This window comes from Malurus melanocephalus, unplaced genomic scaffold (assembly GCF_030028575.1).
Source record: "Malurus melanocephalus ecotype Western Australia unplaced genomic scaffold, MMel_1.1 scaffold_462, whole genome shotgun sequence".
NCBI lineage: Eukaryota > Metazoa > Chordata > Aves > Passeriformes > Maluridae > Malurus > Malurus melanocephalus.
In genome coordinates this window covers 4,695-76,783 of record NW_026623694.1, presented here as the reverse complement: position 1 = coordinate 76,783, position 72,089 = coordinate 4,695, and the positions used below count along the sequence as shown (strand labels likewise).

The following is a 72,089-nucleotide window of genomic DNA, read 5'->3' as shown; positions in this document are numbered from 1 at the left end:
AAGCAGTGTTCCTACATCTGGTTATTCAAATAAGAACTACCAAGAGGACAAATATTTAACAGTCCATCTCTTAGCGTTTGTTTCCCTTCCCCTGCCCCCCACCCTATTTAAAGTATCCTTTTGGAGCTTGAATCTGTTTATCTTTCATTTCATTCTGCTCACGGTCAGAACTCAAATACCTGATGTGACCTTTGTGGGCAAAGATGCAAGTGAAAACCTTGACATAAATTAGCTGCTAGGCTTTGGAGCCTATACAGATACATATATATGTGTGTGTGTGTGTATATATATATATATATACATCTAACAGTTTTAAGGTGCATTAATGTGTTCCTTTTATTCCTGCTTACTTACATTACCTTGCAGTGTCTGGGCTTTACCAGCTTTCCTCTTCTCTAGTGAGAAATAAGTGACAAAGAGGTCCTGGTGTTTCATCACCTTTACATTTTATAACAGAACCTTCATCCCATACTATTTTTCATGCTTCTACTGACTGTACCTCTACTGATTTGTAAAAACCAAGGGACTTGTCTCCTTCCTCAATACAGACATATTTCTGTGGCCTCTGGAATCAAACTGCTTTTTCTTCAGCAGCATAAATCCTACATCCAGCCTGAAGGACAGGCAGCTATGTCAAATACTGCTAGATAATATTTCCAATATTCCAGGTGAACAAGAGKAAAGACAGCCCTCCCAAAGTTAATTCACAAAACAAATTACATCCTTAATGCCTGTGGCTTGAAAGGCTTCCTTATGGCCCAGTAACAAACACAATGATTTTTACATAATTGATATAAAATCATAAAAATATGTGAGCGTTATGAAGGGTAAAAATGTTCTCTGCACCCTGCTTGGCACAGGGGGCAKATCTGGAGTCATACCTTCAGTAAATCTGACAGGCGGGTCAGCAGGTCAGTGGTGATGGAAGGAATGTTATCCACACACTGGCAGTACTCCAGGATTATTCTTATTAGCAGCAATACTGTCCTGAAAGAGAGAAAACAGCCAAATATGTCACTCAGTMCACAAAAGATGGTGAAAAATCAAACACAGCCAGTCACATTGACAGAAAGCTACCCAGTGCTAGAGATTATAGSACTGAATAAACCCAGTAACTGATGTGGGGCAGAAATTAAACCTAGGAGAAGATATACATAGTTACAACTAATACCCATTCTACAGGGCTGTGTGTGGAAAAAGTACTTTATATGAGAGAAAACCTCTGAAAAATACATAATAAATGCTAAGGAGTCACAAACAGAGTAGGCAGCTGTGAAGAAACAGCACCAAAYATTCAAAGATGCTCAACACCTGTAATTTCTCCTGAAGTCAGCAGGCACTGTAGAATTTGGGAGCTACTGGATGGAATTAAGAAGGCTCCACATAGAGCAAGTATCCTTCTTTGAATTCAAATACAGAAGGCAGGAAAACTGAGGCAACATCAAATGTTCTGAGTAGATATTTTAACATTCCAAAAAGTTAAATCTCCTTCTTCCTTTAGGCAGCAGAGTGCAGAAAGATGATAAGTCAACTGAAAATCAACACCTGGAGAATGTTCTGTGAACACCTAGGCATTTGTGAAGAATGTATTTAATTTGATCAGATGCAATGAAACTCTGTGTAGAGGTGTGTAGAAATGAAACAAGTATTTGCAGCATGAAGCTCCCAAKTGCTTCACAGAGCTAAATATAACAAGTTTCAAGTGAGCAGAGGCAGATTATCAAACACATCATATATTAAGCAAATTTTATCCTTTAGAGCAGTGTTCCTACTCGACCTGAAATGCWCTTCAGCAGTGGTATCAGCTGGCTGGCACAGAAGTTCTCAGCCATCAGATTCTGTTTTCAAATGACAAATCATCATGAAGCAACTCACAAAATAACAGCTGGTCCAATACATTCTGCASATCACACCTTTTAAGTTTGGTGTAAATTGATGTTAGGACTCTGGGGAGTGTGATCTTCCAGGATTTACTCCCTCCCCAAAACACTGTCATGTATAATTAATGCTTTACTCTCACAGTCTCTGGAGACATAGMATGTTTTTAAATGAAAGAAATGAGTATCATACATTTTAAAATGTCTCTRATATAACCAGCTTTAAGAAACCACTTTCCAATCCAATGCAGCCAGGATACCAAGAAATAGCATATACAGCTTCTGAGATGGCCCATATCTTATTTTGAGTAAGATAACCAAGCATTCAGTAGTGGACTCATGTATTTTGGTGCTTCCAGCCTGGAGAGAAGAGGGCTCTTATTGCAGCCTTTCAGTACTTTAAGGGGGCTTTTAGGAAAAATGGGGACAAGCCTTTTAGTTTGGTAGTGATAGGACAAGGAGCAACAGTTTTCAAGTAAAGAAGAGTAAATCACAATGGACATAAGGAAAAAAAAATTTAAAATGAGAATGATAGAACAGTGGTACAGGCTGCCCAGAGAGTTGGTGGATGCCCCAGCCCTGGAAACATTCAAGGTTGAGCTGAACAGGGCTYTGAACAACTTGGTCTAGATCAAGGTGTCCCTGCTGACTGCAGGGAAGGTGGACAAAATGACCTTTAAAAGTCTCTTTCATCCCGAACTACACTAAGAGTCTACAATTTTTGCCAGAAATAACCTAGACTGCAAGAAATAACAGTGCTCAGGTTTGTGCTCAGAAGGCAAACTTGTTTTTTCACATCTGCATGTTTTCATGAAATAACTGGAAAAAAATTCAAATAAAATTATAAACTTCAGCCTAGTCATTCAGAAAAGAAAAAAAAGCATTTTAAGGTACAGAAGAGCTTGTACTGTTTCATAATTGTTGAGAACCAAAGAGAAACTAGTTTGTGAAAGGAGAGGGATTTTCAATTTAAATAAGATTRCTAAAGCTGTTAGCATTCATCACAGTTCTACTCAAGTTCTTGCCAACCAACCCACTGCTAAGAGAAAAGAGTGCATCTTACCCAACTGTTGCATATTTTTGTCCTTCAACAATGAGGAATTCAGCTGGCTTTCTTTCTTCAGTAGCTAGGCATTTTAGCAAGACAGGAAAAGGAGTGAGTTAAASCAAAAACAAGGGCAAAAAAATACTGTTTTATAAAAATGCAGTGTTTACTTGCTAAGGTTTAGAAAAAACYYACCACCAAACCTTGTAGCACTGATYTCTTTTATGGTAYTTATTAGACAGTTCATCACCCATCATAATTTTTATGACCCATAAAGTTACTTCATTATCTGCTATGGTTTTAGATCAAAAAAATCCCATAGTTCCAGAGTCATTATGGATTTAAAAACTCCAAATTCAACAGGTTACATATAGAAGAAAGGCAGAAAAGGCCACTAGGTTTTCTACTACACATTCTCAAGTGATTTGCTGTGTACATTAATATTTTAGCTTCAAATCACTTTCTCCTCAGGCTTCATTACAGAAGCTCTTACTGATGCAGTTTTTCATGCTAAATTATCTGCTTGAAGGAAGCTGTAGGAGGTTATTTCACAAGCAATGGCTGACGAACATATTTTGGTGTCATGCTCCATAACTGGAGTGATTGCTGCTTTAATACACTCTATGTACTGTGTTCCTTTTGGGAGGTCAGGGTTTCTCCACCATGACATCACTATGTTTCCTTCCTTCTAATCTCTTCCCATTTTTTGCCCCTCTCTGCACGTTTTCTTCCTCTTCTGGATCCTCACACCCTCCCTTCACTGCAATACTGGATGAGTATCCCCAAAACGTAAGAACACATTAAGCATTCCCACTGTGCACGTGGAGAAATGGGGCAGGAGGACGAAAAAGTGACTTCTCTAAGGTCAAATGAGGTTTCTGTGGCAAGGTAAATAATTGAATGAGCATGAGTTTTCCCTTCCCTGAGCAGCCACATGGCATGCTGGTTTTCATTTGAACTGGCAGATGAGACAGTGGGAAGGAGCAGCCTTTGTTTCACATTGCTCCTCAGTCCCTTGCAATTCCTCASTGGTACCATGTGGGAAAAGAGGGAATTTGTGCAGAGACTGCAAGCCTCTACACTGGGGATATTTGTATTAAAAGGCAGCTCCTTCCCTGTGCTAACGCTTCTGGGCTTTTTCAAAAATAAATAAATAATCTTTCAGCGCAGGGCATTTCAACAGCAGTAACATAAAAAATAATTAAGAAAAAGAAAACAGCCATCAACTTCCTTCTCATTCCTCCAGAGGACAGTAAGCAAACAGAGATCCAGAGTGGCAGAACAATATGTAAATCAACATTCAACAGCAGAATTTGCAGACAATAAATTCATCTCACAGTAGGACTGCAAGACACACACCTGTTGGTTTTTTCTCAGGGAGAGAAATTCTGCCATCAGACACTGAATCAACGAGGTCCTGGAACTCAGCAGGAACTTCAGCTTGCTTCCAGCGCTCATTGTCCAAAAGCAGGCTGGTTARAAACACAAAAGAGAGGAGGCTGAGAAAGAAACATCTTATCTTGACACTTCTGCTTGCAACACTGYACAACAATTTTTAAAAAGCCACCGGCCCAAAATGTTGTCAGTCAACTTCACCAGAAGGAGGAGCCCAACAATTGTCAGCAGCAAAMCAGAACAGCATTGTGCTGGGCTAGAATTCTCACAATTTGTTCATTCAATCTATACACCAGGCATAAAGGTCTTTATGACATCACTGCCAATGAAGTAATATGTAAATACTGGAATTTTAACAGCTTTTGATGGATGAGAGCAAATAGATTTGATATATGTTACTGGTAAGGCTGTTCCCCAAATGGTTTGGTTTTCTTTTTAGAAAATAGTTGAAAGTGAATTATTCTTAAACTCCTGAAACAGAGCAATCCRGCCCTTCAATGTTAGTCTCATGTACTTTCTGTAGCCATAACTCTCCTYATTTAGGTAACTGTAGAACAATCTAGTTTGAAGAAAATCAAGTCTAAACAAATTTGAAATATTTAGGTTTTAATACAATTTTTTCATCCCCTGCTTTTAAGTTTAGCTTATTATTATTAATGTTCTAGGCATTGAAAGATTGTGTTTGGCTGGCACATGATACACAAAATTATTCATGGAAGAATACAAAGATCTTCTACCCAGGTAGAGGTACCTTAGTTTTGTCTTCCTCTCCTCATGAAATCTATTCACAAATCTATTGGCTTGACTCTGAAGTGCTCCTCTCAAGGACATGCTTTTCCTGCCACAGATCTGCTCAGTATCYAAGATAAAGCCTTCCATCAAGCGAGAAAGAGTAACAAACTCGTTGGAATTCAGCTTCTCTAGGAAGCCATCCTGCATGCAAAGAAAACCACTGTAAGGACATGTAACACCACAAAAATTCAGAGACATAAAGAACAACAAGTCAGCATGTCTGAGRGCTGCTAGAGTTTCAAGAGGCACATTATTTAACTCTACATGTGACAGGGTAGATTGCAGTGCAAGCAGCTACCTCGTCACAGCCTTTTCAGCATGAAGCATCAAGGAAAGCATGTAATATTATTAAAAAGAGAAAGAAATAGGTAGAAGAAACCAACACTGCCTTACAATGATCTGTGTTAACACAGGTGTGCTCTGAGCATTWCCATGCAGAGCCTGTGGCAGCAGGAAGAATTCCTGTACTCCCATCACAGATGCTGCTCCAGAACCCTCATAAAAGCATCAGTCTGGAAGCAAATGCTCACCAAGGCACCACCAGCAGTCTGACMCAAGCTCCTCACCTTTGCTCTTGCCATGAGGAACTTGACTGAACGATCGTGGCAGATATCAGATGCGTTATAAAGTAACTCCTGGATGTTGTTTGCCAGCCTGATCAGCTCCAGGTCAGTCAGCTTCATGTCATCGCTGATCCTAAAAATGACAGAACCAGTTGGTTGAGTGTCAGTTTATAGAGAAAACCGTATTTTTGCACACAGGTTGAAGAAGGAAAGAGCCTTGCAGCAGCTGTCAATCACCAAAGTCACTTTATACAGACGAGATCTTCTAAGCTGCTGCCACTGTCCTGTCAGCCCCTGTAGCAAGGAAATGCATAACTGCACATCCTTTTCTTTTGAATCCACATTCTAATTGCTATTAATGCTTATGAGTAAACAACATAGAGCCGTTACTGATACAATAAATATAATTAACATTACTGAGTTAAAATTTACCCAGCTCCTGTAACACTGCAGCATCACAAGCATATGATAGATAAAACACAGCATTTTTCTTCCGATGCAAGTGCAAAGCCTAAAATAGATCCTCTGCACTCCCCCCAACTTTACTCTACAGGCTGTCATTCTATTACCTCTTTAGACTTCATGCTCTTAAGTTGGTGCTTTTTAAAAAAACTTCWAGGACTTGTCTACTGTTTTGAGGCCAGCACTTAGCACATCTCTGCTGTTCATGGTTCATGAAGAACACAATCTCCTGGGACAGCTCAAGGGACCAACAGCATGGGAGAATTTGGGACACTATGGGGCAGCAAAAGCACTAACACTGKGCTGTGTATTTTTATTAGCCTGCTCCAAACACAGAGCAAAGGTGCAGAAAAAACAAAACCAGCAGTGTGATGAAGCAAGTTCATTTTAGAATGAAGTTATGCAACCAGCCTCAGAAACAACTTTACTCCTCAGRATCTCTAGCTGGATGGTGTATTTTTAGCAAACCTGGCAAAGTGCTCTAGACTAGTTTGGATCCAACCCCCTTYYCTTTYCCTGCTCTTCCAYRCAAYCCTGGAGTCCTCTTCACATTTTATTTCTCCTCCAGCACACGACAGATGTTCAGACATACAAAGGCCTGTGTTTTATGCACAGCATATTTATTTTAAATCTATCTCCTTCAGCCAGCACTGTGATTTGGGGGGAAAGGTCTTTATCAAAACTAACAGCTGCTTCAACACATACATATAGACACTCAAGGGCTAAGGGCAGGCCACTTGCTGTCTTTCATCTTTCAGCAGTGTAACAAGTGGTATTTCAATTTTGCTTCACAGAATTCTGTACCCAGACATGCTGGCTTTTGAAGTGGTTCGTGCCCCAAGTCCCACACATCATTATGCCTGGCTCTTTTCAAAAGGTATCTCTGAGTTGCAGCCACAAGTACATAAAAGGATGCCAGAAGGTGAGAACTGTAGAGTCTGGAGCACCTCAGGGCAGCACTGCCTATGGAACCAAAGCACTGAGGTGGATTTATTTATTTATGCAAGTGAAACAATTGATGACAAACAGGGGATTTTTCTCTAGAATCCATCAAGGTGTATTACACCAAGMCAGCTTAAAAAAAACCCAAAGAAACAAACAAAAAACCCAGGAAAAATWACAACAGGGAATATGGACAGGGAACAGATATGATTCTGTCTGCTAAAGGTATGACAAACAATCTGTCCTTCATGGACTCACATCTCTCCTGCTCTCTACTCAAGTGGTCTCCCCTGAAGAATTGAAGGAGAAAGGGCTCTTTTCTGGAAGAAGTGGCATAAATCAGTCCCTGTACCATTACACACAGAGGTGAAAACAAGGCAAACAAATGAAACAAAATCTGGGAACAGTGCACTCTGATGGCAGCTCTAGGGGGAGAGCCACTAAACTTCGCCTACTTAAAAAGCACAATCCTCCAAAGCCATTTTTGTGACCAGAAACACCCTCCTGCACCTCACCACAGGCAGGGTGCTCACTCACATCATTTCCACTCCTCCTGGAGTGACAGAAGAGGACGTGTGCTCCTTGCTGGACGAGGAGTCGGTGGTGCACTCGGGCTCTGAGACAGAGTCACTGCTGCAGGGCTCGCTGTTGGGGGAGCCATTCCTTTGGGAGGMTGTGTCACCTGCTCCAGCCTGGAGCTCGCTGTCACCAAAGGCATCACTGATGAACATCCCCTCGTGGGTCAGGTAGGCCACCTCGGGGTCCACCGTGCTCTCCTTCGCAGAGTTCTTCTGCAAAGTGTCCTCCAGGTCTCTGTTTTTTTGGTTCTTGTCTAGAACCAAGAAAACCACGCTACGGATAGTATTTAACGTTGCCTAGAATGAAATATAACCTTTATTACAAAAAAACACCCCAACACCCTGTGCCACAAGCTTGTGCTAGAAAGAGATTATCTTTACCCACAAAATTAAACTCAAGCCTGGCTTTATTTTCTGTTGTTGTGTAATTAGTATTTGCAGGCCCAATTGTCTGACGGCAACCAGTATGTGACATTTCTGAAAAAGGTGACACAAACCCCATTTGGAGCAATCTGACACATACAAAAGTTCTTTCCTAATCCCTAGCACCTTAGAACAGAAGTAATCAAGCAGCAAGAGGTATTATCTCTTTGCCACTACTCTCTGTGTTAGCACTGATCATATTTGTCCTAGACACCAATATTTGCATTTCCTTCCTTCCTTCAATCAGAAGTTTGAACTCCACATGAAAAACCAACATCTTAAGACTTCAAATGGAAGAGCAACTTCATTCCCTTTCATGTCTGAACCATGTGAAGTTCTTTATAAATGAATGTCTTACCTTTATTCTCTTGAGGAAGATRGTGAATTTAGAAAAAATATTCTTCAGTAAATCAAACCACTGAGGAAAATTCATCATCCTCATCTGGTCTGCAAGCCTAAAAAAAGAGCAGTATTCAGCAAACAACAATTGTTTGCTGGCCATGATGCCTACTGGCCCATAAAGGAAAAAGACATCCTTTAAATGGAATTGTAAATATAAGGGAAACTGTGTAGACYTTCATCTGGCAAAACAACAGATATCACCTAAACAACAGTCATGATCAACACAATGTAAGCAGAGTGGGGGAGGAGGGATATAGAATTAGATTATACTATAAGAAAATGGTAAATGTGAAGCTTTCATTTAGTTCTTTCCTTGGTACACTATTCTTTTCCCTGGGATAAGTACGTGTTACCAAAAAGGAAAGGGGTTAATAACATTTTCACCAGTCACATGGGAGAAAAAAATACAAAAAAATTACATTAAAATACTTCTCAAGTGTTATAAAGCTGTGTTATTAAGCCCATTTAAAGGCTTATTTTGCAAGGCATTGCAATGAGACCACTTCTGCTATTAAAGTACAAGTCAGCTGTTTGTGGCAAAAGGGCAGAAAAGTCATTGAGAGAACAAAAGTTAAACCCTGTAACACACAGWTAGGACTCAAGAGCAGCAGAATAAAAACACTGGAGAATGGTGTCCAAATATCCAATGTTTTTAAATTACCTCCTGCCCAGTTGTTTCCCAGTCTGGGTGTGAATCCCATGCAGGTTCTGCAACTCACTTTGCTTTATCAGCTGGATTATTTTTATTATCTTGGGGTAACTTTGCTGAGTCAAGTGAATCATAAAGCCATAGAAAAAACAGAAACTGGCAGRGGCCCCTGGAGCCTCCAGAGATGCTTTGGCCAAGCCCTGCTCAGGCAGGTCCAGCTACACTGGGCTGCTCAGGGCCCTGCACAGTCAGAGCTTCACCATGAACATGGATTATACAGCTCCTCTGGGCTTGTGATCCAGTGTTTGACCAGCCTTATGGGGAACAGATTCTCCCAAAGATTCAATTGGCATTTCTCATCCTCCACATTGTGCCCACTGCCCTCTGTGCAAACTCTGAGATGAGCCTGGCTCCAGCTCCATCTCTGCTCTGGAATTTGCCTTTGTTGGGCTTGGTGAGACTCCTGATGGAGCATTTGTAGGGCTGAAGYTGTCTGGTCTCCTCTCTGGAAAGGTCCTGTTCTCATCATGGGAGAGGAACTTCAACTAATGGCATGTTTTAATACAAAGTCCAGATTATAGCAACAGGGAATGCCTTCAAGTGGATATATATTCAAGAGAAACATGCTTCATGTAGTGAGATTCACAGAATTTTGGTATTTATTTCAATGGTAAGTTTAAGGTAATACTAGAATCTGCATGAGAAGGAAAACACAGTATCCACCCAGAGGTGGRCAGAAGCAGTGTCTTAAGATGCAAGAGAAGCATAATCCTTAATTACAGGGAAATTTAAGCAAAAATCAGAACAGTACATTTATCTATGCTAAAAAAACACACTATCCCCACTCACCACCAAAAAAAAAAAAATCTGGTTGCATACTTACTTAACAACCACTTCTGTATCTATTTCTTCTATCTGCGATACCGTATTAACCACACACTGTCAAATTTTAAGGGGAAAAAAACAAAACAAAAAAAGATCTTAGCTTCTTTCTAACCACTGCTGAGTTTCATAACACACACATTAATCCTCAAGTTAAATAAGGAAAAGTAAAATAAGAAAAGAAAGACATATTTGTATCACTTAAGAACTTGTTTCTCTAAAAACAAACAAACAAAACAAAAAAACAAACCCAAAAGAAATTCCCCAAAGCAACTGGTGCATACAAAACCAGTCAATCTTCAGGTCTCCAGTAAAACTAACTTTCATTCCAAACACATCTCTTGTTTTACAGACATTTCACTGATCTCYTTTCCCATCACTTGTAAGCAAGTGTACAAATTAACTCCAAGGTACAAATCAACTCACTGTGACTGAAAAAGGGCTTTCCTCCCAAAAGCCAGTCAATAAACTGAACAAATGAGTCAGTAGAGTGTGAACTCATCTTGCCTTTAAGCAAATTTATACAATCCCAGTGATGACTGAGGGCTGCCATCTCAAGCTATGTGTGTTTTACCTGTGTTTTGAATAATGGTGGTCAGTACAGAAGCCTCTGAAGAAGAACAGAACCCTGTTCTTGAGTTATGTAATGTGCTCAGTGCTTACAARCCTCTGCTCTTACACCTGCCTGGCAACAAAAAGCTACTAAAAATCACTGACCAAAACAGCCCAGCAAGGCATTTGAAGAGGAAGCACATTTGAGGTGTGGCAAGGAAAGAATTTCCTTTATTATGGAAAAGTGCCCCTAAGAGTTGAGAACACAGGCCACCCTACAAAAGCATTGCACAAACTAAGCAGAAATAGTTAAATTCTGCCTATTTTCCTTATTCAACAGAAATTTACACTGGAATTTGATTAAACTTTGTGTACTATTAAGTAGAGGGGAAACCTGAAAAATCCAAGTTAAATTTTTCCACAAGAATGGGAAAAGCATTTTAAAACTGAGAGTGAGTAGAAAAATAGGGAATGCTACCTGTCTGTGATATGACCAAACAAAGAATTTGATGGGAAAAAAAAGTCTCCTTGTAACTGTTGACACAGGCAAGTGAAGGAGCCACTGGAGACTGCCAGGCAGATGGACAGCTTTATCCTGGTTTTATTCATTAATTCCTTTTTTTTTAATTTAGTAGCAATATGGGCCTATCCCCACCCTGCACAACCAGACCAACAGAACCATGGGGCTGCAATGTGAAAGAGACTGGAACAGCCAAGCCTGGCTTAAAACAAAACCTTCAAATAATGATATTAAAAAAGAAAATCCAAACTTTTTAMAGCTATGTTCCCAACCCAGTTCACAATGCAGGTGTGAAATGCAGACTATCCTATGAGGACAGCAGATGCCCAACCCAGCACTCATCTCCCCGACTTTGAGATACAAATCAGAGGGAATTCATAGCATATCAGAGCATAACTCTTGAAGTAATCMCCTATCTTTAGGGGGAAAAAAAACATTGTTACACAATGTTCTCACATATGTGGGCAAACAAAGAAGATGAGTAAAATAAGAAGCACCAAATGCACACTCAAAGTTCAGTCTAAGCTCTGTTTGCAAACAAAAGCCATCATGCCACTATTCAAATTAGCCAATGTACTTCCCCCACAGAGGTAATCTGAACTTTGTTCAATTATTGGTTTTAGTTGCTTTTATTGATTAGGCTTTTTGGCATGGAAGATATGCTGCCCTAAATGGCAAACCACCACACCAATGCAGAAAGGTATTCGGGCTTTAATGCAATTTTTTTTTAAAGGTAAGCACTTCTTCTACTTTCTCCATTACTTCACCTTGCTCTCTCAGAAAAAGGCAAGGATATTTTCCAACCTTTTACCACGTGCCCACACTAGGTCTATGCTAACATTAAGGCAAGCAGTATTTTCTGTACCATTTGCTGGGGATTCAGTTGTTTAATCTGGCAAGCTCTTCAAATCTCTTTTATGTGTTTACACCAAGAACTCGAGGGTTTTGCCTTTTAGAGGGTTGTGGGAGAGAGGCTTTTAGTGTGGTTTTGGAGTGTTTTGGAGTGTTTGTTTTGTTGTGGGTTTTTAATGAAACGTAGTGTTATGACACAACTCTACCATTTGGGAGAGCCATGTGTTAAGAGAAAGGCAAGTTCAGAACAATGGTAATTTTACAGACAAAACAGGGAGCTTATGTTACCTACACTTTACAAAAAGTCTTTTCTGTAAAGACCTCTGTGCTTCAGGGAGCCCTTAAGTGTCTGCAAGCTCAGCTGCTCTAAATGAGAGACCAACAACCACTAAAAATCTTAATCAGAGCTATTTTTAACAACTAAAAAAATAATTTTCAAGGGGTTGGGGCAAGCTTGTCAGATACATTGAAAAAGTCTGGCTTACCTGTTTAATTATATTCTTTGCAGTATTAATCATTTCATCTCCATATATTTCATAAAAATTTAGCTTCCTTTGTTTTAGAAGTCCGAATACCAGAGATACAAGTCTCTCCTATCAAGAAAAAAGAAAATTAAAAAAAAAAAAAAAAAACACATGAAAAATATCAAGGTGAAGAGAAAATTTTAAGAAGATGGACAGCAGTAAGAAAGTTCATGTATCAAGCACACAGTAAACAGCATTTAGGTCAGTCCAGTGCCTCRGGACTAATGCCAAGCTTTGCTTATACAAAAAAGGGTTCCCTGAGGCAGTACCAGCTGAGTCCCTTTCTCCCACCCCCTTTCCTGCCCATTCCTCAAYTGGGCTCATTCACAAGTGCTTAAACCCATGGATATTTCTAAAGATGAGAATTTCCTGACCCTGAGCAAGACTGACACTAAGCACAGCCCAAAAATGGAAGCATTGCAGTGCCAACCACTACATCTCATGAAATGGATTAAACAAGGCTGAACAGTTCACAGGCTCCAGCAGTTACTGAAGAGCAGTACAGACAAAATCCAGAAAACTCYTTCCTTGGCTAGAAAGCAACCACAATAGCTTCATCTTTATATGTGTGTGATTTTCAGAGGAATGAGGAATATATATCTATATATAGACACTGTGAATGAAGTATGCATTCAGGGCAACCATATGCTTGATATAAGCAGTCATAAAAGCATGAGGAGACAGAATGAGAACAACATGCAAATATCAGCATTCATTGCAAAACTGAAATTTTACAACCAAGTTGATGAGAGCCCATGTTCTTTTCCACTCACATGCTTAGGTTCATGAAGTGAACTCAGTGTATGCTTAATCAGAGAAAACTGATTATTTTGAAAAAATAAAGTGGGCCTGGATTGCAGTTCTGAGTTTAATTACAATTACTTAATCTTATCAAGCACAAAAATAAAGGGGCGGGGAGAGATTTGGATGAGAAGATAAATAGCCTAAAATTATAGTGTTGCTACTAGGGACCTGAGAGAATTAGTTGGTGCTAATTAAGTATGTTAAAGATTGAAACATATTCATGAGACAGTTTATTTCAATAACAGACATACCTCTTCTAGAATTTGGCAATCATCTTCTAGGGGTCTATTTAAATCATTGCGAGCATAAGTTGAAAACTCTGCAATCATCATTTTATCTATCAGCTTTTCCAGTTCACAAAGCTGTGAGCCAAGATGCCTATGAAAAACAGCCATTGAGATATGAGCTAAATAATCAACCTGAAAACGAATCATTATTTCACAGTTGAAGAAAATAACCACCCAGCAGGAAATTTCCATGCAATCAACGCTGGCTTAATGGGAGGCTCCAATCTTTCACTCCTCAGAGCAGCTGAAATCATGCATTTTTCAGAGGCACTGTCACCTTGCACCAAAACATATGGACTTGAATATTGATGGAGGATAAAATTTGGAAGTAGGGCTTTTTTTTTTAGGAAGGTGACAAGTACCTCTCTGCCCAATGAGGTGAACCAGAACTAAGAATACTCAGTGCTTATCAGTATAAAGGTTCAAAAAGAAACTTTTGCTTGCTCCTTGGATCATCAATCCACAAAATCTTYTAAGTCAAACATTTGAGCTTTTGAYRCAGTCACAKATTAAACTGTGATTAAATTAGTGCATRTGAGATGCACTAACAGCATTGACACGACAGGAAGGTTTTCAGAGAAAACACAATCATTTTTTTATTTGCCATTTTTTATGCCACTCTAAATGAAAAATGTTTTTCCACTTATTGGAGATTTCAAACTATATTTTGCAGACTACTGTCATACAGAACCACAGGGGAATTTCTCACATCAGAAATGTCAACCACTCTTTAAAAGTGGGAACTTCAGAGATGTCAAACACTCCAGGATTTTCAACTTCCACTAACAGCTGGGAACAAATATCTGCAAAAATCAGACTGCTTTTTCTTTAACAAAAACAAAAAAAACACAGACACTTTACAAATGAGAATTAAGAGGATCTGTAATATTTTAGATAAGCCTGGAAACAAAACTGGGAGGATGAACACGGCTTTCATTCAGTGCTGGTGTAGCTGGACCCTCTGCTTGTGTAGATTATGACTCCTGGCAACTCTTCCCTGCAGAAACACACATGGCCAGCACTGAACTGAAGTCAATAAATCTTGCTTGATCTGAGCTGAACAGATTAATTTATTCATTTTAATTTCAAGATGACCAGGGATGTACCTGCCTTGGAAACTGTTGTTCAATAATTCATCCGAATGGACAAAATAGGCAAAAACAGCCTCTAGAAAATCCKAGCCAGTTGCATCATGGGCATTTCAGAACAAACACAACAGGAGAACACCCCAAAGACTGTTATTTGCAATGTAATAACTGGAGTTGAAAAATTGACTGAAGGACTAAGGCTCTTACTGAGTTAAGCATGGAAATGCTTTGTGGTACATTATTTCTGCAACTGTGCTGAACTACCCAAAAACAGCTCCCAGCACCTGCCCTCACCTCTTTGCCCACCATGTTTCAATCCCTAGAAGCCACAAAAATCCTTCAACCTGAAACATGCAGGAACAAGTCAAATCTTAATTTACACTCCAGCAAAGCACCTWCATAATTATCTCTCAACAGGTATCACTCACACACCAGATCTCTTCAGYTAATACTGAATATGACAACTCTATCATGTAAAGAGATGAGTGCAGTGTAAAACTTATTTTAAAATAAAGAAATGAGAACTATTTTTCCATGTTTTACTGTATAAAAAACTATAAAAGCTTGGTTTGCCAGAATACATGTGCAAAMAAAMCCCCAAAACCCTAAACCAAAAAAACCAAGCCAAACAAAARAACACMMYRMWWWYRWWYRWWWKYRKKGTATCTCCATCACTCCAACACAGACTGTGAAAATGAGGCAGAAAGTTTTCACAGATTTTTAAGTTATTTAACACATTAGCTTTTTCTTATTGCAAAATTAAAATGGTCAACTTGAAAAGGTTAGAGTTCTAAAACTCTGATTCTGTCCCAGAGTAGCAGCAAGCAGTTCCAACTGGCACATACCATTAACCTAGATTAAAGACACTGAGTCATTATTTCACACAACCTTTATGTTTTTTCATTTTTTTGCTACAACTAGAAACAAATAATTTTTCTCTCTATTCAGTGAGACAAGGGAAAAATTAATGGATGATCTGAGTTATTTTCTTACTGCTTTGTATTGAATAATTCTGATATGACTCAATTTAAAACACCAAATTCTACAAGTTGTCATGACAACACAAACAAGTTGTTATTTTTTTAATCAGATATTTGGTTTAAAAAAGACAGTAATTATTTAGAAAATTAGTTACTGCTACTAAATAAACCAGGTCTTTAACTCACTTGACACTGCATCATTCTTGCTCAAGACAAAACAAGAYCCCTTTGGTATTTCTTGAGAAAAGCTGAAGTTTATGGGCTTGCCATCAATTTAGATTTTTTTTTTAATTTGATTTCTTTTTAATGATTTTTATTTATTTTCTTTATTCTACTATGAAGTGTTATCACTACCTCCATTTTCCATCGCACATTATTTCTTCACCCAAGCTGTATAYATAGGCCACTGTGAAATTTGGGAACTGTGCTGGGCTTTTCAACTGCATTTACATTTCTGGTGGGGTACATGATTTAGGCAGCCCTTAAATTACCTTTGTGAGCCTTTACTGTCCAAAGCAGAGGGAACATTTCCCATTGCCATCACTGTCTGTAACTCTACCAAATAAAACCAACTAAGCTTTACTCACAGAAATTAATTCTTTACACACAAAATGATTATGCAAATATTCCACACCTGAGGGTAATTTTGAAATAATGGCACAGCTCTTGGGACAGCATGCATTTCAACCACARTGACAAGAGAATTGCACTCTCTGCTGACAGAGCACACAGGTTACCCAGCTGCAAAACACAACTGATTCTGAGTGATGCTGTCACAGGGCTGTAGAATGACACTGTCACCAAGGTCARTACAAAGGTGACTCAGCCAAGGGCTGTGCACCAGAATCAAGTGGTTGATAGCAGGAAAAGTAAAGAGGACAAACTGCACTGAGGTGTCTGAAGAGAGACAAGATACACTTTTTAGATGGTCTGTTTYTAGGTTTTGTAGAAAATCACTTATAGCTACTTTCATCACAATAATTTATTAGCTCTTTTAATTTTTCTTATTTCATTTTTTATTCTTCCAGCACTTCTTCCCCAAGATCTTTTCTACATAAAATCTGAGTGTTTTTCCAAACTAGCTAGAAGGGGTGTTAGAAGCTCCACAGAACAGATGGACAAGAACAGTAACTATATAAAGTTCTGAACACTCACGTTACAGTTACTGAGCAACAACCATGCTGTCATTATGCAAGCTGTGGACCACTGGGCTGCAGGAACCACARAACCTCTAAACAAACCACCCCTCACCCAGCATCAACTCAGAAAACTTAGCACACAGCTCCTCAGCTGGCTGATGCAAGYCTTGGAGCTGATTTAACCACACACTTCTCCTGCCAGCATCATGCCACACTGGCAGCTTTGCAATTCAACGCTTTTAAATATGACTTTTGATAGCTTATTTTACATCAGCTAAAAAAAAATTCTACTGTATTAATGCTCTTGCATGTTTCTTTAACAACTGTCACTAAAGACACAGGCCCAGAGTGGAGCTGTGTAGCAAGGACCCCACATCTGGGGTGCTGCTTGCAGGAGGATTGCAGATTCCCATGTGGAAAACAGCTCTCAGCTGTCAGCTACAAGCCATGCAAGATGAAAGTCCAGCCACAGCCTGGCTTTCATCTCTACACCCCTAAAACATCTGTAAATCAGAACACAGTATAAAGCAGGTGTTTAAAGTCCATCCCACTCCAAAAAAAACCCCAAAAAATTTTTAAAAAAATCACCTCTGTCAAAGGCATTAGCCACATGGTTTAGGCCACACTTATATTTTGTACTTTGTGTATTATGTCCTCTAAAAATGAATGAGTGAACAAAAGTAGAACAAATCCCTTAAACCAACACAACGTGCTCAACACATTCCAGCTCTGCTTGCATTTTATGTATTYCCCACATCGTTACCTACCGGAAACTGTGAATACCTTGAAGCTCTTGCTGTAACACCTCTTGTGTTGTTGCTATCAAGTCCAAAGCTCCAACAAACTCCGAAGTGGAGAGCAGCAACTGCACTGTGGGCTGTGTTTGGTGTACAGTAGCCATTAACTTCAGTTTATTGTAAGCTTTTATACAGTTATTTCTGGTGAGTGACAGTCTTAAAACTCGAAGGGATCCTTCACACATTACTTTATCAATTTTAGAGATTTTCTCTCTAAGCAATTTTACAGCCTGGGAGGTTTTCCTGAGGTAGTCCTGCAATTCATGCTGAGAGGTCATTGCATGAAAAAACGCTTCTGAACGGAGAGAAATCTGATGAGCAATATTGACTTCCACAATGTCCAGATAATGGCTCAGCTGGGAAGAGGAGGGAAGAGGAAAAACAACACTTATTGTTATGACCTGGAACCTTTATCACCATGCAAATACACTTTCAGAGTATTTGCCTTATCGTATCATGAGGAAATTTTGATAATAAAAATTAAGCCATTGGTCATATTAGCAAGCAAGTAATTACCCATTGTGGTTTAATAATTTCGTTTTAAATGAATTCAAAATCACTATGGGAAGGCTGATTTGATGCCTCTCCTGCTTGAAAATACCAAGTTAGAAAAGCAAATCAATCTAAAACACCCCAAGTTTTGTACCACATGGATACACACAGGCCACAGAAGTTGGGTAATAACCAGGAGACAGCTCTGGATCCTGGCTTGCAAGCAACAGACGTGCAAAAATCCTATGAAATTTGGACCACTGAAGCTGCTAAAGGTGCAGCCACTGTACTGGATGACATGCCACTGGAATGGMTCTGCTCATTTAAAAAGCTGTAGTACCTTCTTTGCAGAGAAATATCCCGAGTATCTCTGGCTGCAGTTGTACTTTGCCAACCAGCTGGAATTAGTACTAAGCCTATTTCCAGTGTGCTGGCACTGTGGGATTCCCAGAGACTGAGTATACCCAGATGTTCTGAACCTGAAACTCAAATTCTCTATGTCCAACAGTTATCAGACCACTGCATTTTACAGTTCTTTGAAAAAGCTCTGTGTCCTGGCTTATGTTGWATATGCAAACTCCAAGGACTGAGAATTTAGGATGCTCATCTGAATGCTAATACTCAGACGACCTGGTTTCTCAGAGGTGCCAAGCATTCAAACCTCATGCTGAATTCCAAAAGTCCAACCAGAGATGGCAAGGAAATCAGCTGTAGAATGTTCCCTTCTTGGAGTTATTYTCATCCTCCTTTCTGCAGATACACTAGGGATTTATCCAATATGCAAACCCATCGTTTTTCTTCACATCTAATTTAATTAGCAGCATCCTCCACCAACCAGCTGTGACACACCTAGCCACAGGGAAAGCCATGACAGACTCTGATACACGGATCAGAGAAAAGGGCTATTACAAACAATTATTTATGTGATTGTACCAACCAGATGCCCCAGGTCCCTTCACTATGCTAAACAAGGTAGAACAAACGGAGCAAATAATACCTGTCTCAAAGAGCTTACAGTCCCAATGTAGGGCAACACATGGAAGGAGGTAAGGAAGAAAAAAAATCACAGGGAAATTATTGAAGTAGATCAAGAGCACTCCAAAAGCCTGCAGGCAGATCTGCTTAAGGCAAGGTTTTCAAAATCCTGTTGGAAAATGGTGCCTGGAGCTAGGGACAATTACAACAGCAGGGTACATATTTACACATGATGAGCGTAAACCTCATGCAGTTCAGAGTCTTTAAAAAGTAAAACAAAAAAACTCAGGCTCATTTCATTTATATGAAGCAAGGTAATAATTTGTTTGTCAAGCACAAGGCTTTGGAGGCAACAGAGCTATTTTATATTGTATAGATATTTGCATCACACCGTGGCTTATGGCTGCTCTTATTTTTGCTCCTCTGCATCAGTGAGGGCTCTGGGTCTGCTTCACCACAAGTCCCTTCTGAGTGTGAATCCTGCTGCTGCCAGGCACACTTTGGGAAGTTCAGAGCATTGCTTTTTCATCTTCAGACAGCAACTGCCTCAAGAAAACTCCAAAGAAGCCTTCCTCCAGCTTTAGGTGTGGAGGACAAYCTAATGAACCTTTGAGTTAGCTTCMAGCAGAGCCTGTCTCTTCCTCCTGACTTGGCAGGAGACCAGGAACACTAATTCTCAGAAATTTGGAAACACTTTACAGACGAACTCATGTTATTTTTTCATAATGTACCTCACAGACTCCAAAATTACTCAGATTTTCTAAAAGCATTTAATGGGTATTTGTACTGTAAAGTTGACTCATTATGAGATTTTCCACAGTATGACCACATAACTAGAAAAAAAAAGTTAAAAACGACCAAGAAAAAACTTCCGTTTCCAACGTGAAAGAAACAGCTCTGCTTTCATGTTCTCCTTTGTGAAATGAAAAAACAGATCAATGCAGACAATAACAAAGGAGGAATCTCCACAGGATTTAAAATACCACAAGATTTATATTGCTTTTAGCATAGAAGTCACAGCACCTTAAATCTGAAATTTTCCTGAGGTGCTAGAAAATAACAATCTTACATAGARTACAACCTGTGTAATCCAGCTTCCCCTTCTCCCCTTCTTCCATAAGAAAACCACTCCACACCTCTCAACATACACCTGTTTCAGTAAGTTATAGCTGTCATGAAGGGCCAGTTGTTACATCACATACAGWTTTCTTTTTTCCAGATTTGACAGATTCATTGAGCAGGAAAAAARTTATCTTTCAGTAAGATACCAACAATCTGCAGGCCTAATGTAAAATGAGAAATAGCAAAGCCCACAATGAAGTCTCAACAAACACTACACAACAGCAGCCATGGAGTTCCTTTGCAGTATCCACCAGCTGTGATGGATAACCATATCTTGTGCCAAAGTTGTACCTTTTCTTGAAGYAACTTGGAGGAAGCTGCATCACGATTTCCTTTTCCACCAGCGGTACTAAAATGAGACCATGGTAAAACGGCATTAAATGTTAAGGAATCTTCCAAGGCAAAATCTGGTTTCATAAAAATCTGAAATAGAAAAACAAGAGAAATAAATGTGCCTCACTCACCCCTACATTTTTGCCCCAATTAAGCACATCTCCTGTCTCAGTAAGCTAACAGAGACCTTATATGTTGATTACAAAATCCAATTTTCATTTATCCAGGCAAATAAATTTATTCCAGACCTTACAACCAATGTAACACTTGAAAATCTTGTGTGATCTGACAAAGCCTTATCTTCCTGAAAGTGGAAGGCACAGTTCTAAAATTACATGTGTATTCAAGCACCTGAGACAATTTGAACACCCTGAGTGTGCAAATGTAGACAGCACTGAAGGGCAGGTGGGCCCTCTCAAGAACCTGAGCAATCCTTCTTCACTAACAAGGGCATCCTGCTGCTGATCTGCTCATTCCTGAGGCCACAGCCTCTGCCAGGCTGAGGATCCAGCCAGCTGTCAGGGTGCAGYAAATGTTGTCTGGGAGGGAGCAGAGCCTCAAGCTGATCTCCCTTAGCAGGATGCAGCAAATGCACTCAGCACAGGAAGAGTCAGCAACACGTAACATTAACCACACTTCCTRGAGAATTATTAATCTAAAATTCTCTCTGATAACATTATTTACACTTGACAAAAYCTTGAGCTTACAGGCAGGCAGTAGAACCCTCATCCTTTTATTCATTCAGTGTAATTTTAGAAGGYTCAACACAGACTACAGCATCACACCACACTCAAGCATTCTTGTTTCCTGGACTTCAAACACCACAGTGACAGCTATTCAAGTCACAGCCTACACACCTGGCAAAGAGATGCTGACCCCTATTAACACTCTRACTTCTTACTGTACCCAGAAAAAAAATTATTCAGACTCAAATGGAATCTGGAGTTGTGTCTTTTGCCAACCTGACACAAAAACCCACATCATGTACACTCCATGCTTATATGCAAGAGAGCTCTGACCAAAGAGTTGTACACCAGCCAATATTCAAGCCTCTTTCAAACCCTTCAGTTTTCCCTTCTTCCTAGAATGGCTAATTTTGCTCAATTCTGAGGTCTTAACTTTATTTATTTTTTTAAAGTATTTCTATTATATTTTTAGAGAAAAATTGAAACCATGGAAACAAGAAGAAAAAAAAATAAGACAAAGCAAATAATTTTTAGTCTTTTTGTATTCTGAGCACTGCAGATCCTCTTGAGAATCAAYCCAAGTCATCAGTGAGGACAAAATTTCTACCAAAAATACATGCATATATTCAACACWTCATTTGAGAAAGCCTTAAAACAGCCGAGAGTGCACAGAAGCCATACCTTAGGTACTTGTTCCAGATCTGTCCTGGATTTATCTAAAATTAAACAAAACACAAGGAGTCATTCATGAGCAAACAATGGGAAACAATTCCCTTGAACAAGTGAATCCTRTGAGGAAGTTTTCAAGACAACAATGCCATGTTCCTCAGAGAGAGGGAACAGRGTTACAAATGGAAATGAAACCTTTCCACTGAACACRASGTAAACCTTTTACATCATGAGGACAATCAAGCATTGGAGCAGGCTGCCCAGATGGGCTGGGTAGTTTGGAGATTTTATGGATATATATTTCTAGTTATTTTCTGGATATTTGTATTTTTCTTGGTAAAGCTTTGAATGGCTTGGCCTGACCTCACAGCTGAACTGCCTTTGAGGTGGCAGTTGCAGTAAAGGCCTTCTGAAGTCCCTGCCAACCTGAAATATTCTGATTCCTTGAAGTGCTCTGTTGTCCTTTGCAGTTCAGGTCTCATGCTCAGACTACTCAAAGGAGCTTGCACTTGGCTGTTTTGGCAGTGTGTTAGTCACACAAAGCAATCCACTTAGCACTTCACATTCATTAGTGTGCTGGCAAGGGCCAGCAGAAGGTCCTTCTAACATCAMCCCAGTTTTAATGCTGCAGACTGAAGCTGCCCACATAATCACTTTTGCACAGCACTTGGAGATTGGATGCACAAAGTCTGGCAAAAAGGATGAACAAGGGCTCGGGCCACAGTCCCAAGCACACTGGGCAAGCAGCACAGCAGCAGCAGTTCCCATGAAGTACCCTGACCTGACAACTGCAGAGGGTGAGAAAGTTGAGCTGTGAAAAGAGTTAATTCATTACACCCCAGCAGAAYTTGAAGAAAAGGAAAATTCAGACTCCTGAGGTTCAGCCAAAATCCCCTGTCCCACCCTTACTCATTACTTCAGTGTGCATTATAGAGAGGCCACATAGGAGGACAAAAAAGTTGAGGAATTTAAAAGCAATAGGCCCATATCTCTGCTGGACAGTCGGCTCACCCCTGACAAACATGGCAACTTCTACCTCAGTGTCATCTCCCACACTGCTCCCATCTCTTTGGTTTTTACTTCATTTATTTATTGGTATTGAMACATAAAAGGCAACCTTGGAATCATCTTGCTGTCCTCAGCCTCTGGACAGACCAATCCTTACAGAAGAGAAGGGCCAAGTCTTGTAGGATGGAGTTAGACAGGAAAAGGTAACAGCAGAAATTACAGAAAATCACAAGCTTCAGTCTACCAAGTGATGCTTCCACTAGGAACTGTCCAGCTACCCAAGAAACTCCCAGTTACTTTGGTGACAGTAATTTTCTCTTTTTAAAACCAAAAGACTCAGACTCTTCTGAAGTGGATTAAGCTGAGACTGAAGAAGGCACTTTGATTTTGTAGTATGCAACACAGACAGACTCATTCAGGAACAGCTATTCCAAAGTAACACCAATACAGAGAAACCCTGCAGAAGGGCTTCCTTTTGCACAGGAGGAAGGAAACAACTTGATCAAAAGGAGTGAACTACTGAATCCTTTTTGCTGCACCACCTGTAGACACTGATATAGATAAGTCTTATCAAACAAGGATTGGTTAAATTAGCCATTTTACGCTAATGTTTTTGAGAAAGTAAATGAAAACAAATATTAAAAGCTTTCTCCAAGTTATGAGGGTTTCTTTYCCTTTTGCTAATGTTTTCTTTTTTATTTTGCCTCTCGCCTTCCTTCTTGTCTAGTTTCCTATTAGCTGAACTACTTCCATAAAATCCTGAAATTCAGTCTTCATGTGCAGGTTTGAGCTCCCCAGCATAASACAGACTCAGACACACTGCAGTGAATCGTGTCAAGAGCCACAAGGATGATTAAGAGCCAAGGAGGAGAGACTGTTTACACTGGAAAAGCCCAGGGGAGATCAATGAGCTCTAAAGATCTGATGAAGGGGTGTAAAGAACACAAAGGCAGTTTTTCTCAGTGGTGCCCAGTGACAGMACAGCAAGCAAYTGGCAGAAAYTGATACATGAGAGATTTCATCTGAACAMAAGGAAATACTTTTACTGTGAGGGTGGTAAAACAMTGAAACAGGCTGCCCCGACACATTGTGTAATCTCCATCTGTGAAATTCAAAACTCAACAGGACACTGTCCTYCCATAGGTGGCCCTGGCTTGAGCAGATGGTCTAGACTAGATCTCTTGAGATGTCACTTCCCACCTCAGCCATGATGTGACTCTCATGGCAGAKATACAGGAGTGGCACTGCAGTTTTTCACTCAGTTGCTACATATTTGATGCAACAGTTTCAATGGATTTTAAAATAAAAATGYAGTACAGAAAACACTACCAGGGCCACAATGACCCACCATGAATGCAGACTCACCAAGAAAAAAATTTAAAAGCAGGTATCTTGACCTATAAAATGTCAGCAGTGGTTGCGAATACTTCTAAGCCAACCATGTCTGAGTTTTTAATTAATGTTTCAAAGAAATCATCATTGGCTATTATTGCACATGAAGATCTCGAGCAAGTGACAATCAGCACAGAATAGAATCAATAATGAGTTACATTCATAACACTTGTTATTGAAGTTTTAACATAATGATACAAAAAGACACCACTTTTTAATGACTAAAGGAGGCTTTGACTGTACCGTGAGTGTGTAATAGTGTCCTGTCAAAGGAATCTTTAGGAGTACAAATATTCTTGCATCTTTCATGAACCTTCTCTCTCTGTAAAAGAGAAAATACATTAAAGAATTATTCTGATGCTTAAGAACCAGATTTTTTTTTTATTTGAAGCAAAATATTCAGTGAAACACAACTGAATTATGCAAAGTAATCGTGGCAAGTTCACTGTATTTTTTTCCTTTTATAAGCTCAGATGAAGTTTGTCCAGGTGAAAGGTACCAAAAACTTCAACCTATAATGGATATGTTGTTTTTTTCCTGTATCTTTACATCTCAAGAGAAAATGAACACAGAAGTTATTGAAGAGGTGTAATAACTTCTCCACATAATGACATATAATCATCGATCAATTGTAATTACATACACAAACATTTATTTGCTGACTAATCCAGAAATCACTCKAACACACAAGGAATCCTTTTTCATTGCTAAATCAAATTGGATGAAAGTAGAAATTACCTGCACATATTACTAATGAGTACTTTGTTGAAACCACAGATCTTGTTTCATCATGCTGAGTTTTAAATTTTAAACACCACCAGAGACCATAGTGGTGAAAAATTACRTTTCTAAAGAACACCAATGTTAACTAAATTTCTGCTAGAAGCCATATCACAGCTCAGTCCCCAGTTTCAAATTACTTTTCCATTTAGCAGTCACTGCATGAAGTACTAATTTTAAAGGATGAAATCTTAAAACATTTTAAATGCTGAATATGTGAATTAAAAGCAACAGTTCAATTGAAGCTCAGTTATAGACAATTCTCTTCCACAGTCTTTAACTATTATCACACAAGTAACATTTCCTGCAGCCAATTCTGAACCAGCAAAAAAATAAGGAAGCTACAAACCAAGGAAGCAGAAAACAGCGGGAGACTTCTACATGTTCTTTCAGTTAAAAAAAAAAAAAAAGAATACTACATACTTACTGACACTTGTATTTTTAASAGATTGTAGAAGTCTCCTACTGGTCCTGGTGTCCTTAGATGTAGCTTAYATTTCCCTGTTACAAAAGAAATCATCAAGATAATAGGCCTATKTATAGTTTAAGTTCATGTTTAAATGTTTAGATTGAAGACTCTTAAAAAAAAAATCTCCAACCCTTGCAGCACGTAGTCATTTGATCCAAAGGTCTGAGAATCCTATGTTGCACTGTAGTAGGATTGTTCCCAATCCTTAAACAAGCCTTACAGAAAAAAAAGTATTAACAATCAGAAAGAATAAATATGAATTGCGAGCTCTGGTGCAGAGCTCAGTAGTCAGAAGTTAAAAATAACATGAAATTGCCTCAGGACAATTCAGAGAGCATTTTCCTCACAATGGGCACTGAGATTATAAAACCAGCAATGTCTAATGAAGACCCAGCCAACATTGAAAAAGCAAATTAATTATCAGCTAATTGTACAATGGGCTACTAGCAGGGACAATCTAATTAGAAGAAGGATCTCTTTCTGGTCCCTAGACTATGTGCACCTAATTGGGGGTTCTTACCGGAGTGATTTCCTGTTGGTATGATGCAAAATGTTCCTTGGTGATCTGTGGGAGGTAGAATGAAGGCGTGACTTCAGTGTCCACAAAGTCCACTCCCCATGTTTTTGTAAAGAAATCAGATTCCCTTTTTGCTAACCTAGGATCATTTAGTGCTGCTGGGAGATTGACTTTGGAATGATAAATAGTCCATCTTTGCTGATCCACAACTAGAGATGGGCTGTCATGTAAGTTATTGGGATTGCCTGCAGCACAAAAGACAAGACAGTTTGTTAGCATGAGAAACAAAGCTGTAGCTTTTGCTAAAATGTGGCTCTTAAGCAAAYCATGTTTTCCCAATTACATACTGGATTAGAATTATCTATGCAAAAACCAGATGATATTCTCCTTCTGCAACACTTCACCTTGCATTTTTTCTATGAGATTAACCAACTCAGGTTTGGAACACAGAAGTGGTGTAGTGGCATTCATTAAACAGATTTAGCTCAACAATCTTAGTTTTTACTGAAGAGAAAAAAATTCCAAGCACGAACATATCTCTAACAATCTGAACTTGATCAGAATGACAGCTAAAATTCATTACCATATAGTGACATAATAAGATCCCACCCCACCTTTGTGTAAACAAAGCTTTAGTGCAATAAAACAGCTGGAACTATGGTCAAACTCTGGTTTAACAACAGCACCAGAGACTCGTAACAGTACTACAAACAGGTCACTTGCTTCCATCCYGCTGGGATCTTTCCCAGAAGGAATGCAGCCAGATTCCAAACACACTGGACACATCTGCTACGGGCTCAGACAGATTGCACTCTCTTTTTGCATGGATCATAGCTGCAATGTGGAATCATGCAAGCAAAATCCCACCTATAATGGTGACATCTTAAAAAAAAACTGCAATAGTCTCTCCTATTGCTCCAAAGGGATGCTGGGTGGTATAAAGCAGAATTACAGCATGCTTGGAAATAAGATTATGGTACAAGAAATAGTGGCTAGAAATAACATACGGCTTAGTACACTACACCCTGTGTACAAGAAATAGTGACTGGATGGTTGTCAATGGTTTAGCAAATCAATCTGCTTTCTCCCTCTCCCTGCACACCAACATTACCTGTGGGTTCCTTGGGACACACATCAGGCAGGGACTGCACAGGGCGAAAGCGTTTCGTGGCATCCATTTCTTTTTTAAAGAAAGCATCGCTGCTGTTTGACTGAGGCACTGGTGAAGAACTGTGGCTTGATGCCATTGCATAAAATCACCACTTGATAAAAGCTAAACAGGGAACAACAGATATCAAGGCTTTAATAAAGCTCCAGGGACACACTGTATCAAAACAATGACACTCCAGTATTGTTTTTAACTGTAATACTTCAATTGATGTATTTCAACAACAGGAGAAAGTTTATTTTAAACACAAAAATAAAAGGCAGAATGTAACTTCATAGTCTGTTCCTCAACACCTCTAGGTTTGGAGGATAGCCTGTGCACAGCACCCATAAAATGTTACAATAAGAAAAAAAAAGTCCTTTTAGGCACTTCTTCCTCTCTTGCCATAACTATTGCAGCCACAGTGCACACATTCACAGTAGAATTTCCTCTCAAGTATCAGGAAACTTCATACTTGAATCAGGAAAATTGACAATTCAACTTTTACGGCTGCTCAGTAAAGTACAGTTTATTTCAGCATAATATATTTGCACAGAGAAGACAATTAAAACATAGATCAAAAAGCTCCAGGGTAAGCAAAGTCCCACTAATTTTCAGTCCAATTTTAAGATCCCAATTTGAAAATAAATAGCCTTAAAAATTTTACACCAGCGCTGAACTTAATGAGCTCTTTCCATCTGTAAACAAAACTGCATGTCCATGAAAGCATCAGACAGTTGTAAACTCCACAACTATTAGAGGTTTGAGAGTTCATTAAAACTGTACAGCTCAGGAGTGCCTGTTCAAAGGGACCCATCTGGATCCACGCCTTTAAGGAGATATTAAATGCATCTAGCAAGATCTTAGCATTTAACTACCAACTCTTAATGGACACTTAAATTACTTACTACCCTGTGAAGAAGCACAAAAAGATTAAAGGCCTATTTTATGTTTGAGTGCTAAAGSAGGCATCAAGGGATGACTGTATCCCACCGTGTCAGCTTCCAGCAGCATCACATATATTACAAATCTCATTTGGAAAAGAAAAAGAAAAGGTTCTACTTTCTAATAGAGGTTCAAAGTGTCCTACAAAATAATTGTTCAGCTATAAAAGACCATCCCAAATAAGAGGCCCACAGTAAGAAAAACTTACTAGTAGACATAGAATGGGAACAATCAGAAGTTGACAAAAAACCTTTCCAGACATCTGACAGATCTTCCTTAAATATAATAAAGCATAGGTCTCTCTCCCCAAAAGCCCCACAAAAACCTTTTTCTCTATTTCTTTTATTGCATTTTCATATTCTTATGTTCTCTCCTTGATATTTCCAAAGTAACTTCTTCATTGACCTCCTCCCTAAATGTTTAGGGGTGGCTTTGTGAAAAATCTGGCGCATGATGACAAAACACTATCATTTTAGTATTCTCAAAAAACATATCCAGTGCTATGGTGCCATGACCAAGTCTCCTAAAGGCATACAGTAAATTTATCTGCACTTGGAACTGCTTCAAAGTGCTGTATTTGCAGTTTTTCTCCTGAAAAAGCATCTGTAATATGAGACACAGTGCTCTAGCCAGATGTATGAGCAGCTAGGGCAATTTGTAGAAAGCACTGAAATCCTGAAACTCCTGCTAGCAAGTCTTTCATTAAGCCTTTCTCCTTCCCCCACAATGAAGTACCATCTAAAAGGATTGTTGAGGATATGAATTGTCTCAACTACATAAATCTGAATGGAGAAAATGTTAACTGTGATGCTAGTCAAAGATTTAAAACAAATTTAAAAGACAGTTTGAGACTGAAGAGTAGCTCAATACCTCAGCTTTTCAAAAACAAGCTATACCCACTCTTGCACAGATATTTTCATGACTTAACATCATAAAATATTCACTGACAAATCTCAAAATAGAATGAAAAGAGTACCATAAAATATCAGTGCCAGCAGTAACCTTCATACTATTGAGTGGATTTCAACAAGATATAAGGCTTCACAGGCAGAGACCTTCTTAAGTGGCACGCAATTTGATGCTGTACTAAATTATTCATAGCTAGAAGCTATTCTAGTATTCTCATAAGTCAGAACCTTATGGATAATTAACCCCAATGAACAGCCACATTTGCACAGGAAAAAACTCATCTCTGTACTGCCCAAAAGCAGGCATTCCTCAAAATGCAGTCCTTAAACACAGTCCTGCAACGAAGTATAACTTCAGAAAGAGAAAGAAAATTGGACAACAGTATCTGAATTAAACCCAAATTATAAAGGAATATGTGCCAAGCCCATATAAAGATGAAAATCCTGCCCCTACACCAATCTCTGTACACCAACCTTACCCACAACTAAAAAACTTCATTTATTCACCAACAGAACGGCAGTTCCTTATGTTCCACTACTAAACATTTTAYAGACAAAGGAATCTATAATCCACACCCTAAATCAACTTTTTTTTAAGTATGCAGTAATATATAAATTTGCTGATTTAAACATACCAAAAAAATGAAACTCAGGGTTAACACAAAACAAAACTGCTGCAGGGTTAACACAAAACTGCTGCAGAATATTTAAACTCCTTTAACTTTCAATGTAAGTGAAAGGCAGGTAGATACAGTTAACTGCACTAACTGTGCAGAATGACAGGCAGGTAAATGTAGTTAACTGCATTAACTGTGCAGAGTGAATTATGAAATGCTGAGTCCCCTGAGTCTCTTACTGAGAAGAACACATGGCCGCAGTAAGAATATGCAACTGTAACTTCATGACATGAGTGTTTAAATTATATACAATTAAAATGGGTTAAATCAACTGAGTTCTCTCCAATAATTACCATAATTTACTCATATTTTGTCTAGCAATGTGTATTAAAGTAATGCAATTAAAAAAAAAAAAAAGCCTTAGAGGTTAGATACATGAGTAATGATGGAACCTGGAACCAAGGATTATGGTTTTATTTGCAGCATGCCTTCAATATATCACRTCTATTTTGTACACACTCTATTAATTTCCTTAGTTAAAAAGATTATATTAAATTACACTGTCACTGTAATGACTTAATACCACTGAAGTTAAACCAAATCAGCCATGGCAACAATGAAAATAGCTTTGATGCTTTGAATTGATAGTATTCTTACAGTCTGAGCACATGAAGAGTAGTATTTCAACCTACACCTCCTCTTTAAAAACATTCTTGCKCAGTAACGTGCTCAGCAAGTACAATATGACACAGCTGTACAACACAGCATGGAACAAAATACTGCGGTGACACAAATAATAACCACACACTTGGATACTGTGCAGTCAGCAAAACAGCAGATCTGTGAGTTAGTAATGCATTAATCACATGAGGTTATTTCTGAGATGACTGTGCTGTGACTCTTGAGTTTCACACCCGAGGTTTCAGCTGTTAGAAGAGAGCAAAACAAACAACAAAGTGTATTACTCAGAAGTAATTGCACAGGGCGGTTGTAACTCAGGAGAATGTGCTGTTTTTTCTAAGTATTACGACTTGCACTAAAGTTCTTCAGAAACTGCTTTTCTATAYGCTGAGTGTAATTATTCACATGCTTTGTTTTTTTCCAATATAATTTACAGAACCTCCTCTCCAAATTTTATTTCAGCTTCAGAAACAGTGACATCTAAGAAGAGACATTATGCCCCCAGGGGGAAGAGCCCAGGGTTCCAACTGACCACAAGACACTGGAGCAAGCTTCCCTTCAAGTATTCCCCATTGTCCACAATGAGCCACACTGGGACACCAGCAGGAACTTTTCAAGGGGTAAATTCAGCATTCCAAAGGTAAGGCAGGAGAAGTTTCTCCATGAACACAAGTCCCTGCTACTTTGCATGGCTTTGGTAAAAACAAAGTGAAATGAGAATATTTCAAGCACTCTTCTGGCTACATGGAAAACCAAAAGAAGCCACCTGCAAGTCAACCTAAAGCAAAATATTTCACCATTTCTAGAAGACATGRTAACTACCAAAGATACTTATCAAAGCATACCTGAAACATAACTAAAAGATAAAACTGTGCAAGGGGCTCCTTCCAGGACCTCAACAGCTAAAAACTGGCATGCTGTTATTGGTCTAATGTATTTATTCTGTCCTCAGAAGTTTAGTTTTCCCTATCTATTATTACAGAGCTCCTTTTGCTAAATCAGCAGGATTTCACCCTGTAACAGGGAAACCATGGTACRAGCAAAGTACACAGCACCTTTGTAAGACAATGTGAGCCAGACTGCTCTAATGCAAGCTTTCACAGTTTTTTTTTCAACCACCTGATTCCTCAGGCTGAAATTTCTATGCTTGTCCCTGGTGCCCCAAGACAGACATCACTGTTGCAGCAGGGGAGCCAAGGTTAGCTTGGAGCAAAAATGCTTAAGCAGTTTCAGAGAATGAGCTTAAAGCTGTAGGAACTGTTCTGCAAACCTAAGCTCTTTCTGAAAACCTATTTCCACCCTGGGGTTTCAGGGGAGGAAGGTGATGACTGTCAGGGGAATGACAAGGTCAGAGTCAGAGGAGAGCTGTAACTTGTCCCCATGGCAAGCCATCTACAGTTGGGGCACATTCCAACGTAAATCCTCTTTCCACAACTTAAGAGAGGAGGCTGTGTCAGCCTGGCCTTTCTGAGGGCATAATAAATATATATATTTGTATTCATAWATAAACATTTTAGTGCATTCTGCAWATCYCAACAGKATCCCAAATCTCATGTTCTCACACTGAGGATGTACCTCCTCTACAAAGTTAGCATGAGTGAAGACCATCCAGATTAGCCTTGTTGGGATGAAAGCAACCCCACAAGGAAGCTGTGTACTGTGTATGAGTTATCTGCATTTCTCATCAGCCCTGCTTAGCCACATGTGCTGTTATGATCCAGCAGTTTCTGTAATTCCTCAGACTGTGCTACTTTCCCAGCAAACTGCATAATGGGCACTGTGGAAAAGCAAAAGTATTTGAATATCTCAAAGAGTTAATGCCACTACTCTCCCTTTAAATTGTCTCTTTCATAAGGCCATCTCAAAACACTCTCCTCAAAGAGGGAAACAGGCAAGAAAAACAGTAGCAACTCCAAAGAAAGAACAGGACAGCTGCATCCCCACAGCAAAGCACCATGGGTAGACTACAARGCCAGGATAAAACAACATCTGACTTTCATATTATTATATTTCGTACTGGTTTCTTTTGCCCTCCCCAGCTGTAGCCACATGAACAGCAGAATCAAAAAAACTTTTAAGAAAACCTTTAGTTGAGCTACACTTCTTTAAACACAAGAACACTGAAAAAAAATCACCCCAAACCATCCCATTACCGAATAATCTCCTGATACTTGAAATAATCCACAAGTGTAAACATTTTGTCAAAAACTGGAAAGCAATTAATCTTCTTTTAGACCAACTATCTGAAAAATAAATTTCACTTTCATTCAGGTATGAAATAAATAATTATATGAAACATCTGCGATGTACCCACTGGAGCAAACGCAATTCCTCTCATCTGGAAATCCAACCTCCCAATGCTGAACACTAATTTGAAATCAGAAGACAGCTTCTGTGCTGAAGGAACAGACATTCCTACAGCTATTCAGGTCATTATTCACCAAGTTCTTCCACACCATAGAGCCAGAATCATCCAGAAACAATCATCAAAGCAGTAAAAACGTGTCAGAAAAGGCCTTGTGGTTAGCTGCCCACACTAAGATATAAGATGAGAGTGAAGCCTCTTCGTATTTATTTTTCCCAGGCATCAGCATTGCAGTGTGCATTATCCCCCTGGAAAGCTGTGAAATACGAGCATYTCACAGAGATCCACACAGTTGAACAAAGACCAAGGAGCCCCAGCAGGCATTCCTGCTACCAGTCTGTCAAAGGCAGAGACTGCAGAGCAGGAAAGGCAGAAGAACTGCACCAGCCCCAGCAAAAATCCCARCACTGAGGTCCAGATGTGACGAAGGAGTCCGACAGATGTTCATGGCAATTTGCATCAACAGCAAGATCCCCTGTACAGCCTCTCCACCTGCCATCTTCAGTAGGGCTAGGCTCCACCTATTCATCAGAAAATAACTTCCTAAAAACATTAATTTTCATGGAATCGAGCGTTTCTGAAACCTTACCAAAGTCCTGAACTGCAAGTGGCTACGAGGGATTCAAATAAAAACATTTCATAGTTTTGACATCGCGCATAAAGGTGCGACCAGACCATCAGAAAGCAGGCCCAGTGCACCTCACATCAAATCCTGACACAGGATGTCAGTCCAYTGTCACTCCACAGGGCAGGTCCTCAGCAAACAACACCATCCAGACTTTAACTTGGCGAGCAACAGAGTGTGTCACCCATGTTTGTTGAGGATCCTTGTGGTATTAATACCTGCCCAACAGAAGATCAAACAAAACTGATCACCTCTCATCACATCACTTCCTTTTCATCCCTCAAATACCTTYCACTGACAAAAGGAATAARTAATTCTGTGGYATAAATCCCASTATGRTTATGCTACACCTTGAATGYCAAAAAMCAAAAGGAAGGTCTTACMCTGCTGCTTACAGCARCTGTATAAAACTGATGGAAACTATYTGACATAATGYAAAATCCCAGATATGCTACTCCAATTTTAATAATCTATCCCTAACACACACCCACACACATCCAAAATGGCCCTTTTTTTTAAATTTAGGAACCAGATTGATAGAGAAAAAGCTGGGATATTTAAGCTATTAAGAACTACTATTTTGGAACTCTTGACTAGTACATGGATCTGGCATTTTTGACTACGAGGGAAATACATTAACAATTCTTTACCTTCTAAACAGAATATCCAGGTATTTTTTTTAAAATCTAGCACCAAGGTGAGGTGGGTGCAAAAAGCTAAAAACAGGAAGGCAAATCTCAGATTTCCTGGTAAATATGATTTGGACTTAATCATATGAGGCYCCAGAAATACGTACACAGAACATTCATGCTCATGCTCACCCTTCCTGCTCCATTCATAAAACAAAACAAGGAATAAACAAAGTGTTAAAAAAAAGAAAAGAAACCAAAAGAAAACTGTGAGCCTCCCAATTGGAAGGATAATATGATGTTTATGGCCCTTCTCTGTTCCTGAGACTCACAGCTCCTCATTTCCCCCAAATTCTGGAGAAGGAAAGCAGAAGTGGCTTTTGCACAGAGCTGCTGCCCCAAAAGAAGAAACGATACCTACATGATTCCATTTCCCAACCTCTTCCTGCTCAAACTGCCAAAGAGAAGCCTGCAGCCTGCTTCCTCYACTCCTGCTGGCTCCTGACATCTTCCAGGCAAACAATATCCTTGTTCAACCTTGGAAATGTACATCCCCTTCTCCTCCCACGAAGTCTGTGCTTGTGAACAAGGAAAGATTCCTGCACGCGTGCCAGGCTCCCACTACAGAGAAAGATGGTGCTGAAGACAGAGGGACACTCAGGACAGACAGATGCTGTTACTGGTAAATGGGATAGCAGATGTAGAGATGCTTCTTGTACCTTCTGACCTCACTGGTGAAGCTGCCCAGGTGATGTATAGTGACTTTTGCATGAACAGCTGCGGATCTCCTGCCAATTCAGTCCATTTTAGGCCCTGTTTACCGACCCAACAGAAGCACCAATCTATGCCCAAATGATTTCAAGACCTTTTGTCTGTACTGCAGTTTGTCAAAGAGTCATGCTGACTTTCAGGCCAAGGCAGTAATTACTGCAGCCACTACAACAATTAACATATTGCAGTTGGGTTTTTCAGTAAGAGAGCRTTTTCTTGCAGGGCTGCACAAGTCTGCAGGATTTCTCATTCATTCATGATTTCACCAGGCAGAATACAGGTAAGACAGTAAAGTCAGTATACCACTTACGCTACAAACTCAAAAAGACACACACATGGAAATTTATAGTCCAGTAATTACTGTGATGAACATTAAAACGGGCATTTTATACACTGCTTTACACTCGACTGTGATAACTCGATGTCCTGTAACAGAAATACTAACTATTTGGAGAATACTAACTCATACTACTATTTGGAGAACACAAGAACAGCAGAGAAGGAAAAGAGGATCAGTAACAGACTAAGGCCAAAACTGGACAGTCAGAGGGAAAGTTCCTGCTGAGGGTGCTGAAGGTTGGAATTCTACATGCACATGTGTGTATCTCTCTCAACAGGACATACTGCTTTCGAAAAATTACAGTAAGGAAATGCAACAAATTACATTTGGCCACCACACAATTTTAGGCTCATCTACAAACCCAGGAACCATCGCATTTTTAAATGGAAACCAACATTAGCGCTCTACATCCCAGTCCATCCTGACTGCCATGCGCTAGGGAAAAACACCAAACACTTGCTCCRAACGTCAGCTCCAGAGCCGGCCATACCTTCTGGAGAACACGCCAGGAGTATCTCCCGGAGGCCGTCGTCATATCTCTCCCCGTGGCATGGTCGGGAATGCTGGCGGGGACCTGCGGGACAGCAGCGGCCGCATGAGGGAGGCCCGGCCTCACGCCGCCCGCTCCGCGCCTCCGCCGGGCACCGCCCGCAGCCCCCCGGGGGTTACCATGGAAATCCACACCGTGGATCTGCGGCAAAACAGAGGAACCGGGCCGCGGGCAGCCCTCCTCCCCGCCCACCTCCCCTCGCGTCCCTCCGCTCCGCTCCGCCGCCCGGCCCAGGCCGCCCACACAAAGGGGAAATTAAACTTTCCCGGGGGGAGCCCCGGCGGCAGGGCGGGCCCCCGCGCTGTACCTGCGGCGCCGGGCGGGATGCGCGGCCTAGCGCGGCTCTCCTCCGCCGCGACACGTCGGTGCCCCCGCGCAGGGCGGCGCAGGAAGGGCCSGGGCGGCGGCGGGAGGAGCCAGAGCCCGCCTCTGCCACCGCCCGGGGGAGGAGCGGCGGCGGGAGGAGCCAGAGCCCGCCTCTGCCACCGCCCGGGGGAGGAGCGGCGGCCCGGCCGGCGGAAGGGGCCGCACCGCCCGATCGCGGTGGGGATGAGCTGCTGTGCCCGGGCCGCTGTTTGGGAGCCCTGGTTACCGATCCCCCGCTAGCCGGTTTTACTCCCGGTTGTATTTTAAGCTGCGATTCGCCGTCAGGCCGCAGAAGATGATGAAATAGAGGGACGCGTTCGGTGCCGGTAAAGCCACAGCGGTGTCGTGCCCGATCGCGCCTTGAACACGATCAAGCCTTGATCGCGCTTGAATTCTCGGCCTTAGCCCTGTGGCAGCAAACAAAACACAGGGGAAACTCTGATTAATTAACAGCAGCGATTGCAGCTGTATTTAATAACAGAAGCATGTGGGCTGTGTGAACTCACCAGTGTGGGAATCCATGGATTACACGGATTCACGCCTGGGCTTGTAGCTCACTAATTCGTGTTTGTGTCTGGTGCTGGCCCCAGACAGGCTGGGCTGAAGATGTTGTTTTGCTCCTTGGTGGTCAAGGTTGGCAGAGGTTTCTTCGGTACAATTTGTTTTGCAGACTCAGTCAATAAATTCCAAGTGAGTATCACCAGGATCAGGTGATCCTTGATGACTACCTTAATAGATGTGTCTGACCTGACCACGGTTCACCCTTCAAAAAGATGAGTTTAAAGAGCAGAAAATGTGACACTACCAGAAAGAAAGACTGGWTTAATATTACTATTACTTCGTAACTGTGGGCTTCAGTGTCAGTGGTCATCCTCCATTATACCTTTCATAGACACGCTTTAGAAAAAAAAAGCTGTACCTTCTTATGCTTCAAAATCYCATCCTTGGCTTTCTGGAGTTAATATTGGCTCAGCACAGCTCAAACAGACTTCATTGGAAGGTAGAACAGCAAAAACAGTTTAAAACCCACAACTATGTTAAATATTAAATGCTTGTTAGGAAGCCAATGGGAATTTCCCTGCAGCAACCTGCAAATGTCACTGACAATATTTTCAGAGCATATTTTCCACTACCTGGCAGAAATCTGTGCCTTACAACCTCYGCAATGCTCAGACTGCAGACACACATTTGACACACTCCTCATGGGCAAAACATGGTGGTTTGGGGTTTTTTTTTTCTTTATTTTTTTTCCCCTTGGGGATCATATTAGTTGGAGTCTGTCTGTCTCCTAATCCCTAAAATGTGACACAGCAGCAATAAAGTGAGCAAAGAGATCACGAACCTAATGTAAAACTGAYTGCTGTATTGATCCAGACTGCAGAAAGACTTAGTCTGCAGAATTTAGTCCTGTGGATAAAGGTAAGCAAATTGGAGAGGCTTAGGAGGGAGGTGGTGTTAGTCCCAGATTCACTGGGAGTTCTGCTTTATGTTACTTTCTGTTGACCCASACAAATGTCTTCAGCTCTGGGCTTTGAGAATGGCATTCCTGCCTCAGCAYTGCTGCCAGCTGGCTGGGGGTGTCTCCGTGGTTCCTGCAACCGCTCACAATGAGTGAGCTGGAAAGTTTGAGTTTCTCCAAATAAAGCTCATTGTTTGCTTTCAGTAGYCTGACCTTCTAGTAGGACCTGAGAGTACCTACATAACCACTTTCCACTAGCAAAGAGACAGATGGGAGGGGATGGGAAGGGACGGGAAAGGCAAAAGGAAAGGGAATCCCCAACGGAGAAGCAGCTGTACATGATTATTAACTACAGCTGCTGCTTTGGAGGGGAAAGCCCTTCCCACAGGCTTAGTGGTAAACCAGTTTTCCCCTTTTTAGCCCTTTGGGTCAGCCTGAGGCCAAAGGTGAGCACGGATACTATTTTCCATGCCTCCCTTGTATGAATCATGGGCTGATCCACTCACTGCTGAAATGTGTCCAGTYCTGGTCAGCAAACTGAGCCAGAGCCAAGTCCACTGTGCAGGACTGACCTCATTGCTCTGCTGCTGAGCTTCACAACACTTCTCTTGCAGCATCTTCACTGAGTCAGGGACTTACCCTGCCAGGTCCATCTCAGTGAATTGCTCAGAGCAGCCTTAAGAAGACATTTTGCATAGTTGCTTAGCATGAAATGACCTTTATGTAGAGCTGGCTTCCTCCTCAGTTGACATTTGCCCAGGAAGCCSTGATCTAGCTGAAGACCTCAGGTCTGTGTTTCTCTTGCACCAGGGAGGTACTTTGAAAGCCAGTGATTGTCTCAGACACGCAGGGGAAAGCCATACCCTCAAAGTGACGTTTGAGCCATGCACCCTCCCATRACCTTTAATATTTTCCAGCTGCAATGAAAAGAGTCTTGTTATCTGCTCACACAAGGAAAGTAACACACTGTTTGATTTTCTACCTTAYGCTTCATTGACGTTATCTCCGGGCTAAATGTTGTTACTGTTCTGCTGCGTTTTGTATTAACAGCAAAGCCCTCTGCTCCCCTTGGGAAAAATAAACTGAAGCTGCATCATCTTTGTGGATCAGAAGGAAAGGATGACAGCCATGGGCTTCCCTCCTGCTGCTTGCTTTTCTTACTGTCACCTTTCGGCTAAACCCTGTGGTGGCAGTGACAATGCCAGTCCAGCCTGAGAAACCTCCTCACCTCCAGACTGTAGGAGGAAGCTCAGTGGGTGATTTCTGGAGCCATTGAGAAGAAAGATTGGTTCAAAGCACAACAGAGCTCCCCAAGGCASGTAGCATGGCCGGGCTTGCAAACCGTGGTATTCGCAGTCTGAACGTGCTCTGTGGGTACAAACAGCCATCGCTTCACCAGCAGAGCTGAGGAAACTTTGAGTCAGTCAACCATAGTTCACTTGATCTGTTGTCAGTCTGCCTCCTCAGGTACAGCTTATGTCCATAAAATCTGCTTTTTATGGGAGCCTTTCAGTTATCTGTGCTTCCCCCACCGATTGCCAAGGGCCACGTCAGCTCTGCAGGGCAGCGTGACTCAGCCCAACACAAACCCTTACCCTGGGCACACAGGACATGGGGCCACAAAGGTTCTTCCAGGGAAAAACTCCAATCCCAAGTAGCTTCAGCCAGGAAAATCTTTCTACTGCTRCTTTTTCATCTCTGTAAATTAAATTGGCATTCTTACAAAACAACAAGAATGTGACAGGGTTTTTTCCTACGCCAGCTCAGGAGTTTTCTGTGGAGTCTTCCTGGAAAAGAAATGGGAAACAGTGAGTTTTGTGCTKTAGAAAATAAACAGTAGAAATAACAAAGTAGGTCGATGTTTTCCCAGATACAAGAGACAATAAAAAAATAAGGAAATACGTATYACTGCTCAGTAGCAGAACTAGCAGCCGAGTATTATAAAACCTGGGTCATCTCCAGGAATATCTGGGTTCCCTTCTTGGGATGTTATAGTGTTTTAGAAGGTCCTTGCTTACAGGATCCTGGTACCACTAGCTTTCAGTTTTCCACAGAAAACCCTTGCTCAGCTTGTAAAAAAACCAAGAAGGTAGTGCAATCCATAGGGAATGTGAGGGAAAATAGTGATTAAATGTAATTAGAGGGGCAGGTCCCCCAGGAACCCTGAGTGTAGCGGGTAATCTTGTCTCTAAAAGAGCAGCATTAAACAATGATAGGAACAACCAAACTTCGAGGAAAAGCTCTCCTCGGAGGGAGCAAGGGATATAAAAGAAATATGTAAAATAATGAACACTGCAGAGAAGGCAGATGGAGAGTTTCTGCTCYTCTTGTCTTAAGTGATGTGAAGGGATATTAAGACTGAATATTTCATGCCAGTAGCAGGGAAGATATTTCCAGGCCTTGTTTAAGTGGAGYGTGGTGCTCAGTGCCACGAGAAACCTTTCAAGACAAGAGCTTAGGAACATGCAGAACGGAATGGCAGTTTTATAGAGCAACATTGCTGGCTCTCAAAATTAACACAGATGACAATTTTGAAGATTATTTTTATCTTATCAACCAAATGCTAACTATTGGAACTCAGGATCAGACCTATGTAGAGAAGACATGGCCTATCTCAAGGGACAACACCTGACATGGCTCTTTCTAGGACAGTTTCTTAATGSACTCCATCAAAACACTGTCATAACRTCAGGACAAGCCATAAAACTGGGATGCCARGTCTATCCTGCTGCTCCAAAATGCTCTGGCCTGTATTCCTCCATGTCTGCAAGGGTAGCAGAGCTGCTCCTGGCTCCAGGTCGTGCCTCAGCACCTTAGATATGCCACAGATGTGGCTGCATTTCACACAATTGTTCTTGGTTCTCTCAGTCTYCAGTAAAGAAGCTGTGTAAAATTAAAAGCTCTTTCCTCTGTGTCTGGAGTGAGCCCATTTTATCAGCAGTTTATTCTGATGGAGTACATTAATACCTGAGTCATCAGGGGCTCTGGCTTTCTTTATGCCAGCTTTCCAGGCTAGCTTTGTTATGTGCAGCGCTCCCTTTGAATCCAGCCACGGCCACCCCAACATTACAAAAGGAAGGATTCTAGTGGGATGCTTTTGGGAAAGTGTAATGGGAAACAGTCTGGTCCAAGCAGCACCTCAGGCAAGCAAAAAGCTCTTGATTCTGAGATTACTTGTGAGTCAAAATGTACAGTTTCAAAGAAAGTGATGGTTGAAAAAAAAAAAAAAAGGAAAAAAAGTGCAGAAAAAGCAGACCAAGATGGTGATGTCTACTGAGGGAGCAGGGCYGGGATCTTAGTGACTTAGAAGAATTTGATTCTAGATACCACAGGGTTCAGTACAGGTTTTATTTTAAAGGTTAGAGATAAAGGCCCTGAGTTATAGATGTTTTTAGACTTTGCTCTGCTCTAGGTTGCAAGACCTGTGGGTTGAGAGTACTGCCAAGTTCACTGGTTGCTGGTGCAGGTATCACACACCTACTGCTGAGAGAAAAACCACACAACCTTTCTGCATTTTCAAATACTACCACAGAGAGGCCGTGGAATGTTGTGGGTGCCTAGATGAAGCTKAGGAAGCAGTGCACTCACTGCAGGCTGCCCCAGCCAGCAGCTTTCTGAATGGTGCCTCAGTCCTGTCTTTGACCTTGACTGGAAATCCCAGGGATTAAAGCAGGTGGGACCAAAGAGAAGACTTTTTTCCTCTAAGGGAATGCCAGGTAACAGCCATTATTAGGAGAGGGATCTGTGTGAAAAGCATCACAGGTGGTCTTGAAGTGCACAATTTGTCTTTGCTTGTTTTACTCCTGCCCTGAGCTCATCCCAGCTTCAAGGCCACTCTGGGATTTGATTTAGGTCAAATGTATTTCCAGCAACCACTCTCCATTACAGCAGATGGCAGCCTTTCCCCAGACTTCCAGAAACGAGGAGTAGCTGGATTTCAGACAATCGTGTCTTCTCTTGTCCCCTGGTGTCTGCTAGTGGCCAGGGTTCCTCCTCTGTAGGAACCCAGCAACCRATTCAAAGCAGCTAGAGATGGAAACAACACTGAAATCACCTTCTTGCATTTGCAYGGCTTAGCTCCTCATCAGAGGGTGATCAGCTCTTGCACCACMTCTTTATTCATCTAGGATGATGTTTCCCTTCCAGCTTATATCAGAGTTCAGCATCAAAGCAATTAAAAATCCACGCTAATTCATTTCTTCACCTTGACAACAACGCGTAACAGAAAACACATCATACTTGGTGGGGAGTATGTCAAAATCAAAGTGACATTTCTCAGTGCTTGACATGCTGTATGAAAAAGCACCTCTGTTAAGAGACCTACGCAGCTGGCTGAATAAACTGTGGTGTGGGTGAGGCCTCAAATTACTTCATCTGCTGGTGACTTTTCAAAAGAGACTCTTGATATGCTCTGTGGATTCACCAGCCCTGAAAAGTAAGGAGAAAAGTGATSAGCAGTCTTCTGTCCTGCCCCTTTTTGTTCCAGAAGAGGAATGCTCACTGGCACAAGAGTTTTTGAAATGACCACAGCCAAGATATTTCTARTATCTTCTGGATCCTTGGAAATATTATTTTCACATAGCAACTCCCTCATCCAAGTTGTGTTTTTATACCTACCTGACTGGTATTAGTCAGGCCTAGGGGTCTATTTCACAAGAACAAGAGATGCAAATATGTCTTCTTCTGGGACRTTGCTCCTGATGGAAACACAAAAGAACACAGATTTACTTCTACACAGGCTCTGCTTTCAATTTCTACTTTTTATCCTGCTTCTGTTCTCACAAAACATGTTAATGTCATCCAGATGCTTATTAACACGCTTCATRGTAAGAACCAGAGACAGGAAATACAGGCCAGATGAGGAAGAGAAGAGCTTCAACAACAGTTGAGAGAGTTGAGAGGAATCCACAGTCAGCAGGGCCAAACAGAATTTACTCTGGAGCCTCCAAGAAATGAATCAAATGGCTGTCAAATGAACGACACTATAAACTCCAGGGAACAGGAGAGGTCCCTCCGGACAAGAGAACCCATTAACAGTATTTAGGGGGACATCCAAATACACCACTAATTAATCTTAAAGACCCACTTAAGCCTTGAAGCAACTGCTAGGGGCTTACAAGAACAGGCCGTGTCTAATCAGCTCCAWTTCTCTCTTTGATAAGCTGGCCTGGCAACTGGGAAAGGGGAGTCATGGATGTGCAGCCACCAAAGGAAACAGTCTAGACAGCATTGCTGTGAGGTGAACATGAAGGGGAAATGTTTGTGCTCAAGGTGTAACATCCATCACATCCCCAGCTCTGTGTGTCTCATCAACCACTGTCACASAAACATCAGCTCCCAAAATGTGGCTGAAGAGGTGGAAGAGTGGATTTCTGTGCAGATAATACCACGTGGGACGGGAGACACAGAGAGGCAGAGTTGATTTCACAYAGGAAATCACCATCAGTGAGGAAATGACCCCAATTCCCTACGCTATACTCAAGGTCTTGGAATTCAGGAGCATCTTTTCCTCACAAGACATGTGTGCATCTCAGCCCCAGTTCAGYTTTTAATGAAAAACCACTTAAAATACTCCTCCCCCAATCTCTGCAGCCCACAGAGCCTGCTGCAAACTGCTGCTTCCAGCTGTCCCTCATAGGAGCCTTCTCATCCTTTGAAAKCTGCCCTCTTCTTTCCCAGCTCTGTAGACAAATCCGGCTAACGAGGAATCTTGAGGCCATTCCACTGCCTTTCTCCTGTCTTCCTGGCTGTATTCATTATTAATAGCTCCTCATTAAATTTTAATAAAATGAATATCAGAGGTTTAGGGCTYAGAAGGCACCTTTCCTCCCTTTTTCTCTTCCAGGTCTATTTGTTGGATAAGTTCACTCAGTGTCACACAGGGGAAGGTGCCGATCAATACCTTTTGCAGGAAGCTGCTTTTTTGCTTTATTTCCAAACTCTTCAGAACTGCCTGGAATATAAAAGTTTTTGCTCTGAGTTTTTCCTTTTTCTCTAAGAAAGCAARCCCCAATTAGGTAGATATTTGGTCCCAACTTGCTCTTCAGTTTACTTTTGTAGATACAGGTTTATGAGTTCTACAGTTTTATAGTAGATTTGAGTTTATGAGTTCTACAGCTGAACCATGGACCAGGCTGCCTGGAGATGTGGTGCAGACTCCATTACTGCAGATTTGGAAAGACTAAGCATGTTGAACACCTGCAAGAAGCTTTTGGGTAGAACTGACCATGCCATAGGGCAGACAAATGGAGGAGAAGACCTTCCATGGATCTGTGGTTACATGATGAACAATATATTTTTTATTCAGCTAATGCAAGGAAACTTGCATCTAAAACTTGCAAAAAATTATTTGATGGAACCTGGGAACTCTTATTGTTGTTTGTTTATTTTTTTCCTTTTAAATAGCAGGGAATTCTAGAAACACTGATTTTTATGAGTATTGAGAGCAAAGGTGAGTTAAATATCCCCCATCCTGAGGACTCCCATAGCTGCTCTTCTCTTTGCTGTGCCCTGGGGAAGCCAACCTCTGACATACCACTTTTATTCTTCTTTATTATTCTGTGMATGAGCCCCTAAATTACAGTCTGAAAGATTGTTTGGAGCCAGCACATCCTAAGCCTCTTGCGTGATACCATTCAACATATTTTTTTTTTGCTGCAGAAGCATAAATAGAGTCTGGCTTTATTAACCATTAGCCTAYAAAGTTAAAAGTATAACAAAATGCAGACACACATGGGCTATAAATATATTTATGCTGTTGTGAGGAACACTAATCCCAGGCCTCGACAGTATGAAAAACACTCCACTGTATAAATAATGTGCCTTTGGCAATATTGGTGTAGAGACAGAGGGGATGGCTTGGTGTTTGGGTTTTTTTTTTTGCTTTAGGGCTGGCAGGGTCTCCAGGCAAGCCCCACTTTTCCAGATGCTCTCAGCCTGCTCTGGTGACGAAGCTCCCTGGCAGGCAGCAGCCAGAAGCTGCCAAGRAGTTTGCCATAACATGATTCATCATTGCCCAAAGGTGCTTGAACACACCTTGTGCTGCTCCTGCTCCAGAACAGGTGGAGTGAGATTTCCAAGCGATAACGAGYGACGCTGGCAAAAAACGCTGAGTAACACTGAAAACCCCCGGAGCGATGGTGGAGCTGAGGTTGGTCTTTGGTACTGCTGATCCTGCCTCCTCAGAAAAGCTGCTCTGGATCCACTTTTAATGTGAATTAGTGAAAAAGCATTAAACATCATGCCCTGGGTAGTTATGTAGTATTTAAAGGCCTGCTGATWGCTTTAGCTCCCCTTCAGAAGTGAAGCAAACTAAAATGAGCTTTGCTGTGCAGAGAGCCTGGGCCCAGCTGTGTCCAGGTGGCCACTGTGACCATCTGCTGTCATCCTGTGACACATCCAGGGAACAGTTATCCTCCAGCAGCAGTGAAAGGTGACACCATAGCTTCATCCTGGGGTGGGACCCATGGACATGTCCCCATTGGGGAGCCACACTGCAGGAAAGGCAAACTGGGCAGGAGGGACTGTGATCTCTCACTGCACAGCAGTTTGGAGCCTTCCAGCCCCCTATCAGGCAATTGTCCAGGCAAAACTAAAATGGGCACACCTGCATCGCAGTCCTATGGGGATTTTGGAAKTTACCAGCCCCTGTGCCAATGGGAAGCACAGGCTAGAGAGGGGAAAGGGCCAATTAAAAAGCCAGGCTGCCTCYGTGTTGCTCAGGGCAAACTGAACAGATGATGGCATCGCTGGAAGCTGCATTTGCTTTTAATTGTCCTCATTCCACTGAATAACTAATTCTCTCCTCCTCCCACACGACAGAGAAAAAAAAAAAAAAGCATGGGATTTTTGGAAAGGATGAGTTGACTCAATTCCTTTCATCCAGCACATGACAGCAAGCTGCAGTTTTTAGCTTTGCATCCAGGCAAGTTTAGAATATTGCTGCATGCATTTGTTTTGTTTCAAATCTTCTGGGATCAGCTAAAAATATTATTTTGGAGAGATGTCGATAGGGAAGCACTAAAGGCTTTGTGTTCGTCCAGCTCCTAAACTGCAGCAAAGCAAAGGGAATGACACGGGTAGATCCCATTTGTAAGGTGGTTATATTAAAAAGGTATTTTACAGAGAGCTGGGAAGTGGGAGGTGCTTGGGATTTGAGCATGATCCAGGGAAAGAAATGGATTCCTTCAGCCCAGAGACAAGCTTAACACAAGACTCAACCTTCRTGAGCTGTCTCCCAAGAGCCCAGGAAAGCCTTGCTCTTCCCTCATCCTTGACCAGGTCRTTTTCCAGCATTTTTCAGGACAGACTGAAAGGAAATCCTATCTGGACTGAAAACTACATGACCAAAAAAAATCCAATTTTGCACAGCCTGGGCCCAGTCAACATGGTTCAATGCATTAAAAGTCACATATTTTAATAGAATCACTCAAGGAAAGACATAATCACAGCAAACACAACTGATAAATTTTCAGATAAAACATTTGCAGAGAAAAGTTAATTTGATTTCTTTTTTTTTTTGGGGGGTGTTGAAGCAAAACCAAATGTAAGGGTCAAGACAATTATTATAAATAAGCAGACAGTTCATCTTGGGAGTGAATAGWAAAGAAAATACCCATAAAGAAGCTTTTCCCACTGATTTAACTATATTGAACTGCACTTAAATCTAACTGACAATGTGAACCATCCTGTCCTCATGCTCCATGCAGTGCCCATGGGGAATCCTCAGGAGTCCAGTGTGCATGTGCCAGGGCTGCAGAGGGGAAGCCTTTTCAGGAGACGTTTCACACTACAAAAGGGGTAAACAGACCATCCTGGTATGAGTGCAAAATCCAAAGAACCCTCATTGTTTTTCTGGAAGGCAGCAGATCTCCAGTAGTRATCTCAGCACACAACTGGTACTACACAGACAAGGTAGAGAAAGGAAGTCAGCACAGATTAATCATTTACTCCCGCCTCAGAGCTGTTTAGTGACACTAAATCAGCAAAAGTATTCAAAATAAAAACATTACAATATTGCAGGTCTTGCCAAATGACAGAGGAGTTTCTTCTGCAGCAGGGAAGTCCTTCATGAGTTGATCTTGAGGTCATTTGTCATTTGTTGATCTTGAGGTCACTCCTGTGAGGTATCTCAGCCCCCCACACYGGAGAGATGGGCCCCCAGTGGGGCTGACAGAACTCAGGAGTTGCTGGTGCCTTTGCTGCTGCCACAAACACATCCTGGCCAGCAGAGCCAGGCAAACAGCACAGCCAGCAACCAGGGTGACRTTGGTGCTGGTTCCCATCCCSTCCKGCAAGAGGGGCAGTAGGACAAGGACAGAGAGCTGGGCACAACAGCAGCRAAGCCGAGAGCAGCAGGGAGTGGGCAGGGAGCTCCTGCCTGCCAGAACTGGCACTTTGCCTCTGGTTACTCATCCTCCCTGGAGCTTTGCCTCGGGGAATGCAGCTCCAGGCRATGCCTAACCTGCTCCCCCACCGGGCAGGCAAACAGGACCCTTTCTGCAGGCACTGCTCGCTGTGGCTGCAGAATGGGCTGTGTTGCCAGGGCTGGAAGGCAGGAGGAGGATGGGCAGCAGCAGCAGCTCAGGGGGGTACAAGGCAGGGACATATTCAGGCACCAGGATTTACAGCTAAAGCCYTTCCCTAAGGCTGCACTGATCCCAGCCTCAGGCCACGAGCCCTGCTGCAGCTCCCCAGGGCTGGGTTTGGCATGGCTGCTCTCACACAGGCACCTGAGGCTTGAGGGACTGAAAGCCTACTTTTTCTGCTCTTTAACCCTTCCCCCTTTTGGCTCTCAGGCAAGAGATGGGAGCAGACCAGACCAAGAACCAGCAGAGCWGAAGGAGCTGGCTGCTCCTGCTGCAGCAGCACCCGTTGGTGTTTCCCCGGCTCGGCTCGTGTCACCAGCCACGTTACCATGGGATACTGCCTCCCAACAGTACACTGACGTAGAACTGTTCTCCGGGAGAAAACAGGGACCTGAGCTCYTGCTGCTGCCCTGGAAGCAGCACCTGGAAAGGGGCAGAACTGCAGCTGATCCTGCAGAGGCCACACTTGCCAAGGAGTCCCTGACCCAATCACAGGAACCATCACAGCTCCTGCGGAGATGCTTTCCCACATCATCATCGTTACAGGATGCACAACAGCATGGGTACAAATAATCTGCTACAGTCACAAAAAAGCCTTAGAAACTGCATTTCTAGGATGATCACAGCCCTTATGTTAAAGCCAAGTGCTACAATTAAAAATAGACGAGCTCTGCCAGTGTTTTTACAGAAAGGGATGAGCCAAGTTGAGGACCACGAAATCTCGTCTAATTCAACAGCAACCAGGCCTAATCCAGGCTGAAGGACAGCATGCAAGTAGTTATCAGGGTAGATTTATAYTGCAAAACTGGAAATGTATTTTTAGAACTGAGCCTAGAAAGTGTCACTTCAGAAGATGAAGCATGCCATGACAGGATCATTATGGGATTTGCAGAGCACCTTCAAACACAGGAGTCTTCTGGGGTGATTTCATGTTAAACCTTCCAAGGGACCAGGCTCACTCCTGCAGTGCAACAATCCCAGCACGGCTGGGACTGGAAGGCCTCACCCCAGCCWGCACCACGCAGCTCAGGGCCACATCAGGCACTTGTGGGACTGCTCCAACCTGGTGGCCGGGTCAGCAAAGGAACCAGAGCATTCTGCTGTCCCCAGGGAAAGCCCCWGCAATCTCCCTGTCAATGCTCCTGCCCTGCTGCCAGCCAGCACCTTGCACTGCCCCACTTCTGCTTTGGGGAAAAAAAAMCAACCCAAAACCAAAAGGGCTTTATTAGCMAGCTGCTGCCTTCCACCAGTGTTAAATCCATGCAATTTCCTGCAGCTGAAAGGCAAATTAGTTTATTAAATCACCTGCTTTATACATAGCACTGCACAGAACAGAGCAGCCACACACAARCCAGAACACTGGCTGCTCACTTCTGCAGACCTTCACTGAACTTTAAGGCTAGAAAAGTACCTACACTTAATGTAATTTTCACATGCACTGCCTTTTCATTTCCTCATACCCGCAGTGGTATCCCAGGGAACACTCCTGGCCCTGGAGGGGGCTGCTTGAATCACCAATGCTTCTTGCCAGTCAAGCAAAGCTTTAAAAGCAGGTGAAGGCCACAGATCTCACCTGGGGCTGGTCTTTGCACCTGCAAGGGGCTGTTCTGGGCTGTCACAAGTGGAGCTGTGACTCTCTMAAAGCCAGCACAGTGCCACCTCTTGCAGCCCCAAAATTTGTTCAAAAGGACTGGCCTTAAAGTTCAGAGAGCTTCAGTCAGCTGAACTCATTATAATCATTATAATCTGGTATTTATTTTACCATTTACAGGGGACTACTGCAATCATTTATCAAAGAACAGAAACCTGGGGGAACTCAAACAGGGAACCACAGGCAGAGCTGCTGCTGGTGATGGAACTTGCTCCTCAAACTACTCACCCGTTGCTCTGCTGCTTTTGACATGGGATCTTCCTGTCTCAAGCATCTGAATGCCCAAGTTCTGCCCTTTTAAAAATGGGATTAACAAGCCCAGCTTGAGTCACAGGAAGTATACAAAACAGGCAGAGCGTGAGGCAGGCTGAAGAGTRAACTTAGCCTAACACTTGCCAGAGACACAGTCAGCTCTGCTCAGAYACCTTTGTCTGGGATGCCTTTTCTTTGGGGGTTAGGAGGTGAGCATTGGGGTAGAGAAGTACAATGTAAGCATAATGTATCATCTTAAATGGGGTAGAGTCCTACGGAGGGCTGCATGTTGGGCATCACCCTCTTCTTCCCCTCTCCAGTCAGATGTGCATGTACCCAACTGCACCCCTGGCTCCACACCAGCCTCCAGCTGGGCCTCCAACACTTTCCATTTTCCTCCTGCAATCCCCCTGCACTATCTGTGCTCACAGCTGAACTCTGTGTTACTCATACCACTCTGTAGCTTTCATCATATCCTTTTCTGGCTTTTCATGTTCCTGTAGTCAACAAGATCAGGACCAGAGAAATGCCAATTAGATTTTGTGGAAGAYGGAATCAAGCATTCTTGTCATTTTAAAAGAACCCAGACATTTAGTTCAGTTTTTGCTTACATTTCAGTATTTGTAACTTACTCAGGGAAGACATCATTTAACAACTGTGTCTTTTAAACAACAATCCCACCTTTAACACTGTCAAATGTAAAACACATTAAGAGTACACATCTGAAAGGAGCCATTCAAAGCCATGACCAGGGAAAATGTGCAAAGYCTTCACAGCTGTTTCTCTGTGCTCTTAAGCCACATGTGCAGAACAGAGAGGCACCTGAGGTGACAGAAGGTCCATCCCCAGCCACCTTTCCCATCTCTTGGAAACAAAGCCACAGACAATCCCAAAATTTCTATTTTTGAAAAGTGTTTACTCACGTAGTTTAAATAAATTAATTTGCAAATAAAAATTAAAACTACAGTATACTATAGTTTGAATAAGATGATTAGAACAACTACAATACAGGGATTTCTTGCTGCATAAGTTTCATTACTTAATGCATATAATCTGGAAAATGTCAAAATCAGTTATATTTCTATTGAAAGGGAGTAACAGCAGTTACTTGTACATGACAGCTAACTGAACTTATAGTACAGGTTTCCTGACACATGCATTTCCTGAGTGAACCAAACAATATATATAATTTCATTTTAAAAATGGAGAAATAATTGACAGTCAAAGTAATTCATGACATCTAAGCAACACAGGTCTCTTTAAACAAAGAAAATTTTAGAACAGCTTCAAAAGAAAAATGAAAGCTTTGCTATAAAGTACAGAAATTTGTTGCTGTCAATTATACAGTACATATTTTGRAAAAAAAAAAAWGTATGAAGCTGGCCGAAAAAGGTCAGGTTGTGTGTTTGCCATGAAGCACAGCGGGTTGGGAGCAGAGCTGCATGTAATGCCCTGGTCTTTTCTGGTGGATACAGAGGGAAAGAAGGGGGAGGAAGGCGAGAGCAGAGAGAGACCAGCAACCAGAGCCCAGCACYGCATCCCACGCCCAAAGTCTGAACCCAGCCCAGCCCCAGCTGTCCCAACAGACTGCCAGCTGTGCCCAGCTGCCCAGGGATGCAGGGACACTGGCACACATCCCCTGGGTGCCAGGCTCCAGCTCTSYTCCCTGTGTGGCCCAGATGAGCACSTGGCAGAGGGGYAAAGCCARGCCTGAGRSCCCCCCACAGTCAGCAGGTGGTGGGCTGAGCATGCCCCTGACAAACCCCTCTCAAGCTGGGACTGCRGCCAAGTCACAGACTGCTCCCCACACACGTGCCCAGGTGCATCCACCTCCTCCCTCACCCACCCCCCAAACAGCAAGGAACAGAACAAGACTCATCTTTCAGGTCTGTTCATGTTTAACATTGGAAAAACCCTCACAAATGTCACTAATGCTAAATAAAGAGAAGTGTTAGCGTGAAGGGAGAAAAAAATCCTTAATCTAGACTAAGTTGCATATTCGAAGAGTCTGGTAAATATTCTCCTCATAACCAGATCTTGAGTACAGTCCTACCAAAAAGACATTTTAAGAAGTCCTTCTTAGCTACCTTTCAACACAATTAAATCACAACTTTATGCCATCATAATTTGCATTAGCTTTGTTTAAAAAGCATTTTAACTATTCTAAGAACTCAGTATTTTAGATTAAGATTTTTCTACCATTTCCATCCCACGTYCTTCTCCATCCAGAACTACTCTACACATCCAATTGCTGGATGTAACACACTATGACCATGCTACTCTCTAAGCACTCTAAATATTTTCAATAATAAAGATAAATAGAAAAGAGTTAATATACATGTTATATTTTACAATGTTTGCATCAAAGCTGTAAACTAATGTTCTTTGAACTATTTACCCTCCATATACAAAAAGAATGAAACATCTTTCAAACACTGTGGGCRTGTGATTTAAAACCATTAAACTGAAGGCATCGAAGTTCACTCTACAACAMTTCCTTCACTTCTTCAGAAGCAGTTATTAACTAAAAAAAAGCAGGTCTCCCCTTTCTCCCCCAATTTCTTCGATTTCCAGACTTTTCTCAAAAAAGAGGGATTTAGCTGTTGTAACAAAAAAGCAAAAAATTCTTCATCTTAATGCAAACCAGCAAAGCCCAGAGAATACGAAAAACAGTTGGTTTAAAAATGAGAATCGCTTAGCTTATCAGTTTACCGCAGTCCTCGAGAACACCTGTGTTAGTCGAGAGGCCCTTGGAAAATGAGCCTGATGTAACCCTGCTCACCAGCCAGCTGATGCGCACAGAAGGGACAGGCTGCGTGAAAAGTGTGAGTACCGTGAGGAAGAGGAATTTGGGACCAATATGCAGTTGTCTTTTCTGAGCACACGTGTCCACACGGGCTGAACGCGTGGGTCGGAGGTCCGGCATCCACATAAAAGCCCGCCTCACAGCCGAGCCACAGAGGCACGTAGGGGCCGACGGAGCGGCACATGGGGCACTCGCGGTCCTTGCCGTCCCTCTCCTCTTTGTTCCCCCAATTGTGGTAGCCGTGCACGTGGCCGCAGTTCAGGTACACCCAGGGCTGCTTTTCGTCTACAACATCTTTTCTCTTCATGCTGGGGAACGCCAGGGTGTTGAAGCCCACGGGGCACTGGGGCCTGGCCGCGTTGATCTCCTGCCTCAGCGCCTCCAGGTGCTTGACGGTCGGCGTGCGCGAGAGCCCCTCGGCCGTGCGCCACAGCAGCGTCGCCCCGCACAGGTCGATCAGGGAGCCGTCCTGCAGCTGGTTCGTCTCGTTCTCGACCTTGGGATGGATGCAGACACAAAGAGCTGTCACCTTAAGGGTCTCTAGAGAGTAACAGTGTGCACTTCTGTACTACAAATCTGCCTGGAAGATCTGTCAAAGTTTCAAGCAGCTTCTAACTGCCCATGCAAGACACCCATAGAGAGTTCAGTATCAGCTTCTCTCTGCCCTCTTTTTTTTTTTTGAAAAAAAAAACCACCCCAAAGATTTAAGAGATTAATATGTGCATTAAAATAGACMACATTAAGTAAGGAAAGCTCCTCTCCAATCTTAACAACTTCTTTCTGCTCCATCCCTATAGCACTCCCAACTGTGTCACTTAAAATGCATAAGGAGGACTAGCACAAGCCTGGTTTAGTCCTCCATCTTATTTCCTTAACAAACACCTTTACACAGGGCTTTCCCCTCCTCCCGTTAGCACTCCTAGCTAAATATGCCACTTAGTGTTCAATGTAGCATTTCTTTTTGCTGAAATACCCCAAGTCACACAAAAACAATTATCTCCTGGAAGTGTCACCAATGCTTTGGAAACAAGGAAAGGGGAAGGAAAGGAACTCAGAATGACAACATGGAAATGAATATCCAAAGATTTTATAACTTTTCTTCATTATTCTATAAAAGAGGAAAAGTGGCAAACAAAACCTTAAAAACATAAACTCACAAGGGAGAATCAGGAAAATACTTGTAGRATGTGCACAGGGCTAGCACAGTTTGCAGAAGTACTGAGTAGACTGGGAACTCAATTTAGGAGYGTAGCCTAGACGTGCAATAAAGAACTTGTTTGTAGATAAACCCAATCAGTTATTCAGGTTGAGCAAGACACCTTTGTGCACACAGACAGGCACATAAAAGGCACTGTAACTAATTGCAGAGGTGGCAACTACTAACTGAATTCCAGAAGGTTCCAGCTCTATGCCCAAACTATACCCCTTATGGCTGCACCATTTTAAACACTGTTCAYTCCTCTCACCATTTTTCCCCTCTGCTGAGCTGATCTGGTTTCACGGAGGCTGAACACATTCCCACACACAGAAATCTCTCTCCACACCCCTGGCTTGGAGTCTTCTGTGAATCCATTACGAGGATGCATAACAAGAACTCCATTTGTTGTTAGTCCATCCATTTGCCCATCTGATGTCTTCCACTTTGCAGCTTTCTCCTAAATGAAATTACATCATGAGAACTTTTAATATGGCTGAAGTGGAGCTATGAATTAGTTTAAAAAATAAGCCTGCACCAAATTTTTAGAGGAAAAAAAAACCAAAAAAACTGCCTTACCCCAAGGAAGATGTTTTTTGAGGAGTCAAATCCTGCAGCATATATTCTTGCTGTAAAGGGAGGGTTACGTTCACATATGATTCTGCAGGCAAACCTTGATATAGTGCTCTGCACTGACTGTGTATCTGAATTACTCTGACTCCCAGGAACTGTATCTGTTACCACAAAGTCTATAGGACTCTCTGTTGACCGACCAATCTGGAAAGGGATTAAGAAAAAAACTGGTCAGAAGTTTGTCTTTGAGTCTACGAATATTCAAATTCAAAGCACTTAAAAGCAATGGTAAAAATCATGACATTACAGTTGAAAGCATTCCTGTCCACCAATCTATCAATTTAGGTTTCTAAAGCCTCATCTGAATTGATGAATTATTCTGCCTTCAAATGATCAAAGTTATTCTGAAAGCTGGGTACAGCCAAATGAAGGAAGAAGAAATAAAATGATGTAATTAAGTCAATTCTGAGATGATTTCTCATTCAAGGCCTTTTCATCAGAGAGGTTACACTCAGGTCAGGCAGACCAGCTGCAGCAGCACCAAAACAGCCAGGGAACAGCAGTTAGAGGGAAGAAAAGTGACATTCAGTCACTTTGCATGCCCAGAACATTCTGAACRGTGCCAGACTAAGTCAAGGTATAGATGCATGAAAATCAGATTATGTGAGCTGTCTCTTCAGCTCTTGTGGGCACTGAGAGGGAGTAAACCTTTTGTGAAAGACCAGGTACAAGGTGGTTGTGGTGGAAAGGGGCTRTATTTACACACTCAGAACACAAGAATGTAACATCTGACTACAATCACATTTTCCTGGTAGCTGTGCCTCCTTKTCTGGCTGCAGGGAACCACTGAGTTTTGCAGTCTGACACAACTGTACTGAGTTTGGCAGAACTGCATGGGTATTACTGCTTTTCCAGTCAACTCATCTTGTCCTTTTCCTTACAAAGTAAGAAGAAAAGTAATAACCCTTTCTAAACATCCAATAGCTGTGTTTAAACCCTCCTTACACACTACTACTCACTCACTTCCAGAGCTCTCAGGCTCTTTGAAAACAGATGGTTACATTAAGACTAAYTAACTGCTGAGCAAGAGACCCCAAAGCTTGGGATGTTTTCTGGTGAAGGCTGCAGAGCTTTCATGAGGCTAAAACTGCTTTGTCAGAATGTATTTTTCTATTGCTTCTCAGGCAGGATAACCCGTGAGCACACGGGGACTGCCAGGGGCGATTTCAGAGCAGCACACATGCCAAAGCATGCCTGAAGAGAGAACACTCACACAAACAATAGCTTGTGCTGCAGTGATTTCATTACAGTCCTTTTGCTCTAAGTATTTGCAGTTGCAAAGCAGCTTCCTCCACCACTTTCCAACACCTCCCACCTCCTTAGATCCTGCAGTGGCGTCACAGCTAAATGCTGTGACAGCAAAACTCCTTGCCATAAACTAATGGCAACAACCAGAGAAAAAGAAATCTACGCAAGATCACAGTCTGGGAATCAGAGAGAACAAAGCACACATTTATAAAAAAAAAACCCAAAACAAAACCCTTCCTTTTGAGAAAAACAGGAAACAATTATAAGATATGAGGGCACGCCACAGCTGCAAATGTGTTTGTGGTCCCCTCTCATACACACAGGAACTGCAGCAAAGTTGTTGAGAACTGCCAGCATCAGCACTGAGGCTCCTCTCTTCACATCTCCCAGTGCTTTAGACATTGCTGGGTTTGTTTAAAGAAGTTCAGAGTATTTTTCATATTAGTTGTGCCAAAAGCTTTCCTGTGTTTCCACACTGTATTTCTTCTACCCCGTCTCCAACTGGCTGATCCCAAATCCCTTTGTAAATGCCAGAAGCAAAGTTCCAAGTGCTTAAAGAGAACGGTGTCCTTTATTCTTCAYTTTGCAAGGAGGGACCAGCAGACAGGTTATGTGACTGCAGACCAGCAATCAAAGGCAAAACCATAATCTTGGGCAYTAGTCACAAAAACCCCCAACTTTCACCTTTGCCCAAGTCTAAAAGTGATGCACAGACACATAGCCCGTTCACAGGATGGACTTGGGAATGGACAGAATTAAATTGCTCTGAACAGTGAGTGCAAAAGCTGACACACACAAACTTTTGGGTCTGAGGGAAAAGCCTGCTGAGAGGATACTTTGTTTGAAACTACCAAAAGTAAGAATACACTTACACATTCACTTCACATACCTGGAACATATCTGTGTTGCTGTCATGTGTATATTCAACTACTACTGTCTGGGCCCGAGACAATGTGTAAGATATGCTGTGTTGGTCCTTATTACTTATTGCCTAGGGAAAAATGCCAAATATTATTGAACCAGTGCACAATAATTCTACAGTATACAGCAGCAAAACAGACTCTCTCTCTCTCTCTCTCTATATATATGTATACAGATATATAACCAGGCTCTTGTGCTAATTAATACATTAAAGTAGATGGTTGTTAATAACACATCTGTAGCTGAACTTCACAAAACCCAGTCCTGGCCATTAAAAAAAATGCTGCAGGATTGATTCAGCAACAGACCAAACTGGTCTCTTCACCACATGCTGCAACTGAACACACATAACCAGGGCATATTATTCATCATGTTTTGTGTTAAAGCAATGCTGGCCTGAACACAAAAAGACAAAACAACCGAATGCAAAGTAAAACTGAATGTAACACCTTCATGTCCATCTCAATGTGAATTTGGCCAACAACAAAGTGAGGACAAAAGCTTAGGGACTTCATTCTAAAAACAGGATTTAAATTAATCATAAAATCAGTAATGTTTAAGATACAGAGACAAAAAAGTGGTGGYAAATAGGGTAAAATGGAGAAACTCAACAAAGGTTGCAGAAGGTTTCTGTTTGTTAGTCTAGATGTTCATTCTGCAATTACTAGGAACTGAACAAACACTTCTAAAAGTGTTGTTAAACAGCACTTACAAGACCATAAAGAATTTGCAAAAATGAATGTTCTCTTCAAAGATCTCCTGTGAACATAATTCTACTACAAGAATTTTTTGTTAGAAAAWTGCTTTGGATTTCAGAATCAAATTTCCCTGAATTTAGGGTCAATATCCTCAAGTGTCAAGGTATTCTGGGAACTGAACACTTGACACTACCGTAGTTGKTTGAAGGACTGATCTTGTTCTTGCAATTTCTGAACAAYCCCTAAGMATTCTCAAATTYCATTGTTTTAGCAGAAATGCTCCATGAATTACTGAACACAATTGCACACATACTTGAATAGCCACAATACAGAAATATTTCATGGTAATACCTTAGCTGTAACATACTAGTTTTSACATGAAATACAATTCAACTTCAGGGCCCAAGCCCTTCCTTTACTGCTTCTTAATGGGAATTCTGATCACAAGCCCTATGAAACATGCCCTGCAAAACCCACCTGTCCTGATCCCTGGGGAACTCTTACCCATTGGATGGAGCAGTAAGTACACGTGGAGCTTTGGCAAAGGATCATTTAAAAGTCAGCTTCACGTGAGCAAAGTTAGTCCTAAAGCATGAGTGAGTGCAAAACCACAAAGGCTAAAACAGATGTCTGTAGTGAACTTGGAAGGAAAACAAAATAGAAAATGTTTTATATGACTAGCTTGTGCCCAGAGCATTCATATTTCCAAACTATTTTTTTCCTGGTCATGGCAAGGACTAGGCATCAGATCTCGTTTGCTGAATTGTTTCTTGCTAATCCTGACAGACACTAAAAAACCTTGCAGAAACACAAACCATTCTTTCACAGTCAGAACTTTATGCTGTTTACACTATTTGATAACAGCTCTTTATGTTGCACTAGGTGAAATCAGACAGACTRAAGCAGAGAAATGGAGCTTACCTTTGCTGCCTGAGGGGTACAGGCAATATGCACAGTGCTGGGTTTCACCCCATTTGCCTTGGGCCTTTTAAATAAAGCAAACCTACTTTTCCTTCTTCCTCTATCTCCATTTGGGAGAGACCCATTGTACCTATCAAAAAACACAGAAAAAGAACAATGTCCATCATTCCTGTATTACTTAGTTCTCATGAGACACAGACCCACAAGAGCCTTCATTCTATGCACCAAGTGCTCTCAATTAAAAGTGTTACTAATTACAGATTTTCAATTAATCACATTTAARTCTATGAATTGATTAACACAATATTGAAACACATCCAAAGAATTACCACACAGAAAACTCTCAGACTCTTAAATACAAACACTTACCCCAACACAATCAATTCACCATATTTGACTGGTGCTTTTGATGGATGATTTTCTTGATCAGGAGAAAACATGAGCTTAGCTAATGGCTTTTTCTCAAATGTCAGGTCTCTGATCAAGAGTTGTGGCACACTTTTTTCATTATTTCCTGTAAAAATAAAACAAAAAATAAGTGTAAGAAGAAATAATCTAATCTATCAATTACACAGACTTGCACACCTATCTGACATAGAAGGTAAAATATTTTATGTTTTCCATGTTTTGATTTTGCCTGAAAAATAATTTTAAAAACATGTATATGAAACCACATGATTTAAGGCGTAAGTACCTTGAAGAACTACCAGATCACAGAAAAATGCATTTAGAAAATTCCACTATGGTCTTAAAACATCCATATTTGTTTTCCTCCATGCTATTTTTTAGAATAAATTATATATAGCTTCCTTCATTATATTTTGTTCAGCTATTAAGAAGTAGAACCAGATAGGCATTAAATTTAAAGGAAAAAACCCACAAAGCAAGATAAGTCCATTAGTTAGAGAGGCAGAAGTTTTCATGGGAAGTGTCTGATTAAGAGCTTTCCAAGAAGTTTCTGGATTAGCACATGGAAGGAAGTTGTATGACAATTTGATATTGAGTCTACCATAAAAGTTTAGGGTGTGCAATGTGATCTCTCATGTTTAGCTAGAGACAGAAGTGATATAAACATCTGTTTGAAGGAGATTTCCTGAGGGAATTCCACATAACTCCTAATKAAAACAGTCTTGAAGTGCATTTTTTCTTCAGACTTCTGCTTTAAGGAAGAGTTCATATTGTATTTTTCACAGCTTCTCATTAGAAGCATTTCCAGACAATTTTGACCTATGCAGCTCATCTCTGACCTTCCTCTGGAGAAAACCTACCCAGTAGGCCACTTTCTTGATAAAGAATAAAGCTGATGAGAGCCTGTTTGAGGCTTTCTTTAACAGAAATAAAAACATTTCCTTCAGCCTTCCAGGTAAGTTTTCATACCAACTTGAAGAGCTGCTAATCTTTTTTAGTACTGATGGTTAAAATTCTGCCTTCTGTGCAAATGCACTTTTTGACCCACACAGCACTTCTTGAATCCTGTCATCAACTTTGATCAAAACAACAATGTTGTATCTCCACTTTCTTCTACCTTAACCATAGTCATTAGCAGAAAAGATGTCATCATGCAGATTTTATCTACCCCCATCTTATGTCGTAAGAACAGAGAAAAGGACGTGGCAGTGCTTGACAGCCTGCTCCCATTTGTTCAGAGGCTGATGCAAAGATCCTTCACTGACCTTATCTCTGCACCCTCTCCCAGTCTTTGCTCCTGCACAGAGAAGTTTGGCCTTCAACATGTTTTCTCAAATYTACAACTTCATATTCAGCACACATATGTTGACTGTCATCTGCAATCAGCTCATAGTGCTCTCTAAAAACTCAAGTTTGCTCCTTCATGCTATTCCAYGTATTTGGGAGGGCTTCTCACAAATAGGGAGGCTAATAAACAGGTTAAAACATCTCACTGTTCTCAAAACAGTCAGGAACCCATCTGTATATAAAAATAAGGACATGTTTTCTATGAAGTATTTTTATTATCAACTTCAACATTTCTTGTTTTATTTTAAAATCTTCTTGCACCACAGTTGCTTGTATAATTGTCTTCTAAAAGAGCTCATGGTCTCTTATCTYCTCCACATGATTAAACTATTTTCTGCTTAAATATTGATCTCCTCAACAGTCTCTCCCCTGCAATTCTTTCTTTTTCACACACAACTAATTTCATCTTGGCCAACAGTTGTCCTTTGCCTTGACATTTAACAGCTCACRAGAAATACTGCCATGAAACCTACAGCAGTGCCTATCAGGAAACAGCACAGGACTAGGAAACACCATGACACCGTAACCAAAGATTTAAATAGTATAACCCCACATTACAGTGTTAGATAAAGAGCTAATCCTTTCACTCAGAGAAAGTGGGAAGGCAAACATTAAAAATAACTTTAGGCTCTAGTACAAGAASGGGCTTGGGGTAGCTCCTCCTCTTCCTCTCTTCACCCACGTGAACAATTTTAATGGAAAACTAAAAAATACATCTCTCAGTCTGAGCCAACTTCAGACTCTCATGTGAGTAACACGTGAATAGTTAAAGAAGACTATAAAGTGTTACCTCAACAAGTGGCCAGATAATTGTGCAGAAATGATAAAAGTGGTCAGCAGTTCCCAGGGACAGACCTCAGCAAAACAAGGAGTTAAATAAAAAATCTCAGTATAAGGAAAGATGTTCCACATCTATCACTCAGCTCCTCTTTAAAACATTCTCTTTTGCTTTACGTTTGAGGRAATCCAATCAAGTTTATTTTGCACATGATGGAAATCCACTTCTTATTAGACTTAAGGAAGATTCGAGCATTAGCAATCTAAAACCATCATTAATAACCTAGCTTGCTCATCCACTTTCACAGTAGCTTGAATGTCTGAACTTTTTTTTTTGTTGTTGTTTTGGAATACATCTCAACCTTTATGAGCTACACACACCACTTTCACAACTACTAACACCCCCAGATTACTTCAACTCAAGCASATACAAAATTCAGCACTCTTAAAAAATAGACAGCCCAACATACACACTACTTCTCATCCAGTGTGATCTGCCTGGTCCACTGTACCTAAAAGGAAAATATTTGTGTTCCCAGATAGAACACAGATTGATGACATCCTTCCAATGAGGCCGTGAAGACCAGTCCAAGGGAAATTTCATGTCTGCAAATAAAASTCAAGTGTTKTCCCACTAGAGACGACACTAATCCRCYCTGTGATAACATCTCCACTTCTGAAATGAGCAGGCTTATAGGTCRTTTAAAGATGATTTGAGTACTTACAGCAAGGAATGCTGTTGAGTAGAACAGAAGGATCCACTAAAATATATAATGGGCCTTCTCTTGTAGTACAACCTGATCAGTTTTTATTCCTAGAGCACTACAGGAGACTTCTTCAAAAAGTTAGGAAAGGCTAATTAAAAAGACAACTTGGCTCTGAAGTGCCATTATACAGCTAAGGAACCAACTGTTTGAACAAAATACATGGAAGCTATATTTTTGCAGCAGCATTTCCAGACATCAGTGCAACAAGCTTCCTTGGAGCAAGCTCTGAACAACAGACTGTTCTAAACTCCTCCAAGAACCTTCACCACTGCTAAGGAATAAGATGTCACTTACAAGATCCCATCTCATCCAACGTTCTTCCAAAAATCATAGAACTGGCAGAAGTAAACTTTTCAGTAAAATTTTACTTTTTCAGTAAACTTTTTCAGTTCATTTCTGCCAAAGAGAAGAGACTGAAGCCTGAAAACCCTTACCTTTGCACAGTACTGTACTTATGGACTTGAAAGGATTTTGTGAGTAAARCAACTTGCAGGGCTAAAGGCAAGCACAACTATTTGCAGTTAGCCCCAAACCACAGTGGGTACCAGTTAAAATCCAGTACCAAAACCAGGAAACTGGAATGGGAAGAACTCGTGAACAGGTAACCTTTTCATTCTTAACACTGGTTCCTCTGGGGCCAGCAGAAAGTTCAACAAGGATAACTTACTCAATACTATCACATGCAACTGTTTTGAAGGACTGAAAAGTGATAACAACTAAACTGAGAAAAGCATTTAAAACTTGTTTGAGGAATGTAAATCTGGTTTCTTACAYGCCTTCCTGTTTGCAGTACTCACTAAAGTCACAGAAGGCAAAGACTGCCATAGCAGAGAAAACAAGCCACAGATTTCTGACTCCATTCCAAGAGAAGGAAAAGTCACATCGTTGTAGTGCCTGTTGCCCCATGCAAACACTGGTCTCTGCATSCAGACTATTGCCTGGGAAGACCTCACAAACCACGCTCAGAGTACATGAGCTTAAGAGGTCCCTTTCACTGAACACATCATTTTCCATGGGAGACAGAGACAGATGGAATTTTGTTTGGTTTTGAACTATCAGATCTAACTTACCAGTCACTCTGAACTATTCAGCTGCCTTTCCTGGTCACAAGACACACTCACAACTACTCTCTAGTTGCTTCTGCAAGTCTTCAAATTTTGTTTGCAGGAAGGCACAGCACCTTGCAAATGAGTTTGCTATTTCATAGACTAATTACAGCTTCTGGAATTGCAGCAAGAATAGCAGTATCTTAATGGTTAAAATGGGGCAGGGGGAGGGGAGAACATAAATTCAATGAGCCCAAGCAGAGATTCATTAAACACTCGGCTGCAAGCTAAAAATACTAGAATAAAAGTCTCTTTGTAATAAATTACCGTCATTTTCTAAACACAGAGCCAGCATTATAGGCTGCTAGCAACTGTAGCTAGTGCCAGACTAGCCCTTTTCTAAAATACTGCATAGAAAACCACTTTCACAGTATAGAAAGAAGTCCTCTGTCAATGAGCATATTAAAATAAAAATGTGCTGATTCAGATGCAAAAAATGGGAATTCTCCCCTCTATTTTTATAATATTATCTTTATGTTCCATATCTACATATTTTAAGGTTTGGATTTTTCTTTGGCTTTCAGAAATAAAGCACAAGACATCTTATGTATTGATGGYTTTGTTTTTATAGCATTTGCTATTTGCAGTTCTCCATTGACTATCCTTGCAATTCTCACATCCAGCTCTTCCCCCAGCAGTTCTGTGCTAAACCAGAGGGGATAGGGACAAAATGGAATCGAGTCTTTTTGACTCAAGGTATGCAGTGACAGAAAGAGAGGCAACAAACAAGCTACAACACTAAAAATCYCGATTAGCTATTATTGGGTGGGGAAACCCTCAATCCACAGAGGTTATGAAAATCTCCATCCTTGGAGATCAGCCTGATCTAAGGCAGTCCAGTCCCGTTTTGAGTCCAGGGGCTGAACTAGACAACCTCCCAACCGAAATTATTCTAGGAATACAGTTCRTTTTAGGAAGTCCACACAATTTTATCAAGCGACTGGAATATGCACTTTGGGTGCACTTSTGAACAGTTAGACATAGATTATAATTCCATTACCAATGAAACAAGATTTTGTCCTTATCACTCCAGATTTACATGTTACTGTCTACAGCTTTATTTGCATTTAAAACCCCATACTGCAAACAAACAATTCACATTGTCACAATGTGACAATACCTGACAATACACAAGTAGGACCTAAGTTTGCCAACATCCATTCAAACATTTAAGCTCTTTATCACTCCAGTTTCCACTGGGCAAGTTTCCTGTGACTGTAAGATCAGAAACCAAAATTCTCTGAATACACGTACAGTATTTCAGCACTGCACATTCTCTTCTGTGGTTACATCTYACCACTTCAAAGGAAAAATCTTGATTTCCAGATTTAAACAGCCAGAACAACAAAGTTAAAAGTCACTATGAGACACAAACAAGCTGTACAGAATACCAGTTTCTCAAGATGAATATGTCTGAAAGTGTGGAAGGAGGAGGCAATAAGTAACCAGAGAGAAGCAAAAAAGGAAAAAAAAAAWCAAACAAAAAAACACAAAAAACCAAAAAAAAAACCCGAACAAAAAAAAACCAAAAAAACCCCACACCCCAAAAAAACTCAACCCCAAACCCCATAGTAATTCCCAACACACTGACTTCTTATTTGAGTACGTGCTCCTACCAAGTCCAGGTTGCCAGGTTTCACAAACAATATCAATAATGTTACTGCTCTCCACCAGTGGGAGTAACAAGGAATCATCTCCTTGCATCACTATGTTTCTGAAAGCTGAGACAAAGGTTGAGAAATCACTTTCTTCTACATGATAGGTCAAGTAACTTCTGCCACTGTAAAGTTCTTCTGCTTTAGCTCTTAGTCCTATCAACCTTTTTGTAAGCTTGTATTAAAATAGTTTTTACTGAACTGGGTAAAAAGACATGTATTTATCAACCACAGTTTTCACACTTCTCTCAGCTCCCAGTTAAAAACAAGCTCACGTTTCCTTCACACACAACACCTGCAATTTTAACATCAATGGGTTTTAGGCTCCACTTTTGAGATTAGMCAGATCCTGTCTACAGCTTGCATCCTTCACTAGAGATGCACAGKRAAGGTATATTGAGGCAGCTGTTAGTGCAATTTAAATGCCTATTACTTTAGATCAGTAGCCATACACTACCTGTTTAAAGCAGGATAACTAATTTTCTTATTTCTAAAAACGCAAGTTTTTCATCATCAGAACACCCCAAGARTAAGCCTTGGGAGTGTGGAGTATCRGTCCAGCCTTTTGTTTYAGTATGGCTTATTATTTCCTTAATCTATACTGTACACCTTTTCTTTTGTAACTCAGAACAAGCTTAGTCATCCACTATATACACACAAGTGTCTTATGATATGAAAGCATCAAAAACAAGACAATGTGGCCAAGCTCTGAAATGAGCAAGCAGCTGATTCTGCACAATAAAACCAATGCAACAGCTTATCTGCTACTACGGCTTGAGAACATCTGTAAAATCTCAATAGAGAGTTTTTCATTGTCATAAACWGAGTGAAAGCATCTTTTTACTGTGGACATTTGCCATTCGTAGGCTGGTCATCCTGGTAACAAGTCATGCAATACACAGAGAAAAGCCCATTGTCTTGTAGAGACACTCAAAGAGGCATTAACTTGATATATAGGAGCAAATTTACTGTTTTGCTCCAAGGCTACAGCTAACTTTTTCCAGTCTAAGAAACACCAGTTTTGGTTGAATTGGCATWTAGCATTCTGCTTCAAGTTCCGTTCCAGCCTCAGAAGCAAGTCTGAGAAGTTCTCAGCAATTTCAGGAAAGACCAGAATAGCRCCTTGAGGACAAGCAACTTTGCTCAATGAACAGGGGAAGTATTTTAGAGTAGGACTTCATTATAGGCACCTATATGAAAATCTGTGTGCACTCAAAAATGATAGTATTCAAAAAYAGCATTCCTCTTCAGAAGACAGAAAAAATCCATCTAAGCACGGGGRCCTGATTTCAATCAGACCTCTGCCAACTTCAGCTCTCTTATTCTGAACTGCCATTGATGACATGAGAATGTGGTTGAGTGTATGAAACCAGGAAGATCTATGTAACCAATAACGATCCACTCCAAAAGACTGACAAAAATCAATTCTGAAAATATTCCCCTGCAAAATAAAATAGCCCAGAATCTTTTCAGTTATGAAAAGTAACAGCTGATCCTCCCCTGAGGAAACCACGATAACCTCCTACGGGTTATAAATGATGTAATTCAGACTGCGTGTGGGAAGCCAAAAACATTTGTCTTTTAGCACAAGGTGTCTATTTTAAAGCTGTCACTGCAATATTATCTGTATCCTTAATTAGCTGAGAAAGTTCTTCAGCAGTTAACCTGCTCCATTTACACGCAGTTCAGTCTGAACCCCCTTGCCCCCATCTCCTCCACGTCAGCTTTCGGATATAGCAGTGACAACGCGTGGAGCCCTGCTTGGGACTCAGCCCCTCTGAAACCAGGGTCRCACACCACAGCTTGTCCTTGCTCCATCACCTGAACTACCTGTCAAAGTTACTCACACAAGCTASTTCACAAGATTAATTTGCAGCTTTCTCCATGAAATTTTGGCTGCACTTGCACTTTGCATGTTAGTAYGAACTGTGTGTTATGCTGACAAAAAGTATAGTTTTGATTTCATTTTTMTTTCACTCGGATTATCAAATGAAGTTTATTTATAACCTGTAACCCCTATGAAAAAGTCATAAAACAATACTGCATAGAGGCACACTGGGAGAACATCAGGTGTTCATCACACCTACTTGTACCTTCAAAGAGTGCCTTGCAAAAGTACAAGCARAAAAGAAAAAACTTTGTACAATACTGGTACAGAAGTATAGTTCTATTGCAGAGAACTCTTCAGTTAAAAACCTTTAACATTCTCTCCACTGCTTCAGACAAATAACAGAGTATTACCTTAAAAAAAAAAAAACAAAAAACAAACCAGCAGTCCCAACTTTCACTTAGAGTCATTCACAAAAAGCAAAGCTTCCTAAGAGTTGAGACCAAAACAGAAGCACTTTATTTTTACACAAAGCAATGGAACTTTTCAGGCTTTGATGACTGAGTCCAGGAAAATCTACTGTCTGATGCACCTGTACTGAATAYACGGCTGAGGAGCCTGGGCTTGCAAAAAACCACAATGACTTCTTGTTCTACATGCCTGAACATTGCAGTTTYGCTTTTTATGAGCCTCTGACTGACTTTGGTACATGAACTACCTCATCAGGATCTGCTACATAGCTGTTTGTATTACACTGAAGCTTTTTCACATMGCATACTATATCATCTTGCAAAAATAGGAGTTACATTTAAAGCTTTTTTTTCTGTTTAGACAACACAAATATTTAACAGCTCCATGAGAAATTCCCCTCACTACGATTTTGTTAGTTAATGACAGCTTTAAGGCACCCTGCTCTGCACCCTAGAAATGAGAAGTGACTGACACTTCTTATGATCAAAAAGCAYTTATTATGCTGTGCACTTTGAACGTCTCTGCCTCTCCGAGGTGGAAGGGCAGCCTGCAGATTTCAGATTTCCCACTCKCAGATTTCCTTTCCACCGCATCACTGAAAACCTCGCAGCTGAGAAGGCTTTTAGAAGAGAGACTGAAACAATACCACACTAAAAGGGAAAAGCGACGGCATGCAGAGCACTTACCAGGATATTTGCGTCCTTTCAGTATTCCTACACAGTAGAGAAGAAAAAACCCAGCCCTTCGATCTTGTTAAAAATCAGCCGAAATCCACCAACTCCTTTAAGTCCCCAGCAACTGCCAGACTGAGTGACTGCTCTGTGTGCTTTTACTTCAGCCGTGGGAAGCGCCTTCTGCCTCAAGAGGGGCCGGCTCTGCCTTGCGTAAGCTGGGTAAACACCGCGGCACCACGCAGCATTGGCTGGAGGCAGAGCCGGCATCCTGCTCCTGCTCCATCAATTCATCCATCCCTGGCCCCAAAAAGGAAAAAAGGAAGCGGAGGGTGTGTTGAGAACAATACTGCAGCCCAATTGCCTGGCAGCTCTGTGGATGAGGTTCTCAGAGAAACACTGAGATTATTTCCTTCTCTTACATAACTGTACCCATGCATGCTATACCTTTTCTTTTTTTTTTTTAACCATCATTTATTAGCCCAGCTAGCTTTCCTCACCTCCCACACAAAGAATAATTTCTTAATACAGTGAGAATTATACCAGTAGAAACTCTTCAGGCATTGCTATCTCCGTTTTCACTACTGCTGTAGAACTGGACACATGGCACACCTACAGATGCCACCTGTGTGTACGGACTGTCATGGCCAATGATTCTACAACAGCTCATTCCTGTAGGATGCACATTTAGAAAGGCAAATTTGCATGTGCCAGACCAGGTTATGAGCTCATTTCTCATTCCACCAACAGTGAAATCACTGCATCAAGCCAGTGGGTGGGATAATTTACATGTCTGAGCCATGAAGTGGTGATCAAGCTACCACAGCTTCCAAGTTACCTCCTGGAATCAATCATGCAAATACTGAGAGGCTGCTGCACGCATGATATGACACAGCAGCTTAACCTTTACATCAAGTTTTACATCACAGCTGGAGTGGGCAGCTGTGAAGAAGGGGTACATGGTTACCATGGCCAAGCAATGTAGATACAGCCTCACATTTCACATCTCCAAATTGTACAAGTGATTTTTGCTCCTGTTTCTGCTGCTCTCTCCTTAGCTTGCCACCTCAGTTTTCTAAGCACAATTTTATGGACTGATCTGTCAACATTTTAAGAAGTTGTTTTWTCTGCTCTGTTATTTTTTAGCTGGATCACTTCCCCATTTCACCTCACACTATAGCCCCTGGGTAAGACTCAGATATAAGAACTGTCAAAACAGCTTTTTTGTTTATAATGCCGTAACACAGCATAAGCTACAGCTCCAGATAAGTCAGCTTCACTGCTGAGAACAAGGTGAATGCATCCCTCTTTTCTCTCTCCTCAACCTGTACTCCACAGCCAACTTTCCCCTAAGTAATACTGTACAGCTCTCCTGTTACAGGATCTTGTCACCCATCCAGAAAATTYAGCTGCAGAACACCTTGTCATGGAATATTCTGATAATAAAACTAGACATAGGCTCAAAGACACTTATTTTCTCCTATTGTAGATTACCACACACGAAGACACCACTTTGCTACACAGAAGTGATTGAGCCACAGCTTCTGAACATTGGGAAGTGCCTGGAGAAACACTGATGTACAGGTGCTCCCTTGTTTCCACGCTTCTGGTCACCAAAAAWCCCATGCTACTGAAATGGTATAGTCATTATCACAGCTATCAGATTACTAAAGTGGCAAGGGTCTAAAGCAAAAACCAAAACCCAAAACCACACACAAATCCCCAGCTATTTCAACCCAAATAATTTTGCTTATCTGTTTGTGGGTTTATTCTGTTAGCCCACTATACTAATGCAAATGAGGGGATCAATCTCAACAGTAATGCCAGAGACTCATCAAGCCCAATTTCAACATGTAAGCTGAATCCTCCTCCCTGCCMAAAATCAACAGCCTCACACTACTAGCACACAAACCCAGCTTTTCATCTGGTAACATGTAGACTCTTAAAATGGCACTTTTTACTGGGGAGAGGAGTCACACCATCCCACCTCGCCCATCACTTTCAAGTATTTTCTATTTAGTCCCAGCCTTTACAAAGTTGGGAGCTTGAATGCTGCTTTAATCAGGGCTAAGGGTTTGCTTTTGTGATTTTGTTTTAAAAGAAAAAAAAAAAAAAAACAAACCAAAACAGATTGGGACTGCATTAGTATCACTTAACAGGCAGATATGGCACCAAGAATACAAAAGGTGCTCTGTATTCAGGTATTTAACTGCAGTGATAAGTTACATTGGTATGACCAYTTCTAGGTTGTATTACTTTTCTCACACAAGTTGTAAAACTTGAGTTGTACTGTTTCAAAAGCATCCATCGTGAAAAGCGAAACTTACAGACTAATTTGCTTCTAGAACTCCTTTATTCTCATTTTACAGATGCAGCTGTTCAGAGTTCAGGTTAATAAGCTTGTAGATTACTTTATGTTGCAGCCACCTAAGAAGRTAGAGTGAGTAGCTGCAGGTGGATTTGCTTTCTATCACCCTACCCAGTGTACTCCAGATAACAATCCTTACCTGCCTTCATATTAGTGACCCTCTGGAGCTATCAGGCAACACCACACAATGTCCTKTTTATAGCTGATCATGCCCCTTCCYAATTCAGGTTTTTTGAGGGTTTATTTTGCCCCTAGGCACACTTTTATGTGGCTGCCTCTGAATCTCACCCAACAGAGTTTGAACCACTTCATCTCCCTGCCTGTATTTACTCATAGCCATGCTCTACTCAGCTGTTCTTGTGTCAACATTGCCCCCCACTTTTATGATGAGGAGGGTTTAATGATTTTCACTACATCCAAGAACTATGTCGTTGCCTTGAGGACTGGAAGCAAATGCTTCCAGCACGCTGTCGCTAGGCAAGCTATCTGATTTCTCCTGGAGTACAGATACCATGCCAGACTAAAACAATGCAATCTGTAGCCCAAGATATCACTGCTAATTTCATGAAGTGATGCTGAACTGCAGGGGAGGTTCTTTCCTTATAGGTGTTAAAGAAATAAAGGGCTGTATCGTCATGTTCCTCTGACTGACTCACAAGCAGATGCTGTACAGTTTGATACAATTACGTGATTTCACATGACATTCAACAGGAGCTTTGAAGAGGAATGCATTTCTAGCTGTTCCAGTGAAAAAGATAGCCCTACAGATAGGGGCAAAGGGCAGCACTATGGCCTCTAGTGACCAGACTGGCAAAAAGCCTGAATGGCAAACACTTCATGCTGGAGTTAACCTGATCACTATATTACTACTAAATTTYAAGACTGACATTTTAAACAGCTGCTGATAATTATATTCAACAAAACAGGCAAGGAGTGGAATAAAAACCCCACGCAGGACAAGAGCTTGAAATTACTGCACATAGGATATATAAGAACAGAGACTGAAGGAAAGGCAAGAAAAGGGAGCAGAAAATGTGGAAGACCAGGATGTGTAATGATCCCACAGGGGAGGTATATTTGTACACTCAATACTGAATGCTGAATAYACACTATACACAACCTGAACTCTGTTTCTCATGAAGTCAGGGGCCAGCTGAACTCTGATCAAAGCCAATGATATCAAAAAAAGACAAATATTTCTCATGTTATAAGGCACTAACACTGTTAGGGAGTTCTCAGAAGCCTAACCTCAGGTGCAAGAGGGAAGAAGAAAGAMGGGAAGATTAATGACTTACCAGCCTCATTAATCTTTTATTGTGCTACGTCACATGTAATCTCTGTGCAAGGAGTTCCCATGTTACACTGTTAATAAAAAGTCATACTACAGTGTTTTAAGGAGATTATGGATGGGGCGAACAGCCTGAAGCCAAGAACATGCTATTTAGAGTATACAATAGAAATGCTAATCAAATAATCTGCAGGAAGAGGAGAAGGGAAGGAAATGACCTAATCCCCTGCACTACTGTGTGGTGGCTTATGGCAAGAAATAAGAAAGTTCTTAYAAGGGCCAAGAAAACAAAGGTCCATTGTTACAGCTACAGCTTCCAGATAAGAAGCCTTTTCTGCATCTCAAGTTTCTGTGTCATGAAGGGTAGATGGTACTSCATGAACTCTTCTACACTGACCACTTCTAGAAGGGGTGGGAGAGGTTAATTAGATTTGCAGGACAGCTGGGTAAAAGATCTAAATAGAATCTCAAGTTCTTAAGGCACAACAAATGCTCCTTCAAACAGATTTGCCAACTCTAAAATGTCTTTCATCCACCCATGGTGATCCTAAAGGAATCAATTTGTTGCTGAAGCAGCCTAGTTACAGAGGGGCAACAAGTGGTGAAACTGCACAGAGGTGTTTCCCATCACAGGAGTTACACTTTGCCATCAGAAAAACCTACTGAGCATTTCCTATGAAGTCCTGTTCCCTTAGATCTTTGTGYGCCTGTTCCTCAGCTACACCGGGGTCCTTCACAAGAGAAATGGTGCCCAGTGAGCAATTCAACACAGCAGCTGTTGCCCAAGCAGGACATTTCAGAATTAAGCTGCTCTTAAAACAATGTTGCGGTTCAACCAACCCCATCCAGTCACCAAGTACCATGTAGCTGCTTGCTCACACCTTCCCTGCCCCGTGAGACAGGCAGGAGAACCAGGGGAAAAAAGGCAAAACCCTCAGGCTGAAATAAGAACAATTAAGTAATTGAAATAAACTAAACTTAGAAATAATAAGGAAAAAGGAGTCAACATAAAAGGAGAGAGAAAGAAAACCCAAGAAAGTGATGCACAACACAATTGTTCATCACCCCACTGACTGATGCCCAGTCCATCCCCATGCAGCAGCCAGCCCCTTCCAGCCAACTACCCCCAGTTTATAACACTGGGCACGACATCCTCTGGTATGAAACATCCGTTTGGCCAGTTTGGGTCACCTTTCTTAGCCATGCTTCCTCCCACCTTTTTGTGCAGCTCCTTTCTGGCAGAGCATGGGACCCTGTAAAGGCCTTGATTCAGTCACCAATACTCAGCAACAACCTAAACATCAGTGCATTAACACTATTCTCATCCTAAACCCAAAACAKGGCACTGTACCAKCTACTAGGAAAATGAACTCTGTCCCTGTTGAAACCAGCACAGATGGTCCTTCACCTGGCTTCAAGTACCACCTGAAGCATCAGACATGCTGAATTCCTAAAAACCCAAGATAAGGAATGACAGGCAAAGCCTCATTATAATGAAAGCACGTTTGTTTCCGAAAAGGTCAAACTGATGCAAGACATCTGCCAAGTCTGAGCCATACAGTTGTTGCACCAGGCCTCTTTCCAAGACAGTAAACTTTTGCTTCCCAGGTACATGGAAACAGCTATTATAAAAGTTTGGGGTTTTTAAAGCTYTCTAGAATCATTTCTGTTTCAATCAACCTTGGCTATGCCCAAGCACTTCCTTAAAGAATTCTTTAGCTGTTGTTCTGCAATCTTTCACCATCAGAATTTGGATTCACTGAACTTCAGGTATTATGACTTGCCCTAAATAAAGAAAGGGAAGCCAAATTTGAATTCATTTCCAAAACACAATTTTTGTATTTGCAAAGCCTTTAAGGTTATAGCAGAACTAGCCAAACCTGCATTACCTGAAATTTTTCATTCCCACAAAGCCAGATCATTTAACCATGGACTTGTACAGAGAAGGTTAAGAGAGACAGTRGCTAGAAGCAGTAACACTTTAGTTCTGAAAAATATCTTTGCCTTAGTGATGAAGAACATTTTGTATTAAATTGTTCATTCAGATTAGCAAAAAAAGGACAGGAAAAGTCTTCAGTTATAGAAATGCACC

General features: G+C 41.4%; 2 protein-coding genes across 2 annotated transcripts in view; both read right to left on the bottom strand.

Annotated features, from left to right (window-relative positions):
• Positions 1-35,989, bottom strand: part of VPS54 (VPS54 subunit of GARP complex) — a 45,579-nt gene extending 9,590 nt beyond the window's left edge. The window contains exons 1-18 of the mRNA XM_057380589.1: positions 35,882-35,989; positions 35,515-35,598; positions 27,108-27,269; positions 26,000-26,241; positions 24,474-24,552; positions 21,843-21,877; positions 20,434-20,565; positions 17,524-17,909; positions 13,514-13,640; positions 12,420-12,527; positions 10,012-10,067; positions 8,436-8,532; positions 7,614-7,951; positions 5,676-5,805; positions 5,069-5,250; positions 4,282-4,394; positions 2,941-3,004; positions 882-987 (exon numbers count right to left, since the gene is read on the bottom strand). Coding sequence (XP_057236572.1) covers positions 882-987; positions 2,941-3,004; positions 4,282-4,394; positions 5,069-5,250; positions 5,676-5,805; positions 7,614-7,951; positions 8,436-8,532; positions 10,012-10,067; positions 12,420-12,527; positions 13,514-13,640; positions 17,524-17,909; positions 20,434-20,565; positions 21,843-21,877; positions 24,474-24,552; positions 26,000-26,241; positions 27,108-27,243 — 2,331 coding nt within the window. The 5' untranslated portion in view covers positions 27,244-27,269; positions 35,515-35,598; positions 35,882-35,989. The remainder of the gene's footprint in view (positions 1-881; positions 988-2,940; positions 3,005-4,281; positions 4,395-5,068; positions 5,251-5,675; positions 5,806-7,613; positions 7,952-8,435; positions 8,533-10,011; positions 10,068-12,419; positions 12,528-13,513; positions 13,641-17,523; positions 17,910-20,433; positions 20,566-21,842; positions 21,878-24,473; positions 24,553-25,999; positions 26,242-27,107; positions 27,270-35,514; positions 35,599-35,881) is intronic.
• A 14,606-nt stretch (positions 35,990-50,595) lies between these two features.
• PELI1 (pellino E3 ubiquitin protein ligase 1) lies at positions 50,596-66,417 on the bottom strand. Its single transcript, XM_057380579.1, has 7 exons — positions 66,357-66,417; positions 57,681-57,825; positions 57,312-57,441; positions 55,661-55,762; positions 53,470-53,667; positions 53,162-53,350; positions 50,596-52,191 (listed from the first exon to the last, which is right to left on the bottom strand). Exons 2-7 carry the CDS (start codon positions 57,749-57,751, stop codon positions 51,625-51,627), a joined length of 1,257 nt encoding a protein of 418 aa, XP_057236562.1. The 5' UTR covers positions 57,752-57,825; positions 66,357-66,417; the 3' UTR covers positions 50,596-51,624.
• Between the last annotated feature and the right edge of the window lie 5,672 nt (positions 66,418-72,089).

Excerpts from the sequence above, each read along its gene's own strand:
- PELI1 (XM_057380579.1), bottom strand. The coding sequence starts at position 57,751 with ATGTTTTCTCCTGATCAAGAAAATCATCCATCAAAAGCACCAGTCAAA. Across the intron at positions 57,442-57,680 it reads GGTGAATTGATTGTGTTGGG|GTACAATGGGTCTCTCCCAA; the intron begins GTAAGTGTTTGT and ends GTTTTTTGATAG. Across the intron at positions 53,668-55,660 it reads GCAACACAGATATGTTCCAG|ATTGGTCGGTCAACAGAGAG; the intron begins GTATGTGAAGTG and ends ATCCCTTTCCAG.